The sequence below is a fragment of the Vulpes vulpes genome, chromosome 10 (genome assembly GCF_048418805.1).
Source record: "Vulpes vulpes isolate BD-2025 chromosome 10, VulVul3, whole genome shotgun sequence".
NCBI classification, from domain to species: domain Eukaryota; kingdom Metazoa; phylum Chordata; class Mammalia; order Carnivora; family Canidae; genus Vulpes; species Vulpes vulpes.
This window is the reverse complement of record NC_132789.1, coordinates 26,039,208-26,111,296: the sequence shown is the minus strand read 5'-3', so window position 1 is coordinate 26,111,296 and position 72,089 is coordinate 26,039,208. Positions and strand designations below refer to the sequence as shown.

The 72,089-nt window shown below is 39.9% G+C and overlaps 1 protein-coding gene across 1 annotated transcript; it reads left to right on the top strand.

Annotated features, from left to right (window-relative positions):
* The first annotated feature begins 21,916 nt into the window (after positions 1 to 21,916).
* LOC112909868 (solute carrier family 5 member 4) lies at positions 21,917 to 69,050 on the top strand. The gene is made up of 15 exons (XM_025986015.1): positions 21,917 to 22,051; positions 23,102 to 23,173; positions 24,314 to 24,418; positions 25,252 to 25,311; positions 26,690 to 26,794; positions 30,739 to 30,844; positions 39,796 to 39,876; positions 42,192 to 42,412; positions 47,694 to 47,829; positions 48,834 to 48,941; positions 53,661 to 53,811; positions 56,304 to 56,472; positions 58,017 to 58,232; positions 59,944 to 60,046; positions 68,836 to 69,050. Exons 1-15 carry the CDS (start codon positions 21,917 to 21,919, stop codon positions 69,048 to 69,050), a joined length of 1,983 nt encoding a protein of 660 aa, XP_025841800.1.
* The last annotated feature ends 3,039 nt before the right edge of the window (positions 69,051 to 72,089 follow it).

Below are 72,089 nucleotides of genomic sequence, written 5' to 3'. Positions count from 1 at the left end.
CGGGCGGCGGCTCCGCGGAGGGGGCTGCGGGGCGGGAGCGCGAATCCACCAGCGCAGGCCCCGGGGCACAGGGCGCCAGGACACAGCCCGGGATCCAGCCTACCCCGGGACAGGCAGAGGCCGGGAGGGCCCAGGACAGCAAGGACGCTCCTGCCCCGAGCTGAGCAGATCAGCGGCCCCGCCCGGAGCCTCCAGGCCCTGCAGACGGAGAGCCCCGGAGTTACTGTGGGGGCTGACTCCAGGGTCCCAGAGCTGCCCCCCCCACTGTAGCTGTTCCTCCCCGGGCCTCACGGGGTGAACAACCCCCACTGAGCCCTGCACCAGGCAGGGGCAGAGCAGCTCCCCCAAGTGCTAACACCTGAGAATCAGCACAACAGGCCCCTCCCCCAGAAGACCAGCTAGAGGGACAAGTTCCAGGGGAAGTCAAGGGACTTAAAGTATACAGAATCGGAAGATACTCCCACGTGTTTTTTTGTTTTTTGTTTTCTTTTGTGTTTTTTTTTCTTTCTTTCTTTTTGATTTCTGATTGCTTCCCCAACCCCACCCCCCTTTTTTTCTCCTTTCTTTCTTTTTCTTTCTCTTTTTCTTCTCTTCTTTCCCTTTTTTTTTTCTTCTTTCTCTTTTTTATTTTTCTCTTTTCTTTCCTTCTCTCTCTTTTTCTCCTTTTCCCAATACAACTTGTTTCTGGCCACTCTGCACTGAGCAAAATGACTAGAAGGAAAAACTCACCTCAAAAAAAAAGAATCAGAAACAGTCCTCTCTCCCACAGAGTTACAAAATCTGGATTACAATTCAATGTCAGAAAGCCAATTCAGAAGCACTATTATACAGCTACTGGTGGCTCTAGAAAAAAGCATAAAGGACTCAAGAGACTTCATAACTGCAGAATTTAGATCCAATCAGGCAGAAATTAAAAATCAATTGAATGAGATGCAATCCAAGCTAGAAGTCCTAACGATGAGGCTTAACGAGGTGGAAGATAGAGTGAGTGACATAGAAGACAAGTTGATGGCAAAGAGGAAAACTGAGGAAAAAAGAGACAGACAATTAAGAGACCTTGAGGATAGATTAAGGGAAATAAATGACAGCCTGAGGAAGAAAAACCTACGTTTAATTGGGGTTCCCGAGGGCGCTGAAAGGGCCAGAGGGCCAGAATATGTATTTGAACAAATCCTAGCTGAAAACTTTCCGAATCTGGGAAGGGAAACAGGCATTCAGATCCAGGAAATAGAGAGATCCCCCCATAAAATCAATAAAAACCGTTCAACACCTCGACATTTAATAGTGAAGCTTGCAAATTCCAAAGACAAGAAGATCCTTAAAGCAGAAAGAGAAAAAAAGGCCCTGACTTTTATGGGGAGGAGTATTAGGGTAACAGCAGACCTCTCCACAGAGACCTGGCAGGCCAGAAAGGGCTGGCAGGATATATTCAGGGTCCTAAATGAGAAGAACATGCAACCAAGAATACTTTATCCAGCAAGGCTCTCATTCAAAATGGAAGGAGAGATAAAGAGCTTCCAAGACAGGCAGGAACTGAAAGAATATGTGACCTCCAAACCAGCTCTGCAAGAAATTTTAAGGGGGACTCTTAAAATTCCCTTTCAAGAAGAAGTTCAATGGACCAATCCACAAAAACAAGTATTGAATAGATATCATGATAACACTAAACTCATATCTGTCAATACTAACTCTGAATGTGAATGGGCTTAATGACCCCATCAAAAGGCGTAGGGTTTCAGACTGGATAAAAAAGCAGGACCCATCTATTTGCTGTCTACAAGAGACTCATTTTAGACAGAAGGACACCTACAACCTGAAAATAAAAGTTGAAGAACCATTTACCATTCAAATGGTCCTCAAAAGAAAGCAGGGGTAGCCATTCTCATATCAGATAAACTAAAATTTACCCCGAAGCCTGTAGTGAGAGATGAAGAGGGGCACTATATCATACTTAAAGGATCTATCCAACAAGAGGACTTAACAATCCTCAATATATATGCCCCGAATGTGGGAGCTGCCAAATATTTAAATCAATTAATGACCAAAGTGAAGAAATACTTAGATAATAATACACTTATACTTGGTGACTTCAATCTAGCTCTTTCTACCCTTGATAGCTCTTCTAAGCACAACATCTCCAAACAAATGAGAGCTTTAAATGATACACTGGACCAGATGGATTTCACAGATATCTACAGAACTTTACATCCAAACTCAACTGAATACACAGTCTTCTCAAGTTCACATGGAACTTTCTCCAGAATACACCACATACTGGGTCACAAATCAGGTCTGAACTGATACCAAAAGATTGGGATCATCCCCTGCATATTCTCAGACCATAATGCCTTGAAATTAGAACTAAATCACAAGAAGAAGTTTGGAAGGACCTCAAACACATGGAGGTTAAGTACCATCCTGCTAAAAGATGAAAGGGTCAACCAGGAAATTAAGGAAGAATTAAAAAGATTCATGGAAACTAATGAGAATGAAGATACAACCGTTCAAATTTTGGGGACACAGCAAAAGCAGTCCTAAGGAAATACATCGCAATACAAGCATCCATCCAAAAACTGGAAAGAACTCAAATACAAAAGCTTACCTTACACATAAAGGAGCTAGAGAAAAAAACAGCAAATAGATTCTACACCCAGCAGAAGAAGAGAGTTAATAAAGATTCGAGCAGAACTCAGTGAAATCAAGACCAGAACTGTGGAACAGATCAACAGAACCAGGAGTTGGTTCTTTGAAAGAATTAATAAGATAGATAAACCATTAGCCAGCCTTATTAAAAAGAAGAGAGAGAAAACTCATATTAATAAAATCATGAATGAGAAAGGAGAGATCACTACCAACACCAAGGAAATACAAATGATTTTAAAAACATATTATGAACAGCTATACGCCAATAAATTAGGCAATCTACAAGAAATGGATGCATTCCTGGAAAGCCACAAACTACCAAAACTGGAACAGGAAGAAATAGAAAACGTGAACAGCCAATAACCCGGGAGGAAATTGAAGCAGTCATCAAAAACCTCCCAAGACACAAGAGTCCAGGGCCAGATGGCTTCCCAGGGGAATTCTATCAAACATTTAAAGAAGAAATCATACCTATTCTACTAAAGCTGTTTGGAAAGATAGAAAGAGATGGAGTACTTCCAAATTCGTTCTGTGAGGCCAGCATCACCTTAATTCCGAAACCAGACAAAGACCCCACCAAAAGCGAGAATTACAGACCAATATCCCTGATGAACATGGATGCAAAAATTCTCAACAAGATACTAGCCAATCGGATCCAATAGTATATTAAGAAAATTATTCACCATGACCAAGTAGGATTTATCCCTGGGACACAAGGCTGGTTCAACACTCGTAAAACAATCAATGTGATTCATCATATCAGCAAGAGAAAAACCAAGAACCATATGATCCTCTCATCAGATGCAGAGAAAGCATTTGACAAAATACAGCATCCATTCCTGATCAAAACTCTTCAGAGTGTAGGGATAGAGGGAACTTTCCTCGACATCTTAAAAGCCATCTACGAAACGCCTGGTGGGTATTATGCTGAGTGAAATAAGTGAAACGGAGAAGGACAAACATTATATGGTCTCATTCTTTTGGGTAATATAAATAATAGTGAAAGGGAATAGAAGGGAAGGGAGAAGAAATGTGTGGGAAATATCAGAAAGGGAGACAGAACATAGACTCCTAACTCTGGGAAACAAATTAGGGGTGGTGGAAGGCGAGGTAGGCAGGGGGTGGGGTTGACTGGGTGACGGGCACTGAGGGGGGCACTTGATGGGATGAGCACTGGGTGTTATGCTATATGTGGCAATTGAGCCCCAATAAAAAAAATAATAAAAATACTTAAGGGGAATAAGGGGGAAAGGAGATAAAATGAGTGAAAATGTCAGTTAGGATGACAGAACATGAGAGACTCCTAACTGAAATGAACAAGGGGTAGTGGAAAGGGAGGTGGGTGGGTGGTTGGAGTTACTGAGTGAAGGGCACTGACGGGGGCTCCTGATGGGATCAGCACTGGGTGATATGCTAATGTTGGCAAATTGAACTCCAATTAAAAATGTAATTAATAATTTAAAAAAATACCTGGTTTCTTGAACCACAGGCCTTACTTTGAGAATACACCTGCATCAGCTTATTTAAACCAATTTTAATAATCTGGCCTATTGTCAGGAGGGGATCAACAAAACTGAACAATCTACCAGCCCAACTTTTAATATGTGGAACTTCAGGGACATTTCAGAGGAGGGAAAGAACTGACCAAAGATAGGCTGCCTCAACATGAGCCACTTTGTCATGAACACTTTTTTAAGTTAAAAGCAAATGAAACTCAGCAGATTTAGGAAAAGCACTATACCTTCCCCCAAACTGCCATATTGTATCAGGAAGAGAGCTATTACCAGGTGTTCCTCTTTACCTAAGACACATATCTACGTAGCAGGACAACCTTTGCTTTCTGCACATCTCCTCTCAACTTCCTGCTAATGCTTTCTCCTCTTTGATCCTCAGACCCCTACCCTTCTTTGCTCATGTAAGCATCATGTTGCTGACTTCTCAAGAATTCTCCATATGTGTGGATTTCTGTTACACCAGCTATGAAATTTGATTTTCTCCTGTTAATGTGCCAAATGTCAATTTGATTCTGATTCATCAAGAAGGATCTTGAAGAGTACAGGAAATACTTCCTCCTCAGCAACTGGCAGACATGAAGTTTCATCAAGTCAAACAAGAGTAAGCAATGATATACTTCCCTAGGACTCCTGATGAACAGTCCCCTGGGTTAGGGGCTGATCCTATTTCCTGGAAACATGAGGTACAATCCTGCATCAGAGATGGGTACTCATACTGTCCCAGCTGGTAGAGACCCTTCCCAAGACCCCCACCTCCTTTCTCTCCTTCCAGCTCCCATCCTCAGTCCCAGCTTCATCCAAGTTATGATCGCTCTTTCTTCTACATCTTCCTCTTGTTCAGAACTCCTGGTCTGACTGGGACAGAGTCCACACAACTGCCACATCCCACCTACATGCTCTCATTCTGCTCCATCAATGCCTGTGCAGTACTGGAACGTCATTATGGGACATCAGACATCAGATTCTCCTCCAATGTTCCAGCTCCACTCCACCTACATCACACTTCCTCATTATCCTGGGACACAATTTTCCTTTATGCCATATTTAGCTTCTATGTCCTCTCTCTTCCCCCAGACACTGCCAGCTCTCTGAACATGAGGGCCCTTCCTGTCATGCCTACATATGTTCCTCATCCCTAGGCTTACATGTGGCACATACTAGGTGTTCAGTGAGTGGTGTAAATGTGCACTATCTGAACAGTGCTCTATCCTCAGTCAGACACAGACTCCATGTCTTTGGTTCTGTCCTGACCTGTCACAGTGATACGGAATTGTCAACCCCAATGATCAGGAAAGAATTCTTGAGACCTTTAATGTTGCAAAAAGGTGGTTTTATTATAGAATGGGGACAGGACCTGTGGGCAGAAAGCTGCACTGGGATTGTGAGGAGTGACTGATTATATGCTTTTATATGGGTATAGGTTAGGGATAGTGTAAGTCCCTAAGGAATTTGGAAGTAAGGCATTCAGGACCTTAAGGACCTAGTTGCTGTTAAGATAAAGTTATTCTCAGTATTTAATGAAACATAATAAACATTAAGGCATTAAGGCAGCCATGAATTCCTGGAGGAATGTCACATTCTGCATGTGTCATGTATCTAATGAGTGGACTGCAAGCTATAAGGACATTTAATTTAAGCTACATTTCTCTTTCCTTTGTTTTCCTCATCAACAGACACTGTGACCAGGGCAGCCTGCCCCTGGCACCCAGGAATTGTTCTTCGATATGAGAAAACCATACAATGTGTTCATGCTAAGGAAAAGCTGAAGAGGCTGAATTTAAGAGAATGTGGATGATTTTGTAGCCAAAGTGAGATTAGTCTCAGACTACAGTTTAGACCAAACAAAGGAAGGAGTTGACTTAGCCAATGAGTGGGAGCTGCAAAGGAAGATCCATTGCTGGGGGGCAGGGGTGGACAGAAGGTTTTTGTCTCACTTCCCCACAGGCCTGAAGCAATGTGTAAGCACTGAGTTTGCTATCCCATGCTGAGCAGTAATAATCAGCCTCATCCTCAGCCTGGAGCCCAGTGATGGACAGGGAGCCTGAGCTGCCAGACCTGGAGCCAGAGAATCGTTCAGGGACCCCAGAGGGTTGATTAGTACTAGCATAGATGATGGTTTTAGGGGCCTTTCCTGGGAGCTGTTGGTACCAGTTCACACCAAAATCACCCCCAATGTTGGAGCTGCTTCCAGTGCAGGAGATGGTTATCCTCTGCCCCAGGGCTCCAGACACTGAGGATGGCTGAGTCAGCACAGACTGGGCCCAGGACCCTGCAAGGGGCAGAGACACAGAGAGGGTGATTCTTGAGTCTAGAGACAAGAGAAGGATGCAGGACCCCTCATTTCCTCCCAGGGCCCCGTCCCCTAACCCCACATCCAGTCACCTGTGCAGTGAGTGAGGAGGATAAGGAAGAGAGGGCACCAGGCCATGGTGGAGATCATTACCGATTCTGCCTTCTGTGGCCCCACAGCTGAGCAGAGCCTCCCCTCATCTCTCCCTTCCCCTATTCATCCTCTCAGAGAGGGAGGGCCCATCCATGCAAATGAGACCCCAGCTCTCTGACTCTTTGCTGGCCTTGAGTCAAGTCCCTCTACCTAAAGATGTCCGGGGGGAGAGACAGAAGGAGGGGCTGCGTGGGGCCATGGGTTGGGGAGGTCCCAGCTGTGAACCCTGAGCAGAGGGCACAGGCAGTGACAGGTGGCAGATTCCAGTTTGGGAGGGGGGGGTTGTTTGTTTGTTTGTTTTAGATTCCAGTTTTGACCACCCTTGACCCTCAAAAAATGGCCCTGAGCACCCTCTGGTGTCCAGACCAAGATATATCATGTGTGACATGGTGACCAGAGCCCATCAGAGACAGCTCCTGACTCCCCATCTGCTCTGGCCATTCACTGTCTCTACTTTAGGGCCAGGCCAGGTGTCTTTTATGGCCTCTCATCACCTCAGGACAGACTTTATGCCTACTCAGACTCCTCAGGGTGTCTGTTCATGGCTCCCTTGGTTGTTCACGGATCAGGGCTGAAGTGGTATTGCTACACAAACTTCTTAGAACAGGATAAAGTAGGAACAGTGACAGGTCTCCATGGTAACATGGCCACTTCTGTGCAGGATGGTTTTTTTCCACTAAAGTGATCTTTCCCGGAGTTTTTTTTTTTTAATTTATTTATGATAGTCACACAGAGAGAGAGAGAGAGAGGCAGAGACACAGACAGAGGGAGAAGCAGGCTCCATGCACTGGGAGCCTGACGTGGGATTCGATCCCGGGTCTCCAGGATCGCGCCCTGGGCCAAAAGCAGGCGCCAAACCGCTGCGCCACCCAGAGATCCCTCTTTCCCGGAGTTTGCAGCAAGATGGCTGAAGAGTAGGGTCCCCAAATCACCTGTCCCCACCAAATTACCTAGAAAACCTTCAAATTATCCTGAAAATCTATAAATTCAGCCTGAGATTTAAAGAGAGAACCGCTGGAATGCTACAGTGAGAAGAGTTCGCGCTTCCATCAAGGTAGGAAGACGGGGAAAAAGAAATAAAGACACAAAAGGCCTCCAAGGGGGAGGGGCCCCGCGAGGAGCCGGGCTGAGGCCGGGGCGAGTGTCCCCAGGACAGGAGAGCCCCGTCCCGGAGAAGCAGGAGCTGCACCAACCTGCCCAGGAGGAAAGGGGCCCACAGGGAGTTAGAGCAGGACCCAGGAGGGCGGGGATGCCCTCGGGCTCCCGGGGACACTAACAGGAATCTGCGCCCCGGGAGAGTGCGCCGAGCTCCCTAAGGGCTGCAGCGCGCACGACGGGACCCGGAGCAGCTCGGAGGGGCTCGGGCGGCGGCTCCGCGGAGGGGGCTGCGGGGCGGGAGCGAATCCAACAGCGCAGGCCCCGGAGCGCAGGGCGCCGGGACACAGCCCAGGATCCGGCCTCCCCCGGGACAGGCAGAGGCCGGGAGGGCCCAGGACAGCGAGGACGCTCCTGCCCCGAGCTGAGCAGATCAGCGGCCCCGCCCCGGAGCCCCCAGGCCCTGCAGACGGAGAGCCCCGGAGTTACTGCGGGGGCTGAATCCAGGGCTCCAGAGCTGCCCCCGCCACTGGGGTTGTTCCTCCTGGGGCCTCACGGGGTAAACATCCCCACTGAGCCCTGCACCAGGCAGGGGGCAGAGCAGCTCCCCCAAGTGCTAACACCTGAGAATCAGCACAGCAGGCCCCTCCCCCAGAAGACCAGTTAGAAGGACAAGTTCCAGGGGAAGTCAAGGAACTTAAAGGAAACAGAATCAGAAGATACTCCCCGGTGTTTTGTTGTTGTTGTTGTTTTTGTTTTGGTTTGGTTTGGTTTTTTGTTTTTTGTTTTTTTGTTAGTTTGTTTGTTTGTTTGTTTTGCTTTTTGATTTGTTTCCTACCCCCACCCTTTATTTCCTTTCTTTCTTATTCTTTCTCATTTTCTTCTTTTTTTTTTCTTTTTCTCTTTTCTTTCCTTCTTTCTATCCACTCTTTTCTCCTTTTCCCAATACAACTTGCTTTTGGCCACTCTGCACTGAGCAAAATGACTAGAAGGAAAACCTCACCTCAAAAGAAAGAATCAGAAACAGTCCTCTCTCCCACAGAGTTACAAAATCTGGATTACAATTCAATGTCAGAAAGCCAATTCAGAAGCACTATTATACAGCTACTGGTGGCTCTAGAAAAAAACATAAAGGACTCAAGAGACTTCATGACTGCAGAATTTAGAGCTAATCAGGCAGAAATTAACAATCAATTGAATGAGATGCAATCCAAACTAGAAGTCCTAACGACAGGGTTAACGAGGTGGAAGAATGAGTGAGTAACATAGAAGACAAGTTGATGGCAAAGAGGGAAACTGAGGAAAAAAGAGACAGACAATTAAAAGACCATGAAGACAGATTAAGGGAATAAACGACAGCCTGAGGAAGAAAAAACTATGTTTAATTGGGGTTCCCAAGGACGCCAAAAGGGCCAGAGGGCCAGAATATGTATTTGAACAAATCCTAGTTGAATACTTTCCTAATCTGGGAAGGGAAACAGGCATTCAGATCAAGGAAATAGAGAGATTCCCCCCCGCCCTAAAATCAATAAAAACCATTCAACACCTTGACATTTAATAGTTAAGCTTGCAAATTCCAAAGATAAAGAGAAGATCCTTGAAGCAGCAAGAGATAAGAAATCCCTGAGTTTCATGGGGAAGAGTATTAGGGTAACCGCATACCTCTCCACAGAGACCTGGCAGGCCAGAAAGGGCTGGCAGGATATATTCAGGCTCTGAAATGAGAAGAACATGCAGCCAAGAATACTTGATCCAGCAAGGCTCTCATTCAAAATGGAAGGAGAGATAAAGAGCTTCCAAGACAGGCAGGAACTGAAAGAATATGTGACCTCCAAACCAGCTCTGCAATAAATTTTAAGGGGAACTCTTAAAATTCCCTTTAAGAAGAAAATCAGTGGAACAATCCACAAAAACAAGGACTGAATAGATATCATGATGACGCTAAACTCATATCTCTCTGAACGTGAATGGGCTTAATGACCCCATCAAAAGGCTCAGGGTTTCAGACTGGATAAAAAAGCAGGACCCATCTATTTGCTGTCTACAAGAGACTCATTTTAGACAGAAGGACACCTACAACCTGAAAATAAAAGGTTGGAGAACCATTTACCATTCAAATGGTCCTCAAAAGAAAGCAGGGGTAGCCATCCTTACATCAGATAAACTAAAATTTACCCAAAGACTGTAGTGAAAGATGAAGAGGGACACTATATTATACTTAAAGGATCTATCCAACAAGAGGACTTAATGCCCTGAATGTGGGACTTATCCCCCGAATGTGGGAGCGGCCAAATATATCAATCAATTAATAACAGAAGTTAAGATATACTTAGATATAATACACTTATACGTGTTGACTTCAAACTAGATCTTTCTACACTCGGTAGGTTTTCTAAACACAACATCTCCAAAGAACGAGAGCTTTAAATGATACACTGGACCAGATGGATTTCACAGATATCTACAGAACTTTACATCCAAACTCAACTGAATACACAGTCTTCTCAAGTGCACATGGAACTTTCTCCAGAATAGACCACATACTGGGTCACAAATCAGGTCTAAACAGATACCAAAAGATTGGGATCATCCCCTGCATATTCTCAGACCATAATGCCTTGAAATTAGAACTAAATCACAAGAAGAAGTTTGGAAGGACCTCAAACACATGGAGGTTAAGTACCATCCTGCTAAAAGATGAAAGGGTCAACCAGGAAATTAAGGAAGAATTAAAAAGATTCATGGAAACTAATGAGAATGAAGACACAACCCGTTCAAAATCTTTGGGATGCAGCAAAAGCAGTCCTGAGGGGGAAATACATCGCAATACAAGCATGCATTCAAAAACTGGAAAGAACTCAAATAAAAAGCTAACCTTACACTTAAAGGAGCTGGAGAAAAAAAACAGCAAATAGATCCTACACCCAATGAGAAGAAGAGAGTTAATAAAGATTCGAGCAGAACTCAACGAAATCGAGACCAGAAGAACTGTGGAACAGATCAACAAAACCAGGAGTTGGTTCTTTGAAAGAATTAATAATATAGATAAACCATTCGCCAGCATTATTAAAAAAGAAGAGAGAGAAGACTCAAATTAATTATATCATGAATGAGAAAGGAGAGATCACTACCAACACCAAGGAAATACAAACGATATTTAAAACATATTCTAGGGGATCTCTGGGTGACGCAGCGGTTCGGCGCCTGCCTTTGGCCCAGGGCGCGATCCTGGAGACCCAGGATCGAATCCCACATCGGGCTCCCGGTGCATGGAGCCTGCTTCTCCCTCTGCCTATGTCTCTGCCTCTCTCTCTCTCTCTGTGACTATCATAAAAAAAAACATATTCTAGATTACCTAGAAGAAATAGATGCATTCCTGGAAAGCCACAAACTACCAAAACTGGAACAGGAAGAAATAGAAAACCTGAACAGGCCAATAACCAGGGAGGAAATTGAAGCAGTCTTCAAAAACCTTCCAAGACACAAAAGTCCAGGGCCAGATGGCTTACCATGGGAATTCTATCAAACGTTTAAAGAAGAAACAAAAATTAAAAAAAATAAAGAAGAAACCATACCTATTCTACTAAAGCTTTTTGGAAAGATAGAAAGAGATGGAGTACTTCCAAAGTCATTCTGTGATGCCAGCATCACCTTAATGCCAAAACCAGACAAAGACCCCACCAAAAAGGAGAATTACAGACCAATATCCCTGATGAATATGGATGCAAAAATTCTCCACAAGATACCAACCAATAGGATCCAACAGTACATTAAGAAAATTATTCACCATGACCAAGTAGGATTTATTCTGGGGACACAAGGCTGGTTCAACACTCGTAAAAAAGTCAGTGTGATTCATCATATCAGCAAGAGAAAAACCAAGAACCATATGATCCTCTCATTAGATGCAGAGAAAGCATTTGACAAAATACAGCATCCATTCCTGATCAAAACTCTTCAAGGGTAGGGATAGAGGGAACATTCCTCAACATCTTAAAAGCCATCTATGAAAAGCCCACAGCAAATATCATTCTCAATGGGGAAGCACTGGGAGCCTTTCCCATAAGATGAGGAACAAGATAGGGATTTCCACTCTCACCACTGCTAGTCAACATAGTACTGGAAGTCCTAACTCGGCCACAGTAACTTCTTGCAAGATATATCCACGAAAGCAAAAGAAACAAAAGCAAAAATGAACTATTGAGACTTCATCAAGATAAGAAGCTTTTGCACAGCAAAGGATGCAATCAACAAAACTAAAAGACAACCTACAGAATGGGAGAAGATATTTGCAAATGCCCTATCACATTAATGCCTAGTATCCAAGATCTATAAAGAACTTCTTAAACTCAACACAAAAGAAACAAACAATCCAATCATGAAATGGGCAAAAGACATGAACAGAAATCTCACAGAGGAAGACATGGACATGGCCAACATGCACATGAGAAAATGCTCTGCATCACTTGCCATCAGGGAAATACAAATCAAAACCACAATGAGATACCACCTCACACCAGTGAGAATGGGGAAAATTAACAAGCCAGGAAACCACAAATGTTGGAGAGAATGTGGAGAAAGGGGAACCCTCTTACACTGTTGGTGTGAATGTGAACTGGTGCAGCCACTCTGGAAAACCTTGTGGAGGTTCCTCAAAGAGTTAAAAATAGACCTGCCCTACGACCCAGCAATTGCACTGTTGGGGATTTACCCCAAAGACTCAGATGCAATGAAATGCCGGGACACCTGCACCCCAATGTTTCTAGCAGCAATGTCCACAATAGCCAAACTGTGGAAGGAGCCTCGGTGTTCATCGAAAGATGAATGGATAAAGAAGATGTGGTTTATGTATACAATGGAATATTACTCAGCCATTAGAAACGACAAATACCCACCATTTGCTTCAACATGGATGGACTGGAGGGTATTATGCTGAGTGAAGTAAGTCAACTGGAGAAGGACAAACATTATATGTTCTCATTCTTTTGGGGAATATATATAATAGTGAAAGGGAATATAAGGGAAGGGAGAAGAAATGGGTAGGAAATATCAGAAAGGGAGAGAGAACATAAAGACTCCTAACTCTGGAAAAAGAACTAGGGGTGGTGGAAGGGGAGGAGGGTGGAGGGTGGGGGTGGTGGGGAATGGGTGACGGGCACTGAGGGGGACACTTGACAGGATGAGCACTGGGTGTTTTTCTGTATGTTGGTAAATTGAACACCAATAAAAATTAATTCATTAAAAAAAGTCAAAAAAAAAAAAAAAAAGAAACGACAAATACCCACCATTTGCTTCAACGTGGATTGAACTAGAGGGTATTATGCTGAGTGAAATAAGTCAATCAGAGAAGGACAAACATTATATGTTCTCATTCATTTGCGGAATATAAATTATAGTGAAAGGGAATAGAAGGGAAGGTAGAAGAAATGGGTAGGAAATATCAGAAGGGATACAGAACATGAAGGCTCCTAACCCTGGGAAACGAACCAGTGGTGGTGGAAGGGGAGGAGGGATAGGGGGTGGGGGTGACTGGTGGCAGGCACTGAGGGGGGCACTTGACGGGATGAGCCCTGGGTGTTATTCTGTTTGTTGGCAAATTGAACACCAATAAAAATAAATTTATTATAAAAAATAATAATAATAAATAAAATGTGGAAAAATAAAAAATAAGAATAAAATATAAATAAAAACAATAGAAGAGGGCAGCCCGGGTGGCTCAGTAGTTTGCGCCACCTTCAGCCCAGAGCGTGATCCTGGAGACCAGGTATCGAGTAACAGGTCAGGCTTCCTGCATGGAGCCTGCTTTTCCCTCTGTGTCTCTGCCTCCTTCTCTGTTTGTATCATGAATAAATAAATAAAATATTTTTAAAATATTTTTTAAAAATTAAAATTTATAAAAATAAAAACAATGGAAGAAATATATACTTTTTGGAAAATACAAAGTCCCCCTAAAGATAAAACATTTAAACAGACCAATTTCCTTAGGAAAAAAAAATGGAGAATGATATCATGAAAATATCCCACAGAAAAACACAGCTCTACAGAAGAAAAGGAGATGACCTAAAGCTGAATCAATAGGACAGCCAGACCCAGAAGCTCATGGGGTGATGGGGGAATGGGCATCACAGGTGGAGGAAAGTCACTCATGAGTGAGTACACAGTTTGCCCAAATTCCCTAGAGCCAGCTGAGTGGTTTACCAGCTGTCTTGCACTTCAGAACATCATGCAGCACCCTCTGCTGGCCATAGTACCCACATCCTCCAGTCACTAAAGTAACACAGAGCACATGGGACAATGTCTTTGCACTATAAATTTTTCCTGATGCCACCACTCAAGACAATATTGTGAGAAGAGGTACTGTAGGTCCACAATTGGAACCGTGATGTTCTAACACCTAGATTTTTATCTTGATGGAATACTATCATTTTTTTTTTCAAAATGTCAGTCTCTGTAAACTGTATTCCTACAGCTCCAGAGTCCCTACGTTGTTGCAAGATCTATAGCCAAGTGATAGCATTTTTGTGTGTATGATGGGGGAAAAGCCTTTATTGATAAATCAGTTACAATGAAATAAATATATTGGTGGTTTGTTGAGGAATAAAAATTCAGGCAGAATCTCAGTCTTTCTCCACCCAGCTCTAGATTTCAGCTCCTGCCTTCTTCCTGGCCAATTTGGATGCTAAGGCCGTGGTAGGCATGCCAGGCCTTCTCAGCCTTTAGGGGCCTATGTCTTCCTGGCCAGAGGTTCAGGCACCGTCTTAGACCCACTACCCCTAGGAGGAGAAGCAGCCTTAGCTCTGGGCCTCTCCTTGGCCACATGGGCAATGACTTCTTTAGGGATGGTTGTTTTCCTTCTTTTTGGATGGAGAAGGAGCACTATTCTTGCCCTTGAGGATCATGGATTTTGAACTCCAATTCCTAGTTTTTATTTTCCTGTGGGGCCTCACCATCTTCAATGCTCCTTCGGCCCAACTTTGCCTGCTCCTTCCCAACACACTGCATATAGTATGTGAAAAGGCAGTTAAAGAGTGCAATAGGAACATAAATATGGGGAAATTTCATTGCATGCATATTGATTGATAGAGGAAAGTTAAGCCAAAAAAGTCTCAAAAAGACTCAAAAACTCTGATGTATAAGTTGGGATCTTTAGAGTGAGTCAAGTGATCGCCCTGGAATAAAAGAAAAAAAGTCTCTAGAGTCAAAGGTCAGGACATATACAAAAGTCAGAAAAAGGAGAGAAGCTGGTTATTGAACGATCCTGTTGAAAGACCACTCACAGTTGCAGAGTCGAACTATCTGAACATGTGAATCCAGCCACTCCAAGTGAAATAGAAAAAGAATCTGGAAAAAATATTCCTAGTTTAGGAATATAAATAATAGTGAAAGGGAATATAAGGGAAGGGAGAAGAAGTGTGTGGTAAATATCAGAAAGGGAGATAGAACATAAAGACTCCTAACTCTGGGAAATGAACTAGGGGTGGTGGAAGGGGAGGGGGGCGGGGGGTGGGGGTGAATGGGTGATGGGCACTGAGGGGGGCACTTGACGGGATGAGCACTGGGTGTTATACTGTATGTTGGCAAATTGAACACCAATAAAAAATAAATTTATTATAAAAATATTCCTAGTTTAAATCTTGTATTCCTTTTTTACCAATTTTAAATGTATGTGAATGTACACATATTTGAATTGCCATAAATACATTCACAATGATGTTTCCTATATACGTTTACCAAATGTGTAGGTCCAGTCATTTTAACTCATATTATTTTTAATAGTCCTGAATAATAGCTCTGCTATCACTTGGAACTCAGCCTTGTCTTCTCATGGGTCCAGTTCAAATGACACTCTGTGAGTGGGAACTCACATGCAGTGTGTGAGGTGAAGGGAGCTCAATATTTGTGCCTCACTTCCCCACTGGGCTGAATCACTGTGTACGTTCTGAGGCTGCTGTCCCATACTGAGTAGTAATAATCAGCCTCATCACTGAGCTAGAGCTCTAGCCCAGTGATGGTCAGAGAAGCCATGCTTCTTGATCTGGAATAAGAGAATAAGCTTGAAATCTAATATTATACCATACTATGTCATTAAAATCATCAATCATCATTAAAATGATGCATTTGGGGATTAAAAAAAGAAAATTATTTATCATAGAACGAAGCTGCTTGTTTTAGAACCAATAGCTTAGGAAAAACCTAGTAGGCTTACCAGGCTTCTGATTATTCAGGCTTCTACTGAATAATTCATAGGTTATCACCTATGACTCCACTGATGCCCTTCCTCAGGAGAACACAGTTGGGAAGTCACCAATAGTGACGAGTCTCACCCTCAGGCTTGGGGTTCATCCAGCTGGGAGCAACTAGGAGCAGACTATCCATGATTAGTGTCCCAGTACACTTGATAGTTCAAATCAAACCCATTCTCCTCAAAGACTTCATAGTGCTGGGGCTTTCCTTGTTTAAACTGGGCACATATTTTACATGACTCCAGTGTACCAGGCACTATTGTAGGGTCTAATATTAGAACAATTAACAGCCACTTACTGTATAACTCTTTATATTTGGGTCTCCCAAAAAAGGTATAACTTGTTCTAGTTCTTGTTGGGTTTTTTAAGATTTATTTATTCATGACAGACAGAGAGAGAGAGAGGCAGAGACAGAGGTAGAGGGAGAAGCAGGTTTCTTGCAGGGAACCCGATGCAGGACTCGATCCCAGATCCTGGGATCATGCCCTGAGCCGAAGGCAGATGCTCAACCTCTGAGCCACCCAGGAGTCCCAGCTTGTTCTAGTTCTAAAGGGAGAGCAGAAAGAACATCATAAGAAACAGAAAAAGAAGGCATAAAACCTCTGTGGCGTTCAAAATCAGGGACATCCAGGAGGTGGCAGGAGTCTGCTGTGCATGCAACTTGCAACTGGTCAAGGTGATGAGGTGGGAAAAGGCTAAGCAGATAAAAGAACAAGATACATTTGTGATAGGGGCAAGAGGTGGCACAAAAGTGCTTTAAATGCCATCTTTGGGACTTAAGGCTTCATTCACTTGAAAGATATTGAAAATTTTAAACTTGGCAGTGACATGCTCAGGTTTCCATATTTGAAACCTTAAAAAATATAACAAACTAAAGAAATCCAGAAAGAAGAGAATATGGCTGTGTGATAGTGTCCCTGGCATAGAAATCAAAAAGAGATGAGTCTGAAATGTGATTAGGAGTAGAATCTACCTGGCTGGTGAGCAGGTGGATCTGGTAGCTAAGAAAAAAGTTAATTAGGTTTGGGTGACTGTGTTCACCCAATGGTTCTAAACCAGGAGTTATTTTGTTACCCAGTGTACTGTTAACAACGACTGGAAACATTTTTTGGTTGTCATGCTTGGGGGTCGAGGGATGGGTTGCTTATGGCATCCAAAGGGTGGCAGCCAGGAGTGCTGTTAACATCCTACAATACGCAGGGCAACCCCATGATTAAAAATTATCCAACCCAAAAGTGTCAATAGTACTGAGGTTGGGAGATCATGACTGTTATGGGAAACATTTGGGAAGGAGTAAAAGTCAGTGATGAGTCTGGTTTTGTTTTGTTTTTTTAAGATTTTTTATCTATTGATTCATCAGAGATACATAAAGAGAGAGACATAGGCAGAGGGAGAAGTAGGCTTCCTGTGGGAAACCTGATGTGAACTCGATCCCAGGACCCCGGGATCATGACCTGAGCCAAAGGCAGACGCTCAACCACTGAGCCACCCAGGTGCCCAAGTCTGGTCTTGTATTTGCTGATTTATGGAACATGGTAGTAGTCAGTGGAAATATGAAAGTAAAACTCAAGGACAAATCAAGCCTGCAGGGACTCTATTTTCTCTTCCTCTGGGAAAGGTGTGAAAACAGCCCACCTCATAGGGTTATTAGCATTCATTCATTCACTAAGTGTTTAAGGAACCTCTAATATATGCCAGTGGTAGGACAGGTGACAGACAGAAGGCCACTGTGGCTGTAGCAGGGAGATAAGGACCTAGGAGTTGGATGGAACCATCCCCAGAGACTAACCCAGACCCATGCATATGCAAAAACAGCTTTAAAACCAACTTTTCCAGATATCTGGATGGCTCAGCCATTGAGCATCTGCCTCGGGTTCAGGACATGATCCCAGGTTCAGGGATCAAGTCCCACATCAGGCTCCCTGCAGGGAGCGTGCTTCTCCCTCTACCTGTGTCTCTCTGCCTTTCTCTCTGTGTCTCTCATGAATAAAGAAATAAAATCTTTTTTAAAAAGTCTTTTATTAAAGACTAATCTAATGAGGTGCCTCACTCCAAGGAATTCCACTGTAGTCAGCAAAATGGTGGACTAAGGTACTTCAAGCTTTCATTCTCCCACAGAAACATCAGAAAAGAAAAAAAGAAGCTGTGTGAAATAACTTTGTAGGACCTCTGGGAAGTAATCAAAGGTTAACAGCAATCAAGCAAATGCTTACAGATTTTCAAAATGGTAGAAGGGTTCACAAGGTGACATCAGCAAAATAGTGGAATTGGAGGTTCCTGGATAGTATGCTCCCTTATAAATAATAATCTGGTAACCATCCAAGGACAAAAGTGTCTTTGGGAGATATCGAATCCAAGTAGGGGATTGTGAAATTCTATAGAGTCCCAGACCAAAGAAGTGCATTTTTGAGGGAGCAAGCCCAGGACCAGGTGGCTGACTCATTGACCATGGTCTCATCTATAGATCCTGAAACAGATGCACAAAAAGTATTTTACAAAATTCAACATTCTTTCATGATAAAAAAAATCTCAGCAAAACAGGTATAGGCCAAACACAATAAAGGCCATATTTGGGATCCCTGGGTGGCACAGTGGTTTAGCGCCTGCCTTTGGCCTGGGGCATGATCCTGGAGTCCCGGAATCGAGTCCCACATCGAATCCCACCTTGGGCTCCCTGCATGGAGACTGCTTCTTTCTCCCTCTGCCTGTCGTCTCTGCCTCTCTCTCTCTCTCTCTCTCTCTCTCTCTCTGTGTGTGTGTGTGTGACTATCATAAATAAATAAAAATTTTTAAGAATTACATATCTTTAAAAAAAGGCCATATTTGACAAAACTACAGCTAACTTCATGCTTCATAGTGAAAACCTAAAAGAGGGGATCCCTGGGTGGCTCAGCAGTTTAACGCCTGCCTTTGGCCTGGGGCATGATCCTGGAGTCCCGGAATCGAGTCCCACATCGAATCCCACCTTGGGCTCCCTGCATGGAGCCTGCTTCTTTCTGCCAGTCGTCTCTGCCTCTCTCTCTCTCTCTCTCTCTCTCTCTCTCTCTGTATGTATGTGTGTGTGTGTGTGTGTGTGTGTCATTAATAAATACAATCTTTAAAAAAAATAAAAAAAGAAAACCTAAAGGAGTTTCTTCTAAAATGAGGAGCAAGGCAATGGTGTGACTCTTGCTATTCCTATTCAAATAGGAGGCTCTAGCCAGAGCAATTAGGCAATGAAAATAAATGAAAAGCCTCCAAACTGGTAAGAAAGAAGTAAAGTTGCTATTGTTTGCTTATGATATAATCTTGCATATGGAAAATCCTAATGACACAACCAAAAAAAAAAACTATTAGAACTAATAAGCTTCAGTAAACTTTCAGGACACAAAATAAATATACAAAAATCAGTTGCAGGAGTCAATCCCATTTACAATAGCACCCAAAAGCATAAGATACCTAGGAATAAACCTAACCAAAGACGTAAAGGATCTATACCCTAAAAACTATAGAACACTTCTGAAAGAAATTGAGGAAGACACAAAGAGATGGAAAAATATTCCATGCTCATGGATTGGCAGAATTAATATTGTGAAAATGTCAATGTTACCCAGGGCAATTTACACGTTTAATGCAATCCCTACCAAAATACCATGGACTTTCTTCAGAGAGTTAGAACAAATTATTTTAAGATTTGTGTGGAATCAGAAAACACCCCGGATAACCAGGGGAATTTTAAAAAAGAAAACCATAGCTGGGGGCATCACAATGCCAGATTTCAGGTTGTCCTACAAAGCTGTGGTCATCAAGACAGTGTGGTACTGGCACAAAAACAGACACATAGATCAATGGAACAGAATAGAGAACCCAGAAGTGGACCCTGAAATGTATGGTCAACTAATATTTGATAAAGCAGGAAAGACTATTGGGAGAAAGACAGTCTCTTCAATAAATGGTGTTGGGAAAATTGGACATCCACATGCAGAAGAATGAAACTGGACCACTCTCTTTCACCATACACAAAGATAAACTCAAAATGGATGAAAGATCTAAATGTGAGACAAGATTCCATCAAAATCCTAGAGGAGAACACAGGCAACACCCTTTTTGAACTTGGTCACAGTAATTTCTTGCAAGATACATCCACAAAGGCAAAAGAAACAAAAGAAAAAAGGAACTATTGGGACTTCATCAAGATAAGAAGCTTTTGCACAGCAAAGGATACAGTCAACAAAACTAAAAGACAACCTGCAGAATGGGAGAAGATATTTGCAAATGACATATCAGATAAAGGGCTAGTTTTCAAAATCTATAAAGAACTTCTTAAACTCAACACCAAAGAAACAAAAAATCCAATCATGAAATGGGCAAAAGACATGAACAGAAATCTCACAGAGGAAGACATGGACATGGCCAACATGCACATGAGAAAATGCTCTGCATCACTTGCCATCAGGGAAATACAAATCAAAACCACAATGAGATACCACCTCATACCAGTGAGAATGGGGAAAATTAACGAGGCAGGAAACAACAAATGTTGGAGAGGATGCGGAGAAAAGGGAACCCTCTTACACTGTTGGTGGGAATGTGAACTGGTGCAGCCACTCTGGAAAACTGTGTGGAGGTTCCTCAAAGAGTTAAAAATAGACCTGCCCTACGACCCAGCAGTTGCACTGTTGGGGATTTACCCCAAAGACTCAAGTGCAAAGAAACGCCAGGACACCTGCACCACGATGTTTCTAGCAGCAATGTCCACAATAGCCAAACTGTGGAAGGAGCCTCGGTGTCCATCGAAAGATGAATGGATAAAGAAGATGTGGTTTATGTATACAATGGAATATTACTCAGCCATTAGAAACGACAAATACCCACCATTTGCTTCAACATGGATGGAACTGGAGGGTATTATGCTGAGTGAAGTAAGTCAATCGGAGAAGGACAAACAGTGTATGTTCCCACTCATTTGGGGAATATAAATAATAGTGAAAGGGAATATAAGGGAAGGGAGAAGAAATGTGTGGGAAATATCAGGAAGGGAGACAGAACATAAAGACTCCTAACTCTGGAAAAAGAACTAGGGGTGGTGGAAGGGGAGGAGGGCAGGAGGTGGGGGGGAATGGGTGACGGGCACTGAGGGGGACACTTGACAGGATGAGCACTGGGTGTTTTTCTGTATGTTGGTAAATTGAACACCAATAAAAATTAATTTATTAAAAAAATCAGTTGCATTTCTATACACTAACAATAAACTATCTGAAAAGGGAAATAAAGAAAATAATCCCATTTAGAATAGCATCAAAAAAATACTTAGACATACACTTAACACAGAAAGATCTGTGTACTGAAAACCATAGAACCATGATGTGAGAATCTAAAGACAGAAATAAATGGGAAGATATCCCATATTCATGGATTGGAAGAATTACTGTTGTTAAAAGTCCATACTTTCCAAAGCCATCTATAGAATCAATGCAATCTCTATAAAAATTTCAATGATATTTTTTCATAGAAATAATCCTGCCAGAAGAGTCCTCAAATAGACAAAGCATTGTTAAGAAAGAACTTAGCAGGAGACAATCACATCTCCTGATTTCAAACTAAATTACAAAGCTAGAAAATCAAAATAGTATGATACTGGCATAAAAACAGACACATAAACCAATGGAACAGAATCGAGAACTCAAAAATAAACTCATGCATATATGGTCAACTAATCTTTAACAAGGATTATGGTTTTTTATTTTTTTAATTTAATTTTATTTATTTATTTTTTTACTTACTTACTTATATATTTTTATTGGAGTTCTGTTTGCCAATGTATAGTATAACACCCAGTGCTCATCCCGTCAAATGCCCCCCTCAACAGCAGGTTTAAAGGTCCTCATATCCAGGAGCTGGCTCTGATATCATGCCCCACCTGCTCAAGGCTGATTATTAACCTAGAGTTAATATAAGGAAAGGGCCATCCCTGGGATGAGAAAGCACCACCTGCAACCATGGCTAGCACATTAAGCCCCAGCACCGTAACTGGGACCCTTGGTCCTCCTGAGATGTCGGACCGCATCCACAATGCTGCTGACATCTCTGTCATTGTCATCTATTTCATGGTGGTGATGGCTGTTGGGCTGTGGGTACGTAGAAGTCCAATGGGTGTTTGGGGTGGGCACCTGAAGGGAAGAGTGTGGTGTGACAATGTGATAAAGCTAAGAGAACATTAACAATTGTTAGATTTCATAATCCTTCTCTCAGAATCATTGTCTTGTGTGTGATATGAGTAATGTTTGCTCAGTTAATTTATTCTCCTACCAACAGCATCATTTGATCAGAGCCAGCAAGCAGCACCTCAGACTTATTCTCACCCTCACTGATATTTTCACTCATTTTCTCTCCTTTCCTCTTTATTCCCTTTCACTAATTTTTATATTCCCCAAATGAATGAGACCATATAATGTTTGTCTTTCTCCGATTGACTTATTTCACTCAGCATAATACCCTCCAGTTCCATCCACGTCGAAGCAAATGGTGGGTATTTGTCATTTCTAATGGCTGAGGAATATTCCATTGTATACATAGACCACATCTTCTTTATCCATTCATCTTTCGATGGACACCGTGGCTCCTTCCACAATTTGGTTATTGTGGACATTGTTGCTAGAAACATCGGGGTGCAGGTGTTCCAGCAGTGGCATCTGTATCTTTGGGGTAAATACCTCAGACTTATTCTGTTCAGCATCTCCAACTCCTGGCATAATGAATAAAGATGTTACTTTTATTATCTCATTTCTTTTATTTTCCTTTGTTATTTTGCTCACTTTCTAACTGAGTCAGTTGGATGCTTAATTAATTTACATTCATTCTTTATTTTTAGTGTTAAGCATAAAGCTGTAAATTTACTTCCAAGCACAACTTTAGTGATACCCCACATTATTTTCATAAATGAAAATAAACAGAACAATTAGGACAGAAGTTGAGGAATAAGATTTCTCAAAATCCCTTCATTTCTACAAAACTATGATTTTGAGATCCTTTTAAATTTGATGCTATATCACAGTTTCTAGGAAAATATTTCTCTTTAGGCGTGCTGAAAGAGTGACCACTATCAACACTCCAGCCAGAGCATCTGTAGCATCCTGGTTGAACCTGCAGTGGTTTGGCCCTCACATGTCCTCCTTTCTGCTTAGGCAATGCTGAAGACCAACCGGGGCACCATTGGAGGTTTCTTCTTGGCTGGTCGAGATGTAGCCTGGTGGCCGGTGAGTGAGTCCTTTCTCAGAGATCAATTTCCTGTGTACATATTTAAGAGTGAGTAAAGAAAACATTGGGAATGCTGATAGTTTCTGATGTGCATGGGTTGTCCACTTGCTGGTGTCTCTTCCTGAATCCCTGACCCCAAAGCTCTGCCCTGTCATTCCAGTAAACGAGAGCGTGTCACCCATTATGAGAGCAAGAAGTGACCTGACCAAGCTTGAAATTGATATTTATTGGAATGTCCAATCAGATATTTCCTTCTTAAGAAGTTCCTATTCATCCTTCCAGTCATAAGGACTTTCTTCCCACCCACCTCCTCTTCCATCACATTGTCTACTGTTCTTGAGTCTCAAAGATGAAGAGAAATCTCTTGAGTAATCAGGGGCAAGCACTAGTCCTGACAAAATAGAATTGGGGTGTGGAACTGCTGCAATGCCCATTCTTCCATTCCCATCTTTTCAGCCCTCAGTAAAATCACCTTTTCTATTCAGACATTTTAGGCCAGAGAGTGAATAGAAGCTCATTTATGGCTATGGGATTGGTTGAGCCTTGAATGTTTCATAAAAACAATCTTAAGAAGGCAATGTCGATGGGACACTCCAATAAAAATCCACTCTGGCCAGGTCACTTCCCAGTCTCCACTTTCATTCATATTATATAATTAGCAGATCCATGAAGGAAGAATATACTGAGCACCCACAGTATACCCAACCCTCTGTTGATACCATATGGATTCAAAGAAGAAGATGCACCCTCTGGTGCAATGGGGCTCTTGCCAAGGTGGTCAGAGATAAAAACCCGGCAGGGAAGAGATCTGGTGTTGTAACACAGCCCTCATGAACATGTAAAACCAACAAGAGTGGCTGTGTTCCAATAAAACTATTTGTGAATATTGAAACTTGAATTTCATATAATTTCACATTTCACAAAATATTAGTCTTCCTTAGGGTTTTTTTTAGCCATTCAAAAATATAAAAAACATTTTTTACTTATCAACCATACAAAAACTGGGGACTGGCTAGATTCAGCCCACAGGACTCTTGCCCTAAGGAGGTGTGATGGAAACATCTCAACATTTACCTGCTTTCAAGAAATCTGATATAGGTCTTTTAACTCTGATCCTAGTCTGGTTTTTTGGATTCCAGATGGGCGCCTCTCTCTTTGCCAGTAACATCGGCAGCGGCCACTTTGTGGGGCTGGCAGGGACAGGAGCGGCCTCAGGAATTGCCACTGCAGCCTTTGAATGGAACGTAAGTAACATCATAGGCTTTTTCCTTTAAATCCAAACTCTGTCCGTGTATATATCCCTCCTTTGTTGAAGATTTTGCCCCTAGCTTTGCCTTAGCAGTATCAGGGACTCCAGAATGGACCCAGTCTCCACACATGCTCTATGGCCCGAGTTTTGCTTTGATAGCACCATAAACTCCAGGATGGAGCCAGCTTCCAGAGAAACGAACAACATGCCCTTATGGCCCCATTGGGTGTGGTTATCAGGCTATCAAGAGTGTGGCTCTTTTAACATGTAACCTTGGACTTCCTTAATCTCTGTGAGGCTCGGGTTCCCCTTGCATAAAACAGGAGTAACTGCTTATCATATCTGCCTTACCTGGTTGTTGTGAGGGCAGCATGAGTGATATATGTGAAGATTCTTTGTAAATAGTAATGTTAATGCAAGATTATACCATTAACATTATTATATGTGGCAAGACTTGGAGGACAGTGGAATATCCTTCTATCATCAAGTTGTTTTCTCATTGCTTTGTTACTCAGTATATAATTCCTCCCATTCGAGGATTATTCCTTTTAGCAAAGAATGTATGATCTTCTGGGAGTCCAGCTGGGCCCAGATCTCTCATCTTCTGTCCATTTTACTTCACACATCTTTTGTACCACTTTAAGCCCCAGGAAAGTGTGGTATCTGAATCATGGAACAGAGGAAAGGAATCCACAGCTGTCTTGAACTCATAATTGGTTGAGTGGGACAAGATCCATGCAAACTTACTTATTTTCAGACTTCGAGATAATGAAGTGATACAAGCCAAGTCTCTTGAACTACATATTCTTTTCTGGGTTTTTTTTGCAGGCTCTACTGCTATTGCTGGTTCTAGGATGGGTCTTTGTCCCCATATACATCAAGGCAGATGTGAGTATCTATAGGTGTTCTCTTGCATCAGTCAGGCATTCATTTAATCATTCTTTCTGCTCAATCATGAAACCATGTTATTATCACTTGCCCCAGGATTTCTGGGCTTACACTTACTACCTAAATCCACTAAATGCTATCACACGCTCCTGAAAATGGCTGCAATCAGCTGTCCTCTTGATCACTTATTGTGAAGTTTCCCATTTTCCCACATCCTCACCAACACATGGTATTTTTCTTCATTCTAATTTTTGCCATTCTGAGATTTTTAGTTTATTTTTTAAATTAAGGGTAGGATATACCACAGTTACACCAACTCCCCTTCAACCCTTGTGTTGTCAACCACGTCTGTGCTTCTCTGAACCTAGCTCCCACATTTTTTTCTTCTGATGCTGGTACTCAGACCATGATGTGCTATATCCTGGAATAATTCCTGGGATGAGGGTGCTCAGCAGACAAGCCTCCTGGCTCATACCTCTGTAGGCCACCATTTATTCTTTCTTTGCTCATCTTGGGTCCTTTCTAATACCAGGCCTGAACAATTTCTGTTGAAGGATGCTCTCCTTCATGAGTTCTGGACCAATGGACCAATGCCAGAGAACTCACGCATGTATTTTTTAATGTAGTGTGCAACGCTTGAGGGAGTTTCACACAATTTCTGAGCCACCAAAAGCTCCTTTTTTTGCTTTTGATATTATATAAGTATGTATTCTTTTGCATTGGGGGAGATTAAATCATGAGCTTAATCTGCTATGAAGAAACTGGAAAGCTGCACCTTTTATACTACCTACACATCACATAATTAATCTCATATTTCAGTAATGATAATCTCAGACTTTTCTCTAAGTAGGGATTTAATATAATTCCCTTCTTCCCAGTAAAGATAATCACATAAGTATATACCCAAGTATATATTAACAGTTTATTTAATTATCAATTTATCATGTAACCATTAATTGTGGTTCATTAATTATAAATAATATCACTTTTACTAGACAGCAACAATATTGGTGAAAACAATAAAAACTACTTATTGAGAATCTGCCATACATTTGGTGTTGTTGTGGGTATTTTACATGTACTTTCATATTAAACTTCCACTTTACAGATGAGAAAATGGAGGGTCAGAGAGATTGTCAATTGCCAAAGGTCACACTTCTAGTAAATGCCTGATCTGGATTCTAAGATCATCTGATTCCAATGCCTATGTTTGGAGTAAAGCCTGCTCTCTCAAGGGAGTGTGCTTTTCTCACCTCTGTATTCCCAATGTACCACACACAGTTACACACGTGTGGGTGCACAAGTGCTTACTAAGTGTTGAATAATCTGAATGTGCTGTGCTCTGAAGGTGAATCCCTGCTGATGTCTATTTCTGCAGGTGATGACAATGCCAGAATATCTGAGGAAGAGGTTTGGTGGGAAGAGACTCCAGATCTACCTCTCTGTCCTCTCCCTCTTCATCTGTGTGGCTTTGAGAATCTCAGTGAGTTCAGTGATTCTGGCATTTTCAATTCTTGAGATTACTTTGGTGGGACTAGAATGCTAGAATCAGAGAAATTAGTGTATAAACTATTGATGGCCTTTATGTGTCTGGCTATATGGATGTCCTAACCTACCTAGGATCTTACTACCAATTTTTTATGAAAAAAGAAAAGGAGCTTTAGAAATCCTGCATTCATAGAGTAAAATAATTACAAGTCATTAGAGGTTCCAGAGCGTAAACCTACCTATTCATTAAGGATATGGGAAAAAAATGGAGGTACAGGAGGAACAAAATGTTTCATTCAAAAAACACTATTTAGTAGTAGAAAAGAGAAGGATTTTCTGGTCCCCTGCTTTCTACTGCAAAATAACCTCCTTATTCTCTTTGTCAGAAGCAATCTAGGGGGTTTATATTTTCATTTTCAACTTATCTGGCACATGAACCAAATGGAAAATTCTTTATATAATTAAACTAACTTCTTAAATTTATTCTATTTTATCTAAGACTGCTCTTATAATACAGATGGCACAAATAAGTGTTAGAAGAATTCTAAAGTTTTTGGAAAGTTCCTTGGAAGATAATCACTGAAGAGAAAAGAAAGGAATTTGAAGGTTCAACAACACATGTAGAAAACAAAGAGAGTAACATTTTCTCTTTATGTTTGGTGACTAATGAAATAATTTCATTATTTCATTATGGAAGAAATCTATAATTTCTTCATGTTTGGTGACTAATGAAATAATGAAATAGTTTAGGAAGTTCATGAGAGAAGAATCTGATCCTCATATTTGCTCTTCTGTTGAGTCCTTGTTCTAAGTAAACCAGCTGCTCAGATTAGATGGCATGAGCTTCCTAATGCAATGTGAGCATTTTCCATCACCCACTGTATATTGCTACCTGTGCTAGAGATAATAAAGATTCCTGTGCTCTAGGGGTTCACTATATGGTTAAAGATATAAAAACTATACACATGAAATCACTAGCACTTTACGACAATATATGAAAATATATTAAGATGTGAGCTGAAATAGATGTGTGGACAAGTAGAAGAGACATACTATAGACACTTATGAAAAGGGGTGGTCCCAGGAGAGTAGAATTGGACATCATTCTCATGGGGAGGGGGGAAGATGCACAGTGCTTAAATAAGTCCTCAGGATGGGAAATTTAGGAAAGGCCCAAAGAAGCAGAGGAGCCTATATGTTCTACAAGTGACTGAATTTCAGTGATCTCCCACTTCTCCTCTGGCTCTGACATCTACATTTTGTAGTCCTAAAGAACATGAACATGACAAGGTGCTGGAGCAAAATAACAGTGACCACAGGACCTTGAGGGATGCAGTGTCCAAAAGTGGAAGATTCCCAATGGGAGGAGGGCATGGATTCTTATGGAGCTGGATGGGGGAGCAGGAAAGCCCAAGAGCATGGATATAACTATGCAAGGTCTGTGGTTGGCTGGAAAGACACAGTGGCAGGAGTTCATTCTTACCTACGAGGTTATCTTTAAAGTGATATTAATAGTGATTAATCTTACACACGACCTTTTGTATATTACTACACTCTGATAACAGAGTCTGCTATAGTTTTTCATTAAACAGATCATTAAGAGGAGTTAACAAAGGGTTAGCTTTCAGTGTCCCCTGCCCCAAATTTGAAAGAGATCATCTTACTCACTGGTTTCTAATCTCCAATAATACTTCCAATTATACCAACATTATATTGAGAAACATTGCAGACATGATGCAACTTAACCTCTAAATATTTCAGTCTGTATGCTTTAAACATACTGATGTTCTTTTAGAAAACCAACTGCAAATTTTATTTTTTTAAATATTTTATTTATTTATTCATGAGAGAGAGAGAGAAAGAGGCAGAGACACAGGCAGAGGGAGAAGCAGGCTCCATGCAGGGAGCCCGACGTGGGATTCGATCCCAGGTCTCCAGGATCTCGCCCTGGGCTGAAGGTGGCTAAGCCACCGGGGCTGCCCAACTGCAAATTTAAGTCAGAACTTAATCTCGATACAAAACAATACGTAACCTACAGGATTTATTCAGATATGGCAATTATCCTAATAATATCTTTTAATAGCAAAAGAAATCCCTGGATCATGAGTTGCTTTTTTCATGAGAAATACTTTATAATCATTGTAAATTTAATTAATCCCATTGAATCATCCATACTAAAATGGCAAGTTTTATGTTATTTATCTTACCACAGTGAAAAAAAATCATTGGTAATAGAGGCTTATATGTAATTTCAAAACTATCAATTTAATGCCTTAATTTCACTATATAAGAGAAATGAAAGTCAAGAAATTCATAATATGATAATGTGTGTTTTAATATGTAAATGATTCAGCATGAATGTACAAGTGGTTAATGCTGTGGTTAAATAACTCCCCTTGCTATGTAAATCAGGATGAATGTAACAGCTATAAATGCAGACAGATGCAGGTATGTTTTATGGCAACTCAAATATAATAAGTGGCACCACTAGGAGATAGCTTTTCAGAAATGGTAAATAAATTTTTTGCAAATATCCAATTTTGTAAAAAATTTAATCTTGCCTCAATTTACACAGCAGTTGAATTCCTTGAAAACTCACTGATAAAGCAGCAGAAAGCAGTTTGTGTTCATAACTCAGAGTCAGGTTCTAGGCTCAGACAATTAATAATAGGCTTTTCACCCACTGATATGTCAGGTTTTATTTCAAATATTAGGGGGGGAAAGTTAATCATATGTGGGCACCTCTTCCAAATTCAAGTTCTACAAAGAAACCTACCTTTAATTCCTCCAATTCTGAATCCTGACATCTTATCCTATCCCTCAGTTCGCTCATGCTTTCTTTTTTCTTCAATTCCATGATCCATCCCATGATCCATCCTTATAATCACTCTTCTGCACATAGCCTCAATTTCTTTGTATATCTTTTCTTACATTGAACTCCCCAAGAAAAACTCCAAACTAGCTTCCCACTTACTCTGTGCATGCACCCAAGGATTTTTACTTGTGTGCTTCTAGCCAACATGCTTATGTGATGTGTCTAGCCTTTGGCTTGGTTTTGGGTTTTTGATATGGAACCTGAGAGGGTCAGAGTTGAAGGGGCAGATCCAAGTGGGGCCAGCACAAGTTTGTGTTGAAAAAAGATCCAGAAAGCTGGGAAGGATGCTGTGAAGGCACACACATCCAGGGAGTGCAGGGTGCACATGATCTCTGCAGTACACTCTGCTGGCCTCTAAACCTCAACCAATAATCCTTTTATCTGTGTTACATTAGGATTTTTCTCTGGTCCTCTCAATAACTATTCTAAATGATTCACAACTTTTTTTAGCCACTAGACCTCTGCCTCTTATCAGAAAGCCTCATCTCCCACTTTATCTAAAAAATGTAAGCGTGAACCACTCATCTCCCACTTAAACGATCTACATTTGCCTCTTTCTTTCCTCCTTTTCACCAGTCTGAAGATGAAGAGTCTTCTTTTTGTCAAAGGCCAACCTCCCAACCTGTGCCTATCTTCATCCTATCTCTTCTCGATGTTTCTGAAATTTCCTTCGTAATTACCCCTCTATCATATTTTCTTCTTATTTTCTACTACCTCAAATGTGCTCAAGCATCCTCCTCCTTAACAAAAACCATGCTTTACTGTGGCTCTTATATTTACTACTCTAGTTGTTATCATTGTTTTTCTGCATACAATCATGAGAGAGTATTCTAAGCAAGCTATAGTGTAGACATTTCTTACTTTCTGTTCACTTACTCATTGTTCCTCTGTATGGTCAGTCCAATAATCAATCCTCTGAGGATAAGCTCTGGCTTCCAAGGAGTTCATAAATGGATTGCAGAAATGCCGTGTTTATATACAGCAAATATTAGTGGGAAGTCATTGGTGAAGAGCTAAGTGATGCAGAGCATGTTTCTTTCCCATCCTGACTGTTCCCTTTTTAGTCAGATATATTTTCTGGAGCCATATTCATCAAACTGGCCTTGGGATTGGATCTTTACCTGGCGATCTTCATCCTCTTGGCTATCACTGCTATTTACACAATCACTGGTGAGTTTGTTGCCTGTTTAGCTTAATCATGGTATCTTCTGCTGATCTCATACCAAACAGCAATTAGCAACTTCAGTATTAGCCTTGTCACCACCTGGCTTGTGGTTACCCTTTTATTCTCAATATGACAGTCAGGCACAGTCCCAGAAACATAACAAGAGCCAAGCAAACAGAATCCTCTGTATTACAGGGTGACAGAGTTACTAAAATATTAAGACCCATCTATATGTTGCCTGGAAGAGACTGATTTCAGACGTAAAGACACTTGCAGATTAAAAGTCAGGGGATGAAGAAACATTTGCCACGCATGTGATGTCAAGAGAAAGCCAGGGTAGCAATACTTATATTGAACAAAATAAAATTTAAAACAGAGTTTAAAAAGAAACAACAAAAAAGTATTCCACATAATGATAAAGGGCAAAATCCAAAAAAAATCTAACAATTATAAATATTTAGGCACCTAACATGGGAGCACACAAACACCTAAAATAGTTACTAACAAACATAAAGAAACTAACTAATTAATTGTAATACAAGAGGGGACATTAACACCCCAATTACATTGATGGACAGGTGTTCCAAAGGAAAAACAAGAAAAATTGCTTTTTTGTATATTTTTTACTGGAGTTCGATTTGCCAACATATACCATAACACCAAGTGCTCATCTCGTCAAGTGCCCCCCCTCAGTGCCCATCACCCAGTCACCCCAACCCCCCAACCACCTCCCCTTCCACTACCCCTTGTTCATTTCCCACAGTTAGGTGTCTCTCATGTTTTGTCACCCTCACTATTATTTCCCACTCATTTTCTCTCCTTTCCCCTTTATTCCCTTTCACTATTTTTTCTTTCTTTTTTTTTATTTATTTTTCATTGGTGTTCAATTTGCCAACATATAGAATAACACCCAGTGCTCATCCCATCAAGTGCCCCCGCAGTGCCCGTCACCCAGTCACTCCCAACCCCCACCCACCTCCCTTTCCACCATCCCTAGTTCGTTTCCCAGAGTTAGGAGTCTCTCATGTTCTGTCTCCCTCTCTGATATTTCCCACTAATTTTTTCTCCTTTCCCCTTTATTCCCTTTCAATATTTTTTATATTCCCCAAATGAATGAGACCATATAATGTTTGTCCTACTCCGATTGCCTTATTTCACTCAGAATAAAACCCTCCAAGTCCATCCACGTTGAAGCAAATGGTGGGTATTTGTCGTTTCTAATGGCTGAGTAATATTCCATTGTATACATAAACCACATCTCCTTTATCCATTCATCTTTCGATGGACACTGAGGCTCCTTCCACAGTTTGGCCATTGTGGACATTGCTGCTAGAAACATCGGGGTGCAGGTGTCCCGGCGTTTCATTGCATCTGTATCTTTGGGGTAAATCCCCAACAGTGCAATTGCTGGGTCATAGGGTAGGTCTACTTTTTACTCTTTGAGGAACCTCCACACAGTTTTCCAAAGTGGGTGCACCAGTTCACATCCCCACCAACAGTGCAAGAGGGTTCCCCTTTCTCAACATCCTCTCCAACATTTGTTGTTTCCTGTCTTGTTAATTTTCCCCATTCTCACTGGTGTGAGGTGGTATCTCATTGTGGTTTTGATTTATTTCCCTGATGCCAAGTGATGGGGAGCATTTTCTCACGTGCTTGTTGGCCATGTCTATGTCTTCCTCTGTGAGATTTCTCTTCATGTCTTTTGCCCATTTCATGATTGGATTGTTTGTTTCTTTGCTGTTGAGTTTAATAAGTTCTTTATAGATCTTGGATACTAACCCTTTATCTGATAGGTCATTTACAAATAACTTCCCCCATTCTGTAGGTTGTCTTTTAGTTTTGTTGACTGTTTCTTTTGCTGTGCAGAAGTTTTTTATCTTGATGAAGTCCCAATAGCTCATTTTTGCTTTTGTTTCTCTTGCCTTCATGGATGTATCTTGCAAGAAATTGCTGTGGCCAAGTTCAAAAAAGGTGTTGCCTATGTTCTCCTCTCGGATTTTGATGGATTTCTGTCTCACATTTAGATTTTGACCATTTTCAGTTTATCTTTGTGTAGGTGTAAAACAATAGTCCACTTTCATTCTTCTGAATGTGGATGTCCAATTTTCCCAGCACCATTTATTGAAGAGACGTCTTTTTTCCAGAGGATAGTCTTTCCTGTTTTGTCGAATATTAGTTGACCATAAAGTTGAGGATCCACTTCTGGATTCTCTATTCTGTTCCATTGATCTATGGGTGTTTTTGTGCCAGTACCACACTGTCGTGATGAACACAGCTTTGTAGGACAACATGAAATGTGGCATTGTGATGCCCCAGCTATGGTTTTCTTTTTCAATATTCCCCTAGATATTTGGGGTCTTTTCTGATTCCACACAAATCTTAAGGTTATTTGTTCCTATTCTCTGAAGAAATTCCATGGTATTTTGATAGGGATTGCATTAAATGTGTAAATTGCCCTGGTAGCATGGACATTTTCACAATATTAATTCTTCCAATCCATGAGCATGGAATATTTTTCCATCTCTTTGTGTCTTCCTCCATTTATTTCAGAAGTGTTCTGTAGTTTTTAGGGTATAGATCCTTTACATCTTTGGCTAGGTTTATTCCTAGGTATCTTATGCTTTGGGGTGCAATTGTAAATGGGATTGATCCTTAATTTCTCTTTCTTCAGTCTCATTGCTAGTGTATAGAAATGCCACTGATTTCTGGCCACTGATTTTGTACCCTACCACACTGCTGAATTGCTGTATGAGTTCTGGCACTCTTGTGGTGGAGTCTTTTGGGTTTTCATTGTACAGTATCATGTCATCTGTGAAAAGGGAGAGTTTGACTTCTTCTTAGCCAATTTGAGTGGATGTTATTGGTTCTTGTCTGATTGCTGAGGCTAGGACTTCTAGTACTATGTTGAATAGTAATGGTGAGATTGGACATCCCTGTCTTGTTCCTGATCTTAGGGAAAAGGCTTCCAGTGTTTCCCCATTGAGAATGAAATTTGCTGTGGGCTTTTGTAGATGGATTTTAAGATGCTCAGGAATGTTCCTTCTATCCCTACACTCTGAAGAGTTTGGATCAGGAATGGATGCTGTACTGGATCCCTGGGTGGCGCAGCGGTTTGGCGCCTGCCTTTGGCCCAGGGCATGATCCTGGAGACCCGGGATCAAATCCCATGTCGGGCTCCCAGTGCATGGAGCCAGCTTCTCCCTCTATGTCTCTGCCTCTCTCTCTCTCTCTCTCTCTCTCTCTCTCTGTGTGTGTGTGTGTGTGTGTGTGTGACTATCATAAATAAATAAAAATTTTTTAAAAAAGGAATGGATGCTCTATTTTGTCAAATGCTTTCTCAGCATCTATCATGCAAGGATCATGTGGTTCTTGTTTTTTCTCTTGTTGATATGTCCTATCACGTTGATTGCTTTACAAGGAATGAACCAGGCTTGCATCCCAGGGATAAAACCCATTTGGTCATGCTGAATAACCTTCTGTTTTTTGTTAATAACCTTTTTAATGTACTGTTGGATCCGATTGGCTAGTACCTTGTTGAGAATTTTTGCATCTGTGTTCATAAGGGATATTGGTCTATAAATCTCCTTTTTGGTGGGGTCTTTGTGTGGTTTTGGAATTAAGGTGATGCTGGCCTCATAGAATGAGTTTGGAAGTATTCCATCTCTTTTTATCTTTCCAAACAGCTTTAGTAGAATAGCTATGGTTTCTTCTTTAAACATTTGATAGAATTCCTGGGAAGTCATCGGGCCCTGGACTTTTGTGTCTTGGGAGGTTTTTGATGACTGCTTCAATTTCCTCCCTGATTATTGGCCTGCTCAGGTTTTCTATTTCTTCCTATTTCAGTTTTGGTAGTTTGTGGTTTTCCATAAATGCATCCATTCCCTCTAGATCGTCTAATTTATTGGTGTATAGCTACTCATAATAAGTTTTTAAGATCATTTGTGTTTCCTTGGTTTTGGTGGTGATTTCTCCTTTCTCATTCATGATTTTATTAATCTGAGTCTTTTCTCTCTTCTTTTAATAAGGCTGGCTAATGGTTTATCTATCTTATTAATTCTTTCAAAGAACCAACTCCTGGTTTTGTTGATCTGTTCCACAGTTCTTCTGGTCTCTATTTCATTGAGTTCTGCTCGAATCTTTATTAACTCTCTTCTTCTGCTGGGTGTAGGATCTATTTGCTGTTTCTTCTCCAGATCCTTTAGGTGCAAGTAAGCTTTTGTAATTGAGTTCTTTCCAGTTTTTGGATGGATGCTTGTATTGCGATGTATTTCCCCCTCAGGACTGCTTTTGCTGTTTCCCAAAGATTTTGAATGGTGTATCTTCATTCTCATTAGTTTCCATGAATCTTTTTAATTCTTCTCTAATTTCCCGGTTGACCCTTTCATCTTTTAGCAGGATGGTCCTTAACCTCCACGTGCTTGAAATCCTTCTAAACTTCTTGTGATTTAGTTCTAATTTCAAGTCTTTATAGTCTGAAAATATGCAGGGGACGATCCCAATCTCTTGGTATCAGTTAAGACCTGATTTGTGACCCAGTGGTGGTCTATTCTGGAGAAAGTTCCATGTGTACTTGAGAAGAATGTGTATTCAGTTGTGTTTGGATGTACACTTCTGTAAATATCTGTGAAATCCTTCTGGTCCAGTGTATCATTTAAAGCTCTTGTTTTCTGGGGATGTTGTACTTGGAAGATCTATCAATAGTAGAAAGCGCTACATTCAAGTCACCAAGTTTAAGTATATTATTATCTAAGTATGTTTTAACTTTGGTTATTAATTGATTGATATACTTGGCAGCTCCCACATTCGGGGCATTAATATTGATGATTGTTAGGTCCTCTTGTTGGATAGATCCTTTAAGTATGATATAGTGTCCCTCTTCATCTCTTACTAGTCTTTGGTATAAACTTATTTTTCTGATATGAGTATGGCTACCCCTGCTTACTTTTGAGGACCATTTGAATGGTAAATGGTTCTCCAACCTTTCATTTTCAGGCTGTAGGTGTCCTTAGGTCTCAAATGAGTCTCTTGTAGACAGCAAATAGATGGGTCTTGCTTTTTTATCCAGTCTGAAACCATGCTCCTTTTGATGGGATTAAGCCCATTCACATTCATAGTTACTATTGAAAGATATGAATTTAGTGTCATCATGATACCTGTTCAGTCCCTGTTTCACGGATTATTTCTTTGGGTATCCTCTTTCTTTTACAGAGTCCCCTTTAATATTTCTTGCAGAGCTGGTTTGGTGGTCACATATTCTTTCAGTTTCTGCCTATCTTGGAAGCTCTTTATCTCTCCTTCTATCTGAATGAGAGCCTTGCTGGATAGAGTATTCTTGGCTGTATGCTCTTCTCATTTAGGACCCTGAATATATCCTGCCAGCCCTTTCTGGCTTTCCAGGTCTCTGTGGAGAGGTCTGCTGTTAACCTAATATTTCTTCCCATATAAGTTAGGGATCTCTTGCCTTTGCTGCTTTAAGGATCTTCTCTTTATCTTTGGAATTTGCAAGTTTCACTATTAAATGTCAGGGTATTTAATGCTTTTTATTGATTTTAGTGGGGAACTCTCCATCTCCTGGATCTGAATGCCTGTTTCCCACCCCAAATTAGGGAAGTTCTCAGCTATGATTTGTTCATATATGCTTTCTGCTCCTCTGTCCCTCTCAGGGCCCTCTCGAACCCCAATTAAATGTAATTTCTTTTTCTTTCTGAGGCTGTCGTTTATTTCCCTTAATTTTTCCTCAAGGTCTTTTAATTGTTTCTCTTTTTCCTCAGCTTTCTTCCTTGCCATCAACTTGTCTTCTGTGTCACTCACTCTTTCTTCTACCTCATTAACCCTCATCGTTAGGACCTCCAGTTTGGATTGCATCTCATTTAATTGTTTTTTAATTTTGGCCTGATTAGTTATAAATTCTGCAGTCATGAATCTCTTGAATCTTTTCCAGAGCTACCAGTAGCTTTTAATTGTGCTTCTGAATTGGCTTCCTGACATGAATTGTAATCCAAATTCTGTAACTCTATGGCTGAGAGTACTGTTTCTGATTCATTGTTTTGTGGTGAGTTCTTCTTTCTAGTCATTTTGCTCAATGCAGGTTGGCTAAAAACACGTTGTACTTGTTAGAAGCACCAACTCTTCTCTCTCTAGCGTTCCAGCCATTTTCTCTTAAATCTCAGGTTTAATTTGTAGGTTTTCGGGATGATTTGAAAGTTATCTAGGTAAGTTGGTGGGGAGGTGACTTGGGGACCCTACTCTCTCTCTACAGTCCTCCTGACTGCCTTCCCCAACAAAGTAAGTTGTGAAGAAAATCCCACTAACGTGACCTGTATGACAAAACATGAGAGACACCTAACTCTGGGAAACAACAAGGGGTAGTAGAAGGGGAAGTGGGCGTGGCTTGGGGTGACTGGGTGATGGGCACTGTGGGGGGCACTTGGCAGGATGAGCACTGGTTATTATGCTATATGTTGGCAAATTGAACTCCAATAAAAAAATAATAATAATCAAATGAAAAATAAATAATTTCTTTCACTTTGAAAAAAATAAAAAATAAAGTAACCATGTGGGAGGCCTTTTGCAAACACTTCGTAGAAAATAACCCTTTACCGAAGTGAATAGATGTTACTGTGTTCCTTTGTGACTCCAGCCAACCTCTAGCTGAAAAGCGACACTGAAGTTCTGAGACCTGATGTTCCCCTCTCCTCCTGCTTCTCCTGCCTCTCTGCCCACTCTCTCAATCAAAATACCCCACCCTCTTTCTACCTACTTGGGAATTGTCCAGTTTACTTGCAGCTCTTGGACTTTCCATCTCAGAGATCCATCACTAGGGGTACTCAACCTGACTTTCTGTGATCAACATCAAAATCTCTTCCAACCCTGCTCAAGTCAGTGCCCAGGGAACAGGGTTACCTTGATCGATACAGCCGCTCAATGTTAATCCAAAAGTGTGGGTGTAACGTGGATAGAACTGGAGGGTATTATGCTGAGTGAAATAAGTCAATCAGAGAAGGACATACATTACATGGTCTCATTCATTTGGGGAATATAAAAAATAGTTAAAGGTAATAAAGGAGAAAGGAGAGAAAATGAGTGAAAATATCAGTGAGGATGACAGAACTTGAGAGATACTTAACTCTGGGAAACGAACAAGGGATGGTGGAAAGGGAGGTGGGCGGGGGGTTGGGGTGACTGGGTGATGGGCACTGAAGGGGGCACTTGATGGGATGAGCTCTGAGTGATATGCTATATGTGAAATCAAAACACAGGAGTCAGTTTCGTTTCTATACACTAACAATGAAACAGCAGAAAGGAATAAAGCAGCAATACGAATGGAGCTAGGGAGTGTAATGCTAAGCAAAATGAGTCAATCAGAGAAAGACAAATATCATATTATTTCACTCATGTGAAATTTAAGAAATAAAACAAAAAGAGCAAAGCAAAAGAAAAGTGTCACACACACACACACACACACACACACACACACACACACACACACAATAAACAACCTCTTAACTGTAGAGAACAAACTGATGACTACCAGAGGGAAGTGGGTTGGGGAATGGGTGAAATAGGTAATGGGGCTTAGGGCACTTGTCATGATGACCACTGGGTGATGTATGAAATTGTGGAATCACTATATTATACAACTTAAACTAATATAACTCTGTATATTAACTATATTAGAATTAAAATTTTTAAAGTTCTTTACTAAATTGAGGAAGGAAGCATTTGACTACACGTCCAGAACATTTCCATTTCTTTTTTTTTTTAATTTTTTTTAAATTTATTTACCATAGTCACAGAGAGAGGGAGAGAGAGAGGCAGAGACACAGGCAGAGGGAGAAGCAGGCTCCATGCACCGGGAGCCCGACGTGGGACTCGATCCCGGGTGTCCAGGATCACTCCCTGAGCCAAAGGCAGGCGCCAAACCACTGCACCACCCAGGGATCCCAACATTTCCATTTCAAAAAAAATCTTCAGTATTTGGTGTGAGCACCTTGACTGATGATAATGATGTGACAGGTGTGAAGTAGGGAAATAGTAGTTTGGCTCAGCCATGTGTTCAATACCCAAACTGGCATTTGGAATCCAGCATATCATACACATGGAAAGTCAGAATGAAATAGCAGCTCAGATGTGAAACTAGCAAATCCAGGATGCCTGGGTTCTGAATGGTAGAATCAGGAGAGGAGAATTGGAGCTGTGAGTTTGTTGTAGGGAAAAAGTATGTGGCAACAGTCCAAGCAGGTTCCCATGGGCCACATCCATTCCCCCAATGTCCAACCCCTACTAACTTATGAAAATGAAATTATACCAGCGCAGTTGGAAAGAATAAAGAAAAATAACTGCTGGAACAATCAAGCTAGCTCTAGAGCCATTTCATACGCTTAGCATATGTTTCAAAATAAGTGAAATATGAAGACATGAGTCTTCTATTTACAGGATCAGATTTGTTTTTCCATAGCACTAAAAATCTGGCAAGTCTAGAGTTGAAAAAGAAGTTGTTTATACAACAATGAAGCAAAATATAAGTCAATGACTCTGTCATTCAATTTATGAAACAATAATATGTTCCAATATAGAGCAAAATGGCTGTGCTCAAATTTTTGAGGACCAGTATATTATGCTAAATGGAGTGAATTGAAGGATTGTTAGAGAAACTTTCATGATAATAAAGTTTTACCTTTTCTACTATTTAATATTCAGAAACTCACATGAGGGTAGAATTCCACTATAACTCATAGAAACTTTGAGTCAAGGCTGCCAGGCAAGGGAGACAGGAGATCAATGAGACACATGAGTACCAAGGAGATAATGATGCCAAGAGAAGCCTGTGGCCAATAGCTTTTCATATGTTCTCTGCTGAGTTTCTAGGGTTTGGTTTGAGGAGAATGTAAAGGTGAAGGCAAAGAGATGAGGAAACAAGGATAAAATGTCCTGATTCTTTTCTTTCTCTCCACAGGGGGCTTGGCCTCAGTTATCTACACAGACACCCTCCAGACCATCATTATGCTAATAGGTTCTTTTATTCTCATGGGGTATGGTAAGTGATGATAGTGTGCAGTGCCCTGGGGCTCGAAGTCATGAGACTTCTGTTCAGGCCAACTGCTCTTGACTGCTGCCTCCCTGTTCTATCTGGCCAGTCACACGTTCTACCCATTTATACAATTCACATCATTGAAACATCTACTGAACTTCTTTCTTGCTATATTATCTCAGCATGACGAAATGAGAAGGAAGAACTCTACTTCCTTTAAAAAAATTATTGCTCAGGTTTAATCTTAATATGTTTGTGTCTGGAATTGACAAAATTAATGTCACTGGGTTGATAATTTTACAAAAATATTGGTGCATGGGATTCAATGCTCCAGAAACCATTATATAAGACTCTTCATAAAATGAAAGATTAAATATTAAGAATGGTTAACATAATGATAACTGTTAACTTCATTATGACTTTCAGATGGAAATTATCAATGTTACTCCCTCTGTTGTTAGAATATACAACCACGGGTTGGATTTTCCTTTATGACTCTTGCTTATTTAGTATCAGTTCATTCTCTTAAGTCATGTAGCAAGCACTATTGATTAATTTACAGCTTGCCTATTTTTGTTTTCTTTCATTATGGTATTTGTTTATCTTTGCACAGGAAATCCATGCACACAGTTAATATAAGTTTATATAAGATAAAAACAAGTTTATATAAGATAAAAACATCCAAAAAAAAAAAAAAGATAAAAACATCCCTCCCTTGTCCTGCAGCCACCACGTTCCACTCACTCAAGCTGCACTGAATAAAAAAAAAAAAGCTGCACTGAATACAACTCTGAATGTGCATGCACCTAATTATAGAGCTTGAAGATAACATGAAGCAAAAACTGATAAAACTACGAAGACAACAAATTCGCAAAGAGAGTTGGTGATTTTGACACAACATAGATGCTATTAGTCACATACACAGCTATTTAAATTTGAATTGATCAAAATTTAAAATTCATTTTCTCACTTGCCCAGCCATATTTCAAATGCTCAATATATGGCTGGTAATTTTCGTATTGGACAGCACAGATACAGAACAGTTCTATCATAGCAGAAAGTTCTGTTGTACAGAGCAACTCCAAAGACAACTGCTAGTACCATTCCTTACAAACTTTATATTTATCTAACTTCTATGCTATTCTTACTTATGGTTCTTTGGTGTCTAGCTTTGGCAATGCACGTCTGGCATCAATCTCTCTAAACCTTCTCCTTTCCTTAGGATGAAGACAGGGGACTCTCTCATCTCCTAGCATCCTTCATGTATTGTTGTTACAAACCATATTCCCCTTAGCAGAACGTTTCCTTGTATGGTCTGTATCCTCCATTGGATTAAGTTGCTGTCTTGCACTTTCATTTTGTGCATGATCCCAGTACAGATGTTTGGCACATACAAACATTTTGATGCTAAATGAAATAAGTAACGAAAAAGTAAATTAATATCAACCTCAACTCTATGAATGTATGATACTCTGATGAATTTTGCACTCTTCAAGCTTATACTAAGTGGGCCTAGATGCCTGGGTTCATCCTTGTTCTGTCTAGGGTTTCCATCCATTATGGTTCTTTTCTACGCTTCTCTTGCCTTTCCAGACCCCCCAGTGGACTGAGTCTCGCCATTTCATCTCACCACACATAATCTGTTACCTTCAATTTCTGTTCCTTATCTTCCCATTTTTTATTGCAGCATGAGAATAATAGAGTATTGCATCAGAAAACCAGACTGTTCATAAAGTCAGAATAGCGAGGCTTTGTATCAGGAACAGAGACCATTGCTTCTGGTCCTTTCAGAGGAGTTGGGGCTTTTTGATGGCTAACTCTGTTAGTCTCATTCTGTTACCTGTTTATTTCTGTTTTGGATGGTTGTGAGACATCAAAGCAGTCTGTTGGATAACATTTTTATTTTTACCATCGGCCTAGACACTAAATAAAAATTTTCGAACAAGGGGTAGTGGAAGAGGACATGGGCAGGGGGATGCAGTGACTGGGTGACAGGTGCTGAGGGGGGCACTTGATGGGATGAGCACTGGGTGTTATACTATATGTTGGCAAATCGAACTCCAATAAAAATATACATATAAAAAAATTTTCAAGAGCAACATAAGAAGAAAGGTTAAAGAGTGATTCATTTTGTCTGCATTGTGAACACATGATAGCATTGTCAATGACAGTAGAGATAGCAGAAAGACATGGATTCTCTAAGAATTCTGAGGACTTGACCAGGCTAATTGGAGATGCTTGGATACCTCCACCACAAAGGAATAAACAGTAGGTGTCTTTGATTTCTGTGAAACATTTCATTTTATCCAATACTTTTGCAGCATTTGCCGAAGTGGGAGGCTATGAGAGTTTTACAGAGAAGTACATGAATGCCATCCCATCCATAGTTGAGGGGGACAACTTGACAATCAGCCCCAAGTGCTACACTCCTCAGGCTGACTCCTTCCACATTTTCCGAGATGCTGCCACTGGGGATCTTCCATGGCCAGGAACGATATTTGGAATGACCATCGTAGCTGTGTGGTACTGGTGCACAGATCAGGTGAAGTTTGTGTGTGGTGTATAAATGTTTATGTTGCTCTTTTTCCTCTCATAGAAAAGCATCTAGTTTCTATTTTGTACACACATACACACACACATATGCACACACACATACATCATTTAAAGAGTCAGGCACTTCTAAAAGGCTTGTTATGAAAAATAGATATCCGTTGTCCTGCTCTCTAATCTTTTTCTTGTCTCTCAAAGTCAAACATTTTCAGCTCCTTCGGTTAAGTATTTTGGTATGCATATCTCTTCTTTAAATCATTGTATTCAATGCTTGATCAGTGAACCATTAGGAGTGGATGTCACCACCTTGGAGCTCATGAGAAATAAATGCTCTCAGAAGGTACCCAGACCCATTGGATCAAAATTTGATTGTAAATTTGATCCTCAAATGATTTAAATAAATACTATATTGCTCCCTTTTGATTTTCCAGTTTTAGGATATTTCTATTGGCTTCCATTAATGAAAGATGAAGGTTTAGCCCTTTCAATTTTCTTTATTCAGTCCTCTACCTCCTATTCTTCCATCCTCCTAATAAAACTAATTCACAGTTTTAGTGAGATCAGCATTCAGTGCTACCATTTTTGTAACTACATAAATATAATTCACAGCTGAGCCACATTATATTCTGATTGATATTTCTTTAGCTTTCACTTTTCTCTGGAATAAATAATTCTTAATTTTTTGTTTCAATTTTTTTTGTAATCATTACTCATTATACACCAAACCTTCTGCAGAATGCCTAAATCTCCCTTATGTGTTCTTCAAAACATATCAAATATCAGGACTCCTGGGTGGCTCAGTGGTTGAGTGTCTGCCTTCAGCTCAGGGAATGATTCTGGGGTCGTGGGATTGAGTCTCACTTCGGGTTCCCTGCAGGGAGCCTACTTCTCCCTCTGCCTATGTCTGATATATATGCTTCTCTTTCTGTGTCTCTCATGAATAAATACACAAAATCTTTTTTAAAAAAATCAAATATCCTACCAACTCTTTTTCTCATTTTCTCTCAGATCCTTTGGCCTCTCCAAACTGTTGGGTTGCTCTCTATGCCTGGTGCCCATCCTAATTCAGGACCCCCTTCACTACCATATTTGAGATTCCCTTTGTCTCATTCTTGGGTTATATCTCTTATTTCCAGTATCCCATGATATCTTCTTTCTTGGTTTACTCCTTCTTTCAAGGCAATTGAATTCTCTGGTAAGTTCCTAAGAAAAACAGGAGATAAATTTATTATGGATTTGTCTTCATATATGAAAATGTCATCACTCCAGATTTTCGTAAAGTGTTCTTCTGGCCATGTACACGTGTGTGGTTGGAAATAATTTTCTCAAAGTCATAAACTAACTCATTCTCTTCTGACCTCCACCATTACTGGTGAGAAGCCTGAAGTTATTCCTGATCTCTCTGGAAATTTGTCTTTCTTTTGTCCTCAGTATTCTGAAATTTCATCACAACATACTCTTTGTTTTCTGTTTTGGGGAAAATTCTTTTTTCTTTTTTTTTTTTTTTTTTTTTTTTTTTTTTGGAGTTCAATTTGCCAACATATAGCATAACACCCAGTGCGCATCCTGCCAAGTAACACCCTCAGTGCCCATCAACCAGTCACCCCAACCCCCTGCCCACCTCCCTTTCCACTACCCCTTGTACATTTCCCAGAGTTAGGTGTCTCTCATGTTTTGTCACCCTCGCTGATATTTTCTCTTTTTTTCTTTTTTTATTTATTTTTTATTGGTGTTCAATTTGCCAACATATAGAATAACACCCAGTGCTCATCCCATCAAGTGCCCCCCTCAGTGCCTAGCACCCAGTCACCCCCTCCCCACCCACCTCCATTTCTACCACCCCTGGATCGGTTCCCAGAGTTAGGAGCTTCTCATGTTCTGTCTCCCTTTCTGATATTTCCCACTCATTTTTCTCCTTTCCCCTTTATTCCCTTTCACTATTTTTTATATTCCCCAAATGAATGAGATCATATAGTTTGTCCTTCTCTGATTGACTTATTTCACTCAGCATAATACCCTCCAGTTCCATCCACGTCGAAGCAAATGGTGGGTATTTGTCATTTCTAATGGCTGAGGAATATTCCATTGTATACATAAACCACATCTTCTTTTTTTTTTTTTAACTATTTTTTTTTATTTTTATTTATTTATGATAGTCACACAGAGAGAGAGAGAGAGAGAGGCAGAGACACAGGCAGAGGGAGAAGCAGGCTCCATGCACCGGGTGCCTGATGTGGGATTCGATCCTGGGTCTCCAGGATCGCGCCCTGGGCCAAAGGCAGGCGCCAAACCGCTGCGCCACCCAGGGATCCCCAACCACATCTTCTTTATCCATTCACCTTTCGATGGACACCGAGGATCCTTCCACAGTTTGGCTATTGTGGACATTGCTGCTAGAAACATCGGGGTGCAGGTGTCCCAGCGTTTCATTGCATCTGTATCTTTGAGGTAAATCTCCAGCAGTGCAATTGCTGGGTCGTAGGGCAAGTCTACTTTTAACTCTTTGGGGAACCTCCACACAGTTTTCCAGAGTGGCTGCACCAGCTCACATTCCCACCAACAGTGCAAGAGGGTTCCCCTTTCTCCTCATCCTCTCCAACATTTGTGGTTTCCTGCCTTGTTCCCCATTCTCACTGGTGTGAGGTGGTATCTCATTGTGGTTTTGATTTGTATTTCCCTGATGGCAAGTGATGCAGAGCATTTCCTCATGTGCTTGTTGGCCATGTCTATGTCTTCGTCTGTGAGATTTCTGTTCATGTCTTCTGCCCATTTCGTGATTGGATTGTTTGTTCCTTTGCTCACACATACTATTTTGTGTAGATCTACTTTTGTCCATTGTGAGGCCACTGTGAGCCAGTTTAATCTGTAAATTGATGTCTTGAATGAATTGGAGGTATTCTTTCTTTGCTTGCTTTTTGTTTTCTTTGGAGACCTTCCAATTTGGGGTGTTGGTCTTCCTCAACTGGTTTTCTAGTATTCTTATCTTTCATCCCCCATATTTCATCTCTTGACCTTTCTGCTCTACTTTCTAGATTTCCTCAATATTATCCTCCAATTTTCTGCCTTTGTATTTATAACTCCCAAGATCTTATTTTTCATTTTCTGAGTTTGTTTTTGTTTTCTGTTTTGAAGTTTTCTTCACCTTAAATAGTCTCTGTCACCTCAAACTTGTAATTTCACCATTTTAACCCATCTTAAACCAATGGTCACTTGTGGGGTCAATGAGTGATCAGTTTTCTTTTTCTCTATATAATAAACTGATTTCCTCAACATATCTACCAAAGAATGCATCTGTGCATTGATTTCTGCAACCATCTTTATTATTTACATTTTGTCTCTGACCACCTGACTTATCTCCTGTAAATGGTCTCACATTCACCCTGAAATCTGATACCTGATCTTTCTTGCTTCCTCTCCTCACCTGTAATTTGTATTGTCTCTCCAACTTTCTGCTTCAAGCCCTCTGTCTGAAGATGGCACCCGCTCCCCTAGCACTGTTGCTATCCCTAATAGATTTGTCTCTCCGAAGAGAATTAAGCAGAAAAGGCCATGCCTATTTTCTGACATTCCTTGAGAAGAAAAATGTCAAGAAGTTATGGTATTATGGGTAGAAATACTGCTTTACTAGAAAATTCTTAGTAAAGAGATTACACAACTTACATGAAAATTATGAAATTACATGCATTGAATTTCCCAGAACCACTATAATTGATTCATAACTCAATGTGGCCCTCAGAATATTGTGTAGAAATTTAGAGATGAATGCCTCAGAGTTCTCTTCTGATGGCTGCCTGACTCTGATGGATGTTTCTATGGCAATTAGCTTGATTTCTCAAAGGGACGATTTCCCCCTAATGATAGAGAGATACCGATGAGTATATGGCTTATTTGGTGCCTACAACACTAAAAGCACAACTTAAACACAACTTGTTTTTTTTTTGTTTTTTTCAATTTTTTTATTATTTTTTTAATAAATTTATTTTTTATTGGTGTTATATTTACCAACATACAGAATAACACCCAGTGCTCATCCCGTCATGTGCCCCCCACAGTGCCCATCACCCATTCACCCCCACCCCCCGCCCTCCTCCCCTTCCACCACCCCTAGTTCATTTCCCAGAGTTAGGAGTCTTTATGTTCTATCTCCCTCTCTGATATTTCCCACACATTTCTTCTCCCTTCCCTTATATTCCCTTTCACTATTATTTATATTCCCCAAATGAATGAGAACATATAATGTTTGTCCTTCTCTGATTGACTTGCTTCACTCAGCATAATACCCTCCAGTTCCATCCATGTTGAATCAAATGGTGGGTATTTGTCATTTCTAATGGCTGAGGAATATTCCATTGTATACATAAACCACATCTTCTTTATCCATTCACCTTTCGATGGACACCGAGGCTCCTTCCACAGTTTGGCTATTGTGGACATTGCTGCTAGAAACATCGGGGTGCAGGTGCCCCGGCGTTTCATTGCATCTGTATCTTTGGGGTAAATCCCCAACAGTGCAATTGCTGGGTCATAGGGCAGGTCTATTTTTAACTCTTTGAGGAACCTCCACACAGTTTTCCAGAGTGGCTGCACCAGTTCACATTCCCACCAACAGTGTAAGAGGGTTCCCTTTCTCCACATCCTCTCCAACATTTGTTGTTTCCTGCCTTGTTAATTTCCCCCATTCTCACTGGTGTGAGGTGGTATCTCATTGTGGTTTTGATTTGTATTTCCCTGATGGCAAGTGATGCAGAGCATTTTCTCATGTGCCTGTTGGCCATGTCTATGTCTTCCTCTGTGAGATTTCTCTTCATGTCTTTTGCCCATTTCATGATTGGATTGTTTGCTTAAACACAACTTGTGGCAAAGATCAGTAGTGACAGCTTTGTACCTGGAAAAGCATGTGGCCATTGTACAATGCAGCCTGAGAACTGTAAACATTTTAATATTAGTGATGTGCATTGACTTATATGTAACAAAAGTCTTACAAACATTATACCAAATATTCAGAATGTCCTACGAGAGAAAACTTTTTCAGAGATGAGAAACCTGTGTCTCACAAAACCAAATACTCACATAAGAGAAGCAGGTAAAAAAAAAAAAAAAAGGTAAAAAAAAGAGGAGCAGGTATTTGAATTCTGATTTTACTCTGACACCCATTGTTTTCCACTATTCATGAACTCATATCTTATTGTAACATTAATCCCTAAAAAGAAACACTCCCCTTCTTTGAAATCATCCTCTAGTTGTTTAATGACTATGTCATGTTTTCCTGGCAGGTAATTGTGCAGCGCTGCCTATCAGGTAAAAACATGTCTCATGTGAAGGCTGCCTGCATCATGTGTGGGTACCTGAAACTACTGCCCATGTTCCTCATGGTGATGCCAGGAATGATCAGCCGCATCCTATACACAGGTAAGCCATTAATTCATGAATTCTCTTTCTTTTATGCTTGAATTCTAAGTAAAGGTTTTAAGATGTATTAAAATCTTGATAAGCTAGAAAACCCATTATGAATGGAAGTAAAAACACAATTCCGGTTAGAGAGAACAGTTTTTGCAGAGGCTCAGAAACAGGAAAATTTGATATATTTGACACCTATATATCCAACAAGGAGAAAATGGCCAAAGAAATTATTATATGCCCCCTTTATGGACAATTACACACAAAATACCAAAGACTTTCTCAAAACTTGGTAAAATGCTGAAGTTATTATGTTTAAATGGATAAAGCAGACCACAAAATATTATCTGAATGATTACCATAGCTACAAAAAAAGACATTTTTCTGTGGAAAAAGATTAAAAAAGAATTTAAAAAAACTAAAAGAAGCTAATGTGTTTAGGGGTTAATATCCTAGGAGTTTTTTAAATCATCTTTTGCTATCTGTTGTCATAAAATTGTTTAAGCAAAAAAAAAATCGCCATGGGGTTGGACAACTGACGCAGCAAAGGGAGGCTTCAACCTACATGAACATCACCCCCAATAACAATCACAAGTCACACTTCTTCTTAGATGTAGGTGGAAAACACTGGGCTAAATGACTGAACACCGAACTAACTTCCTGAATATTATTGTTGTGGCTGTTGTTTTTATCTCTGGAGTTCTGTGCCTGTGGGAGAATTTATGCTCTTGCAGCTTTTCTGGAGGATGGAATCAGCTCCCCCCGTTTGCTCTAATGCTCTGTCTGGGCCATATCCCAAAGAGAAATGCTGCCCCTTAAATTAGTGCAAGGGGAGCTATAGGTATGAAATAAACAGGGACCAGATTCATGTTGTGGAATTCAAAATTGAATCTCCAATGTCCCAGCAAATGTTTTTCCTCTCACCCATTATGTACAACTTGTCTCTATGTCCAATGGTTGTAGATCTTACCTGTGGACCCCCCTCACTGAACCCACTTATCTGAATCCCTCCTCAGAGAAGGTGGCCTGTATTGTACCTTCTGAATGTGTGAAACACTGTGGCATTGAAGTCGGCTGCACTAACTATGCCTACCCAATGATGGTGCTGGAACTGATGCCTGATGGTAAGAAAATGTCCATGCTTAAATGAATGGAGAAAATGTAATTATATATAGATGATTTTTTTATTTTTTTTATGTTTTTGTGATTTTATTTTTTTTCTTTATTTTTTTATTTTTTTATAATACATTTATTTTTTATTGGTGTTCAATTTGCCAACATACAGAATAACACCCAGTGCTCATCCAGTCAAGTGCCCCCCTCAGTGCCCATCACCCATTCACCCCCACCCCCCACCCTCCTCCCCTTCCACCACCCCTAGTTCGTTTCCCAGAGTTAGGAGTCTTTATGTTCTGTCTCCCTTTCTGATATTTCCCACACATTTAGATGATAGATGGATAGATAGGTAGATAGATGAGTATAGATAATAGTATATTATTCAGCCTTTAGAGAAATGAAACCTGCCATTTGCAACAACATAGATGGACCTAGAAGACATTATTCTAAGTGAGATACGTTGGATAAAGAAAGGCAAATACTACAAAATGTAATTTTTTTTTTCAAAATGTAATTTATATGTGGAATCTAAAGAAGTGGAACACATACAAACAGTGTAATTTATATGTGGAATCTAAAGAAGTGGAACACATACAAACAGTAGAATGGTGGTTGCCAGGGGCTGAGGGGTGGGGGAAATGGGAAGATGTTGGTCAAAGGGTACAAACTTTCAGTTGCAAGATGAATAAGTTCTGGAGAACTAATGTACAGCAGGAATACTGTACTTAATAATAACGTCTGCTTAAAATTTGCTAAGAAAATAGATCTCAAGTATGCCAATGGAATATTACTCAGCCATTAGAAACGACAAATACCCACCATTTGCTTCGACGTGGATGGAACTGGAAGGTATTATGCTGAGTGCAGTAAGTCAATCGGAGAAGGACAAACAGTGTATGTTCTCATTCATTTGGGGAATATAAATAATAGTGAAAGGGAATAGAAGGGAAGGGAGAAGAAATGTGTGGGAAATATCAGGAAGGGAGACAGAACATAAAGACTCCTAACTCTGGGAAACGAACTAGGGGTGGTGGAAGGGGAGGAGGGAGGAGGGTGGGGGGGAATGGGTGACGGGCACTGAGGGGGACACTTGACGGGATGAGCACTGGGTGTTTTTCTGTATGTTGGTAAATTGAACACCAATAAAAATTTATTTATTTAAAAAAAAAAGATCTCAAGTATGCTCACCACAAAACAAGAAAACCATAACTGTGAGGGGATAGATATGTTAATTAGCTTAATTGTGGTAATCATTTCACAATGTACACATATATCAAAACAGCATGTTGTACACCTTAACTATATACAATTGTTGTCAATCATACTTCAATAAAGCTGAAAAAAAAAAAAAAGAAAAACAGTAATGCTGGGACTGCCTCAGAGACCTGACCTGGTCTACAATGGACCATGAGGAAGGATTACGGTATAATCCTTAATAATCCTAAATTCCATTAATTCAGTTGTCTTCATCAGACATTTCTTTTTTTATTGAAGTTCAATTTGCCAATATATAGCATAACATCCAGTGCTCATCCCGCCAAGTGACCCCTCAGTGCCCATCACCCAGTCATCCCAACCCCCTGCCCACCTCCCCTTCCACTACCCCTTGTTCATTTCCCAGAGTTAGATGTCTCTCATGTTTTGTCACCCTCACTGATATTTTCACTCATTTTCTCTCCTTTCTCCTCAGACATTTCTTGAGCACTTTTTTTGAGCACTTTTTAAAAAATATTCCATTTATTTATTCATGAGAGACACAGAGAGAAAGAGAGAGAGAGAGAGGTAGAGACATAGGCAGAGGGAGAAGCAGGCTCCATGCAGGGAGCCTGACGTGGGACTCAATCCTGGGTCTCCAGGATCAGGCCCTAGGCTGAAGGCGGCGCTAAACCATTGAGCCACCTGGGCTGCCTCTTGGGCACTTTCTATAGGTTACCAGCCCTGTGCTGAGCCTGGAGAATAGAGAGATGAATGAGATATAATTCCCATTAAAAGAATCCTTACTCCTTTGGATACAATACGTCTTCCAAGGCAAGGCAATCAAGAGCATTTAAATAATGGATTTGTCAAAAAAAAAAAAAAGGGGGTTGCATAGAGTGCAATCTGGGTAGCTCAGTCAAACATCTGCTTTTGGCTCAGGTTGTGATCCTGGAGTTCCAGGATCAAGCCCCATGTGAGACTCTCTGCTGAGTCCACTTCTCCCTCTCTCTGTCCCTCCCCCAACTCATGTTCTCTCTCTTTGAGCTCTGATTTTACTTAAATCTCTCTCTCTCTCTCTCTCTCTCTCTCTCTCTCTCTCAAATAAATATAAATAAAATATTTTTTAAAACAGTGCTGTATAGGGGCACCTGGTTAAGTGTCTGCCTTCTGCCTTCTGCTCAGGTCATGATCCCAGTGTTCTGGGATCAAGTCCCACTTCAGGCTCCCTTCTCAGCAGAGAGTCTGCTTCTCCCTCCCCCCTGCTTGTATGTGCTCTGTCTCTAGCTCTCTTTCTCTCTCTCTCAAATAAATAAATAAAATCTTTTTTAAAATTAAAAGTTTTGCATAGATACAAACTTATAATGTCAGAAAGCTAGAAGTTAATATTTATCCTGCTTTCTTTAGACCAGTTATAGCCAAATAATAGACCTCAGTCTATTTAATTTACAACTATTTATTGAGTGCCTGCTATGTGCCAGACACTGCCATGATGCTTAGAAAACATCAGTGAAATAGGCACAAAATCCCCTATATCTTGGAACTCACATTCTAGTGTAATGAGATAGAAAATAAATTACACATGTGAAAAAGTTAAATTACTAGGATGCTAGAAGGTGTTCTGTGTTGTTCAGAAACAGCAGAGTATGGGGCTCAGGAACAACCAGGTGATCTTGTACCTTAGGTCCATCAAATATCAGCTAACACTTTTGTGATTTTTCTCCTTTCTGACACACATGAGCATTGTTAGGAAGAAGGGAGCATGACCCACAAGTGACATCACCCATTCATCTCATTCAACACTTTGTCCCAGGAGTTTTAGGGGCATTACTAATAAGAGAGAACTGGAGGATGAAGTGACCATAATATCTAAAACTCTTTGCTCTCCCCACCAAAAACTTCAACAGAACTATCTACTTCTCTTTTCCCTCTCTAGTTCCCTAAGTCTTCAGGAAGCTGAGAGGTTCTCTCCCCAAAGAACGATGGCACATTGTTTTTTCTCTCCCAGATTTAAGTTCCAGCAAATTATCTCTAAGTTTATATTTATAACCAGAATTCTGTATTGAGTATTCTCAAATGGTCAGGAAATATGCAGGAAATGCCACACAATGATATATGTTGACAGGCACGTCAGTTTATTTTTTTTTTATGGAATACTTCTTAGCCATCAGACAGGAGCAATACTTGCCATTTACAAGAAAGTGGATAGAACTAGAGTGTATTCTGCTAAGAGAAATAAGTCAGTGAGTGAGAGATAATTATCATATGGTTTACTAATATGTGGAATATAAGAAACAGCATAGAGGATCATATGATAAGGGAGAGAAAACTGAATAGGAAGTCATTAGGGAGGAAGAAAAACCATGAGAGACTCTTAACTAAGAAACAAAATGAGGGTTGAAGGAGGGAGGTGGGTGGGAGATGGGGTAATTGGGTGGTGGCCTTTAAAGAAGGCATGTTATTTGATGGGCACTAGGTGTTATATGATAAACAGATGATGTTTATCATATAACAACTGATAAATCATTGAAATCTACATGTAAAGCTAAGTAGGTAGTTTATGTTAGCTAATTGAATTTAAATTAAAAAAGAGATTTCCAGGCATTTGTGATCTAAGTTTAGAGAGGCCATTAGGGATATATGAAAATGGAAAAGGGTAAAGAGTCTGTATATGAGACAGAGCAGAATCTTAATAAGTGAGTTACTTAAAGGTATGGAGAAGTTGAATTCAAACAAATGGAAATTCCAGGAAATCAATAGAATGAGCAGATTCTACTTTCACAGCCTGTTCAAAGAATGGCATTTCTGGCTCTGAGGCTATGAGTCTTACAATCATGGGCATATCTTCAGCCCCAGGATGACTGGCCACTGCATCACTGGAACCCCAAAGATTCTTTTCAGAGCCCTCTTTATATCTCTGTTCTTCAGACTATAGATGAAGGGGTTCAGCATGGGTATGACTATGTGTACATCACCGAGGCCACTGCACTTGCATGGGAGCTCTGGGGAGCAGCAGAGCTAAAGTACACTTCTAGGCTTGTAGAGTAAAATAAGGAGACAACCAAGAGGTGAGATGCACAGGTAGAAAATGCTTTATACTTGCTGTAAGTTGATGAGATTCTATGTATGGGGGAAACAATCTTAGAATAAGAGTAAAGGAATCCAGTGAAAGGACCACCTGCCAGCAGCACAATCATAAAATACATCACCATGTCATTAAGAAAAGTGTCAGAACAGGCATTCTTAATTACTTGATTGAGTTTTTAAAAAATGAAGGATTTCCGTGCCTGTACAGAAGGACACCCACAACACCATTAAGCTCTGTAATAAGGAATTCAGGACACTAGAACCAGCAGTCCACAGAGCCAGGGATTCATGATAACCATGTAGTGCAGGGGGTGACAGATAGCCATGCATGTCAGTTTAGTAAGTGTTCCAGGTAACACTTTTGAACAACTCTCTGGTTTGGCAAGGCCCTCCTAAATCATGGAGTCCAATCCCTAACTAATGTTTGAACTTTCATCTGGCCCCAGGACTTCGAGGTCTTATGCTGTCAGTCATGTTGGCCTCTCTCATGAGCTCCCTGACCTCCATCTTTAACAGCGCCAGCACCCTCTTCACCATGGACCTCTACACCAAGATTAGGAAACAGGCATCAGAGAAGGAGCTTCTTATAGCAGGAAGGTGAGAGCATCCTGATTTCTGTCTAAAATTTCTCTGGAAAATAAAAGTGAACTAGTGTCTTCTCATCTTTGGGTTCAGTGAAATAAATGATGGATTTCTAGAGTGGGGAAGGGAAATTAAGAGGACTTTATCTCTTTCCAGATATAAAATTTGGGACCACATTTTGAAATGAAATAGTCACATTTTCAAACTTTCAAGTGCTTCTGATTTTCTCTGATTTCTTCTTGTCCTCACACTCTTTTCCAACTACATCTTCATTAAACTCTAGTGTCTTTCATGGGGTATAAATTCCCCACCTACTCTAATAGGTTAATGCACTGTCTCTAGAGGTTTCCATGTATATCTCATGAAGCAAGTCACAGATTAAGTCAAACACCCCAGTAAGAGTATTTTATCAACTGTATTCATTAAGAAATGAGATGCCAAGAGAAACTGACCACCTATGCAAAAAGTAGCATTTTGCAGGATACAGTAGCAATTGCTTAGTAAATTAAACATTTGCAAGGAAAATTCCAGCAGCTCACTTGGTCTAGATCTTGACTCTGGAAAAATGCTATAGGAGAATAAAAACAATAAAGCATCTATGTTTCTGGTAGCGAAAGTGTTGGACCTGAGTTCAGTAAGCCCAAAATGCAGAAGTCTGCCAATAGGTATATGATCTTGGGTATAAATGCCTTTATCTCAATAATAAATTAATGAATTTTTCTTTCTTTCTCTCTCCCTCTCTCTGTCTCTCTCTCTGTCTCTCTCTCTCTCTCTCATTAAATGCCTACTAGTTCCCAGAATACAAATATGAAAAAGAACATATATGTGAAAAATAATTTCCTGCTTTGTAGAATGTATGCCTTTGTTATAAAGATAGAAAATCAATAAATGTATTCCCTATCTGATGGCAAAAAGTGCTAGGAAGAAAGTTAAAGCAGGATTAAAGGTGGGTCAATGTGGATGGAACTGAAGGGTATTATGCTGAGTGAAATAAGTCAATCGGAAAAGGACAAACATTATATAGTCTCATTCATTTGGGGAATATAAAAATTAGTGAAAGAGAATAAAGGGAAAGGAGAGAAAATGAGCGAAAATATCAGTGAGGGTGACAAAACATGAGAGACTCCTAACTCTGGGAAATGAACAAGGAATAGTGGAAGGGGAGGTGGGTAGGGGGTTGGGGTGACTGGGTGATGGGCACTGAGGGGGTGATTTGGTGGGATGAGCACTGGGTGTTATGTTAAATGTTAGCAAATTGAACTCCAATAAAAAAAATTTTTTTAAAGGATTAAAGGTGGGGGCTCCTCAAGACAGGTGTTCAGGGAGTACTCCCTGAGGAGGTCCCATTTGAGGACAGCCCTGAGGAAGTGTGGAAGTGAACCCTATGTCTCTGTAGGGAAGGAACAGTAAACGCTGAATTCTTACAACAGGCATGTATGTGGTGTGTCTCAGGACAGTGGTGTGAGGTTGGCACATGATGAGCAAGTGGAAGAGTGATAACAACCATAGGCTAAAGGGTAGCTAGAGGTGAAATTATGTAGGGCCACTTAAGCCATAACAAGACTGGATTTTATTCCACATATCACAGAAAACAAATGAAGATAAGAGAGTAAGGGAGGTACATGATTTGTTTTCCAATGATGATAACAAGGAAAACAAGGATAATGGGTATTATTTATTTATTAAACTTTATTATCTAAGAATCATGCTCAAACTTTCCATGGTTTATCACATTTAATTATTGCAAGGTTGCAGAAAGTTTTTGAAGCTTCAATGAGATACCTATTCCTCAGTCTCCTGCCTAAATACTTGTTCCCCACTTTTCCCCCACCTCTCTGTTTCAGGTGAGCACAGAGAAGTAATGACAGTCCAGTAAATTATGTTTGTTTATTTATACAATAAACACAGAATATTGTGGAGTTTAGCATTAGTCATTCTCCCTGGACCCCAGGAACCTCTAAAAGGGTTTTACCAATATTTTAACCAATTCTTTCTACCTGTCAAAGTACTCAAGGAGTAAAATACACAAATTACCATTTCTGGCCAATTCACTCCACATTCTGGAATAAAGAATATTGTAATTCTAACCTATGCACACTGACTTAGTTTTTCTCAAGCTAGGAAAAAAGATCAAAATGGGAGTCACTTTCATTATCATACAAATAATTACTTACTCATAGAAATAGTGTGGTGTTTTTTTTCTAACTGATATATTACATAAATTGCATTAGAGAATTATTAACCAGTGGCTGACATTTGAACTGTTATGAATGGATGTTTAATCTCATAATTGAAGCTATTTTTACTAATTGTAGACAAGCAATTGCTTTATTGGCATTTTACTAACCAGTGATCATTAAGCATGGCATGGCTTCATGCGAGGTCGAGTTTGATTTTATTTGGAAAATCAATGAATGGCCACAAGAATGAATTTAAGAACTAAAGAACAATAGAAGTATTGATAATGCTTTTTGTTTAATGTTTAAATCGTTTTGTTTTCTCCTCAGGCTATTTATCATTCTATTAATTGTCATCAGTATTTTGTGGGTCCCATTAGTGCAGGTATCTCAAAATGGACAACTGTTCCATTATATAGAATCAATTTCTAGCTACCTTGGGCCTCCTGTTGCAGCTGTCTTCCTGCTTGCCATCTTCTGTAAAAGAGTCAATGAACAAGTAAGTAAAAATCAGAAAACTTCTTCCCTGCTAGAGTAAGAAAGTTATTTCTTTCACTGGTAGAAAAATGCATTCTTTCCACTTTGTATATACAACTCAAAGCCCATCTCAATTTTTTTAAGATTTTATTTATTAATTCTTGAGAGACACAGAGAGAGAGAGAGAGAGAGAGAGAGAGAGAGTGGGGGGCAGAGACACAAGCAGAGGGAGAAGCAGGCTCCATGCAGGGAGCCCGATGTGGGACTCCATCCCGGGGCCTCCGGGATCACGCCCCAGGAGGAAAGCAGGTGCTAAACCGCTGAGCCACCCATCTCAATTTTAATTGTAATCAGCTACAATTCCTGATTCTCACTAAAGTGTGTAAATATAGAGGGCACACTTATAGTACAGTCTTTTTTAAGATTGTATTTATTTATTTTAGAGAGAGACAGACATAGTGAGAGAGAGCATGAACAAGGAGGAGAGGAAGAAACAGGCTCTCCACCGAGCAGAGAGCCCAACATAGGACTTGATCTCAGGACCCCAAGATTATGACCTTAGTCAAAAGCAGACACTTAACCAACTAAGCCACCCAGGCACCCCAGTACAATCTTTATATTTCTTACAAAATATTATATACATACATGACATGATGCTAAGGAACACAAGTTTTAGAGTAAGACTGACAGGATCCAATCCTGAATCTACCATTTTATATCATTGTGATCTTGATCAAACCATTTGATTCTGTGTAGAATGAAGTTAATCATATGCCTACCTTATAGGATTGCTGTGAGGATTAAGAGATTTTTTTTAAATGTGAAGTACTTGGGAAAGAACCTACCACACTAGTAACAACTCAAAATATGTTAATTTTTATTATTATATCTGTAACTGATTATTATGGATAATGTAAATTTAATCCCTTAATTGTTTCCAATTGTTAGCTTATTATAATTTTGAAGTGAAGAATAGGTGCAGAGAGGTTAATATCTTATGTGCTTTTCAAATGTTACTTATTATTAGTAAGTGGGATCTTGGGATTCAGACTCAGGTCTACCTCCAACCAAAGCTCATACTCATAATCTCTATGCAATACTGTTTCCCTAAACATAACATCTTGATCAGGGAATCAAGGGACACATGTTTCCAATCGCACTAACTTCTTAGAGAAAATAAATCCTTTTAGTTGTCAAAAGTTTAATAGACCTATCGTAACTATCTAATATCAACTCTGCAAATTGTTTAACATAAGCCATAGTTCTGTCTATTCTATAAAATAAGTCACTACTTTTGAAATCTATATATAAAATAAAATTCAAGGTAAACTTAAGTCTGGGTCAGAGTAGGCAGTAGTGTCCTCAGGGTGCAATGAAATCTCAGGATCACAGAAAGCAGCAGCCCACTAATAAACATGTGTATTTGCATCTTTGATGAGTTTATGCTCAAGGTTAGCCATTGTTGGTTCTTAGTGAAGAAAACAGGTAGGATGATGATAATGATTTACTCAAATGAGTGTCTCATCTTTTCCAAATACTCTTATTTTATTCTTGTTCCTTTTGCAGGGAGCCTTCTGGGGTCTAATCACTGGACTTGTGATTGGCCTCATTCGTATGATTGCAGAGTTTGCCTATGGAACGAGTAGTTGTTTGGCTGCCAGTGCCTGTCCTGAAATCATCTGTGGAGTACACTATCTGTACTTTGCCATCATTCTCTTTTTTGTTTCCATGCTGGTCATCCTGGGAATTTCTCTGCTAACAAAACCCATTCCTGATGTAAATGTGAGTGATGAAAAGCGGAAATATGTTTATTTAAAAAAATAGTTATTTGCCTTCCAGGGAAATGGACTCCTAACTCTGGGAAATGAACTAGCGGTGGTAGAAGGGGAGGTGGGTGGGGGGTTGGGATGACTGGGTGACGGGCACTGAGGGGGGCACTTGATGGGATGAGCACTGGGTGTTATTCTATATGTTGGCAAACTGAACACCAATAAAAAATAAATTTATAAATTAAAAAAAGAGTTTCAGCAAAGAAAGTAGATATTGTATAAGAAAATTTATGATTAAGAATCTTATGAAGTAAGATGCCCAGATAGCTCAGCAGTTGAGCATCTGTCTTTGGCTCAGCGTGTGATCCCGGGTCTGCTGATAGAGTTCCACATCAGGCTCCCTGTGAGGAGGCTGCTTTTCCCTCTGCCTATGTCTCTGCCTCTCTCTGTGTCTCTCATGAATAAATAAATAAAATCTTTTAAAGAAAGTTTTATGAAGCTATAATTAGAAATATTAGCTGTAAGGTGGAAACATATGCCTATTATGTCAACAACAAATAAAAAAGCCAATTACAAATTCTGGTAAATCCATACAAGAAAGTCATGAGCCAAATAATGAGACCAAGTAAAATGAAGTGTGACTTCAAACATATGATAGGTTATAATTTTGAAACCCATTTGATACATGAAATCATTTCTTTAGAATGACCTAGAGCTGGTATTTATTCATTGTATCCAATCACATGTCTTGGATCTATGGCACAGGAAAAAAAGTTGCTATAATAACATAAATAGCTATTTATTTTCAAATTTTCAATCAACACACAGACCAAGCATGGAAAATTAATCATATTGACAAAAAAAACAAAATTCTATAAAGCTTATAATAGTTTTAAAATAATGATACAGTTGACAAAAGCTTGGAGATTGGCTGGGAAATAAATGTGTAAGGGCATAAATTGCTATCAGGATTTAATAGCAGTAACTATATAAACATGATGGATCCAGAAATGAAGCTTAGGAAGATATTTTAGGGGCACCTGGGTGGCTCAGTCAGTTAAGCATCTGACTTCAGCTCAGATCATATCTCAGGGTCCGAGAATCAAGCCCCATGTTGGCTCTGTGCTGGCCAGGAATCTGCTTCTCCTTCTCCCTCTGCCCCGCCCCCTATCCATGTGCACACTCTCTCTCTCTATCTTTCTCTCAAATGAATAAATAAAATCTTTTTTAAAAAAAGAAGATATCTTAAAAGTTACAAAAGTAACCACTAGACAACTGAAAGTAATAATGTTGCAGCTAATAACAGCTGAATAAGGACAGTGAGTATGTATATGTAAGTTAGATAAATCTTTAACTTTTATGAAATTATAAATGTATATGTATACATGTTAATATAGATGTATATTTAAGTTAGATAAATGTAAGTTAGTATATATTAGATACATTTTTGACTTTTATGGATTTATAAATCCAGAAGTAAGAGTGGTAAGCATATTACTTAAAAGTGCTTAATAACTACTGGGAGAGTTAAAAACAGAAATAATTGTAAATGGTTAGTGCGTTTTCGTGAATTCGTGTTGTAGAAGACCTCTTCTTTGTTACCTTTAGTGTTCGGTGCCATTTGATTTTTTTTGGCACTATACAATAAACAATGTACCATCGTATTATTGTAAACTTTTGCCCATCACTAATGTGTTTGTCTACTAATGTGTTTGTTTGTACAGCTGTATCGCTTGTGTTGGGCTCTTCGGAACAGTACAGAGGAACGGATTGATTTAGATGCAGAAGAGAAAAGATATGAAGAAGCTGATGATAATGTTGAAGAAGGTAATATTTGGTTACATTTAGTTTTTATGTAGAAACTCTCTGTACCTGAATTGCTTTTATGTTTGCTTTATTTTTAAATGCCACTAAATTCAGTTTCTGAGAAAGCTGTTAGATTTATGGCAAACTGAAATTTCAAAATCTTACCTTCCAAAAAAATTAAGACAATTCATTACAAATGAAATCCCTCCATTCACCTGCCTCTCCATCAGTCTGTCTGTCTATTCATCTATCATTCATCCACATGGATCTGTGTACCAGCTCTGAGGTGAAAATCAATTCTAGTCTCTCCTCTTACTGGTTACATATTAAATGTTCAACTAATCAATCTTGATTGACAGTGATTAGGCGCCTAGCATCTAGTCCCACCTTTTTCTCCAACCTTGTTTTTCACTCTTCTCTCCAATATACCCTCCATTCCAGCCAGGCAGATTTCTTCACTCCCCCCCCACACACACACACATATACCAAACTCTTTAGAATATTTTTACTTCTCCTCTCTAAGAGAAAAAAATTGCCTATCCTTTGAAACTAGGTTCTAATCTCATTTCCAACAAGGAAACTTCTCCAGGGTCCATCCCCATGGCTCTTTGGTTACCTGGTATTTTTTAAACCATTGAAAAAGTTTAGCACTTCAGGAAATGTAGTCCTGAACTATACACCAATTGTTTCATTTGATTTGGCTTAGGTTCTTCAACTTGAGGAAAGAATAAAGGCCTTCTACTTTTGAATTTCTTTATCAGTGTTCTGGAGTAAGAATGGTTTATATGGTTTTTCTTTTTTTATACTTTGTTTGGTTTTGGTATTAAAATCATAGTGTTCTCATAGAATGAATTGGAAACATTTCAATAAGATTGGAATGATTTCTGCATCAAAATGTTGGTATTTTGCTAATAATATCATTAGGCCGTAGGGCCAGGAATGGGGAGGGGTTTAACCTGATTAAATTTGTATTAAGCAATGCCTCTAGAGGTATTTACAAGTTCCATTTCTTGGTTAATCAGTTTTGGAAATTTTTATTTTGTAGGATTTTGTCCACTTAGCACACATTTTAAATATATTGACATGAAGTTATTCATATTACTTATTGGCTTTTCCATCTCTACTACCTCTGTAGCTATGCCTTCTTTTAATTCCTAATATAACTTTTTGTTATTTCTCCTTTTTTCTTGATAAATCTCACTAACTTGTCTATTTTACTTTTCTTTTTTTTAAATATTATTTATTTATCTATTAATTTATTTAAGAGAGAGAACTTGAGCAGGGGGAGGGACAAAGGAAGAGGGAGACTAGCAGACTTCCTGCTGGCAGGGAGCCCTATGTGGGGCTTGATGTCAGGACACTGAGATCATGACCTGAGCCAAAATCAAGACTTGGGTGTTTACTTCGGAGAGAAATTGAGGAAGACACAGAGATGGAAAAATATTCCATGCTCACGGATTGGAAGAATTAATATTGTGAAAATGTCAAAGTTACCCAGGGCAATTTACATGTTTAATGCAATCCCTATCAAAATACCATGGACTTTCTCCAGAGAGTTGGAACAAATTATTTTAAGATTTGTGTGGAATCAGAAAACACCCCGAATAGCCAGGGGAATATCAAAAAAGAAAACCATAGCTGGGGGCATCGCAATGCCAGATTTCAGGTTGTACTACAAAGCTGTGGTCAAGACAGTGTGGTACTGGCACAAAAACAGACACATGGATCAATGGAACAGAATAGAGAACCCAGAAGTGGACCCTGAACTTTATGGTCAACTAATACTCGATAAAGGAAGAAAGATTATCCACCAGAAAAAAGACAGTCTCTTCAATTAACGGTGCTGGGAAAATTGGACAGCCACATACAGAAGAATGAAACTGGACCACTCCCTTTCACCATACACAAAGATAAACTCAAAATGGATGAAAGATCATAATGTGAGACAAGATTCCATCAAAATCCTAGAAGAGAACACAGGCAACACACTTTTTGAACTCGGCCACAGTAACTTCTTGCAAGATACATCCACGAAGGCAAAAGAAACAAAAGCAAAAATGAGCTATTGGGACTTCATCAAGATAAGAAGCTTTTGCACAGCAAAGGATACAGTCAACAAAACTCAAAGACAACCTACAGAATGGGAGAAGATATTTGCAAATGACATATCAGATAAAGGGCTAGTTTCCAAGATCGATAAAGAACTTATTAACTCAACACCAAAGAAACAAACAATCCAATCATGAAATGGGCAAAAGACATGAAGAGAAATCTCACAGAGGAAGACATAGACATGGCCAACAGGCACATGAGAAAATGCTCTGCATCACTTGCCATCAGGGAAATACAAATCAAAACCACAATGAGATACCACCTCACACCAGTGAGAATGGGGAACAAGGCAGGAAACCACAAATGTTGGAGAGGATGCGGAGAAAAGGGAACCCTCTTTCACTGTTGGTGGGAATGTGAACTGGCGCAGCCACTCTGGAAAACTGTGTGGAGGTTCCTCAAAGAGTTAAAAATAGACCTGCCCTATGACCCAGTAATTGCACTGTTGGGGATTTACCCCAAAGATTCAGAGGCAATGAAACACCGGGACACCTGCACCCCGATGTTTCTAGCAGCTATGTCCACAATAGCCAAACTGTGAAAGGAGCCTCGGTGTCCATTGAAAGATGAATGGATAAAGAAGATGTGGTCTATGTATACAATGGGATATTACTCAGCCATTAGAAACGACAAATACCCACCATTTGCTTTGACATGGATGGAACTGGAAGGTATTATGCTGAGTGAAGTAAGTCAATTGGAGAAGGACAAACAGTGTATGTTCTCATTCATTTGGGGAATATAAATAATAGTGAAAGGGAATATAAGGGAAGGGAAAGGAAATGTGTGGGACATATCAGAAAGGGAGAAGAACATAAAGACTCCTAACCCTGGGAAACGAACTAGGGGTGATGGAAGGGGAGGATGGCGGGGGGTGGGAGTGAATGGGTGACGGGCACTGATGGGGGCACTGGACGGGATGAGCACTGGGTGTTGTTCTGTATGTTGGTAAATTGAACACCAATAAAAAATAAATTTATTATTTAAAAAAATGAATTTATCAAACTCAACACCCAAGAAGCGAACAATCCAATCAATAAATGGGAAGAAGACATGAACAGATGTTTCTCCAAAGACCTCCACATGGCTAACAAACATGTAAAAAAATGCTCCACATCACTTGTCATCAGGGAAATACAAATCCGAACCACAATGAGACCACTTTACCGGGTGAGAATGGATAAAATTAACAAGACAGGAAACAATAAATGTTGGAGAGGATATGGAGAAAGGGAAACCCTCTTGCACTGTTGGTGGAATGCAAGCTGGTACAGCCCCTCTGGAAAACAGTATGGAGGTTCCTCAAGAAGTTGAAAATAGGGATCCCTGGGTGGCGCAGCGGTTTGGCGCCTGCCTTTGACCCAGGGCGCGATCCTGGAGACCCGGGATCGAATCCCACGTCGGGCTCCCGGTGCATGGAGCCTGCTTCTCCCTCCGCCTGTGTCTCTGCCTCTCTCTCTCTCTCTGTGACTATCATAAATAAATAAAAAATTAAAAAAAAATTAAAAAAAAAAAAAAAAAAAGAAGTTGAAAATAGAGTTACCCTATGACCCAGCAATTGCACTACTGGGTATTTACCTCAAAGATACTGATGTAATGAAGTGACAAGATACCTGCACCCAATGTTCATAGCAGCAATGTCCACAATAGCCAAACTGTGGAGGAAGTCTTGATGTCCATGGACAGATGAATGGATAAAGAATATGTGATAGATAGATAGATAGATGATAGATAGATAGATGATAGATAGATAGATAGATAGATAGATGATAGATAGATAGATAGATAGATAGATAGATAGATAGATAGATGATAGATAGACCTACAATGGAATATTATTCAGCCATCAGAAAGGATAGATACCTACCATTTGCACCGACATGAATGGAACTCGAGGGTATTATGCTGAGTGAAATAAGTTAATTGGAGAAAAACAATTATCATATGGTTTCATTCAAATATGCAGTATTAGAAATAGTGAAAAAGACCACAAGGGAAGCGGGGGAAACTGAGTGGGGGAAAATTGGAGTAGAAGACAAACCATGAGAGACTCCTGACTCTGGGAAACAAACAAAAGATTGTGGAAGGGGAGAAGGATGGGGGGATAAGGTTGCTGGGTGACAAGCATTAAGGAGGGCACATGATGTGATGAGTACTGGGTGTTATACTATATGTTGGCAAACTGAAGTTCAATAAAATGAAATAAATTGAGTATTACTTCATTAATTTTCAGCCTTCCTTCTTTTATAATGTAAATAAATAAAGCTATGCATTTTCCTCTTGTTGCAGCTTGTTACATCTCAAGCTTTTAATCGGTAGAATTTTCTTTACCATTTATTTATAAGAATGGTCTTTTTTTAAGATTTTACTTGTTTGTTCATGAGAGCACAGGAAGAGAGGCAGAGACACAGGCAGAGGGAGAAGCAAGCATCCTGCTGGGAACCCCAATGAGGACTTGATCCTGGAACTCCAGGATCACACCCTGAACCAAAGACAGATGCTCAACCACTGAGCCCCCCAGGCATCCCTGTTTATAAGAATAGTCTTACATTTATTATGTTTTTTCATAGACATTTGAATTTAGAAGTATATTTTAAATTCTCCAACACAACAAATAGCCTTGTACTTAGAGCTTTCTGTATTTTTGCCAGTTTACCTTTGGGATAGATTTTGAGAAGTTTGAATTTTGGGTCAATACCTATGCAATTTTGCTATATGCTGCCAATTTCCCATCTGTGAAAGTTGAATTATGCTTTTGTAGCAACAGTGTGTGAGAGTGCCTGCTTCTACACAAATTAATATAGGATACTGTGAAACTTTTTAATTTTTTTGTCACTGACAGATGAGTAGCAGTATCTCAGTGTCATTTTTTTCAAATTCCTCTTTTTTTGTTATTCAAGGTTTTATTTACATTCTATTTAGTTGGGGATCCCTGGGTGGCTCAGCGATTTAGTGCCTGCCATTGGCTCAGGGCATGATCCTGGAGTACCGGGATCAAGTCCCACATCAGGCTTCCTGCATGGAGCCTGTTTCTCCCTCTGCCTGTTTCCCTCTCTCTCTCTCTCTCTCTCTCTCTCTCTCTGTCTCTCATGAATAAATAAAATCTTTTTTAAAAATTCTAATTAGTCAAGGTGCCTGAGTGGTGCAGTAAGTTAAGTGTCTGACTCCTGATTTTGACTCAGGTCATGATCTCACAATCGTGAGATGGAGCTCCGTGTGGGACTCCGCACTCAGTGCAGCATCTGCTTGAGACTCTCTCTCCCTCCCCCTCTCCCGCTGCCCCTCACATTTGTGCTCTTTCTCTCTATAAAATATTTAAAATATTTTATGAAAAATTAATACATTCTAGTTAATCAACATATAGCTTCAGGAGTAAATTTAGTGACTCATCACTTACAAATAACACTCAGTACTCATAACAAGTGCCCTCCTTAATACTTAATACCCATCCCCACTCACTTCCCCTCCAGCAACCTTCAGTTTGTTTTCTATAGCTATGACTCTCTTATACTTTGCCTCCTTCTTTTTTCCCCTCCCTCTATGTTCATCTGGTTTTTTTAAATAATAAATTTATTTTTTATTGGTGTTCAATTTACCAACATACAGAATAACACCCAGTGCTCATCCCGTCAAGTACCCCCTCAGTGCCCATTACCCATTCACCCCCACCCCCCGCCCTCCTCCCCTTCCATCACCCCTAGTTCGTTTCCCAGAGTTAGGAGTCTTTATGTTCTGTCTCCCTCTCTGATATTTCCCACACATTTCTTCTCCCTTCCTTTATATTCCCTTTCACTATTATTTATATTCCCCAAATGAATGAGAACATACAATATTTGTTCTTCTCCAATTGACTTACTTCACTCAGCATAATACCTTCCAGTTCCATCCATGTCAAAGCAAATGGTGGGTATTTGTCGTTTCTAATGGCTGAGTAATATCCCATTGTATACATAGACCACATCTTCTTTATCTGTTCATCTTTCGATGGACACCGAGGCTCCTTCCACAGGTTGGCTATTGTGGACATAGCTGCTAGAAACATCGGGGTGCAGGTGTCCCGGCGTTTCATTGCCTCTGAATCTTTGGGGTAAATCCCCAACAGTGCAATTACTGGGTCATAGGGCAGGTCTATTTTTAACTCTTTGAGGAACCTCCACACAGTTTTCCAGAGTGGCTGCACCAGTTCACATTCCCACCACAATGTAAGAGGGTTCCCCTTTCTCCTCATCCTCTCCAACACTTGTGGTTTCCTGCCTTGTTAATTTTCCCCATTCTCACTGGTGTGAGGTGGTATCTCATTGTGGTTTTGATTTGTATTTCCCTGATGGCAAGTGACGCAGAGCATTTTCTCATGTGCCTGTTGGCCATGTCTATGTCTTCCTCTGTGAGATTTCTCTTCATGTCTTTTGCCCATTTCATGATTGGATTGTTTGTTTCTTTGGTGTTGAGTTTAAGAAGTTCTTTATAGATTTTGGAAACTAGCCCTTTATCTGATACGTCATTTGCAAATATCTTCTCCCATTCTGTAGGTTGTCTTTGAGTTTTGTTGACTGTATCCTTTGCTGTGCAAAAGCTTCTTATCTTGATGAAGTCCCAATAGCTCATTTTTGCTTTTGTTTCTTTTGCCTTCGTGGATGTATCTTGCAAGAAGTTACTGTGGCCGAGTTCAAAAAGTGTGTTGCCTGTGTTCTCTCCTAGGATTTTGATGGAATCTTGTCTCACATTTAGATCTTTCATCCATTTTGAGTTTATCTTTGTTTTTTTTTTTTTTTAAATCTTTTTATTTATTTATGATAGTCACAGAGAGAGAAAGAGAGAGAGGCAGAGACACAGGCAGAGGGAGAAGCAGGCTCCATGCATTGGGAGCCCGACGTGGGATTCGATCCCGGGTCTCCAGGATCGCGCCCTGGGCCAAAGGCAGGCGCCAAACCGCTGCGCCACCCAGGGATCCCTTGAGTTTATCTTTGTGTATGGTGAAAGAGAGTGGTCTAGTTTCATTCTTCTGCATGTGGATGTCCAATTTTCCCAGCACCATCTATTGAAGAGACTGTCTTTCTTCCAATGGATAGTCTTTCCTCCTTTATCGAATATTAGTTGACCATAAATTTCAGGGTCCACTTCGGGGTTCTCTATTCTGTTCCATTGATCCATGTGTCTGTTTTTGTGCCAGTACCACACTGTCTTGATGACCACAGCTTTGTAGTACAACCTGAAATCTGGCATTGTGATGCCCCCAGCTATGGTTTTCTTTTTTGATATTCCCCTGGCTATTCGGGGTGTTTTCTGATTCCACACAAATCTTAAAATAATTTGTTCTAACTCTCTGAAGTAAGTCCATGGTATTTTGATAGGGATTGCATTAAATGTGTAAATTGCCCTGGGTAACATTGACATTTTCACAATATTAATTCTGCCAATCCATGAGCATGGAATATTTTTCCATCTCTTTGTGTCTTCCTCAATTTCTTTCAGAAGAGTTCTATAGTTTTTAGGGTATAGATCCTTTACCTCTTTGGTTAGGTTATTCCTAGGTATCTTATGCTTTTGGGTGCAATTGTAAATGGGATAGACCCCTTAATTTCTCTTCCTTCAGTCTCATTGTTAGTGTATAGAAATGCCATTGATTTCTGGGCATTGATTTTGTATCCTGCCACACTGCCAAATTGCTGTATGAGTTCTAGCAATCTTGGGGTGGAGGCTTTTGGGTTTTCTATGTAAAGTATCATGTCATCGGCAAAGAGGGAGAGTTTGACTTCTTCTTTGCCAATTTGAATGCCTTTAATGTCTTTTTGTTGTCTGATTGCTGAGGCTAGGACTTCCAGTACTATGTTGAATAGCAGTGGTGAGAGTGGACATCCCTGTCTTGTTCTTTGTTCATCTGTTTTGTTTCCTAAATTCCAAATATGAGTGAAATCATATGGTATTTCTATTTCTGTGACTTATTTCTCTTAGCATATGACACTGTAGCTCCATCTGTGTCATTGCAAACGGCAAGATTTCATTTTTTTGATGGCTGAGTAATATTACATTATAGACATAGATATATATATATATATATATACCACAACTTTATCCTTTCAAATTTCTCTTTTTTGAGTGAATTTAAGAACTGTTTATCTATGTACATATATGTGTCTACATGGGATTGTCAGAAGTATCTTCTATTTTTAAAGGCCAGTGTATGCTAAGGATATTAAACCCTTTATGGTATAAGGTGCAAATGTTTTTTCCCAGTTTGTCACTTGTTTTTACTTTGTTTATTTAACTTTATGCCATTCAAAAGTTTTCAGTTTTATATAATCAAAGTTATCTATATTTTTCTCAGGGATTCCCCTAACACTTAAAAGTGGTTGTAATTATTCTTTACAGTCATCTGTACTACATTTACAGGGTTTTTTTTTAATTAACTTTTATTGGTGTTCAATTTACCAACATACAGAAAAACACCCAGTGCTCATCCCGTCAAGTGTCCACCTCAGTGCCCGTCACCCATTCCCCTCCAACACCCGCCCTCCTCCCCTTCCACCACCCCTAGTTCATTTCCCCGAGTTAGGAGTCTTTATGTTCTGTCTCCCTTCCTGATATTTCCCAACATTTCTTTTCCCTTCCTTTATATTCCCTTTCACTATTATTCATATTCCTTACAGGGGTTTTATTTCCCATGTTCTGTGATTATTTGTTTGTCTTTTTTGTTTCAGATAATCCTGAGAAACCCCATGGATGCCTCAGGAAGGCTTATGACATATTTTGTGGTTTGCAGAAGACAGGTCCCAAAATGAGCAAAGAAGAGGAGGAAGCCCAGAAAAAGAAGCTAACAGACACATCTGAGAAGCCTTTGTGGAGGACTATAGTGAATGTCAATGCCATTCTACTCCTAGCAGTGGCTGTCTTTGCCCATGGCTATTTTGCCTGAATTCTATCTGAGCCATTAAATAATTTATTAAGCAAAGGATAATTTTATTGATTTTTTTTCACTTTTATGTTTCAAAGAGAGGTAATTTCAAACAGGAGAAAGAACTTGGTAATTTTATCATATGAGATAACTATAGACCTGATTTTTAGCTTTTGTTGTTCCTTTGTGTCAATAAAGAAAGAGTTGACAATTTGAAAGCCACAGAGCTGACTCTATATGTGTGTCTGGACTAGGACCATTGGGTCTAAAAAACTTTTTTTTCCCACCAGGTAGATTGCCCTACCTTATTCTTGCTTTCTATTTCCAGAGATTTCCAATTAGAAGGAATACCTCTTCCAACTCTGCCTCATATAGTAACCGCCTCATCTGTAAAACAGTGACCTCCCAATCTCTCTTTACTGACCTCATGGAAAATATAAATATTTCCTAATAGTTGAGGGGAAATGAGCTATAAATGTCTGTTGTAAATAATTTTATGAATTTACTGGAAATTATTAGCTTATGTCTTAAATAAAGCCATCTCCTACTAAATGTTAGCCCGTTAAGCCATTTATTTCATAAACTACTTTATAAAAGTAATTCACACATCATAAAATAAATCTATGTAAAGTGTATAATTCAGTGGGATGCTCGGGTGGCTCAGTTGGTTGAGCATCTGACTCAGTTTCAGCTCAGGTCATGAGCTCACTGTTGTGGGGTCCAGCTTCATGCTCAGTGTGGAGTCTGAGTCTGATTTTCTACCCCTCTCTCTCCCTCACCCTCTGCCCCATCCCAACTTGCATGCTCTCTTTCTCTGTCTCTAAAATAAGTAATTAAGGGGAGCCTAGGTGATTCAGTTGGTTAAGCATCTGGCTCTTCATTTCAGCTCAGGTCATGATCTCAGTGTTGTGAGATCAAGCCCCAAACTGGCTTCATGTTCAGTGTGGAGTCTGCTAGAGATTCTCTGGCTCTTCTTGTCCCCCTGTCCCTTTCCCCACTCACACTCTCTCACACTCCAATAAATAAATAAAATATTTTTTAAAAATAAAATAAGTAAATAAATATCCAAAAATAATATGATAAGGTGTACAATTCAGTGTATTTTGGAATATTTACAGAGTAGTTCAGCAATTACCACAATCTAACTTTCTACATTAACATTATTTATTGAAATCATTACTTGAATATACATATTTGTCTGTCTTTATTTCTGTGTTATTTTGACATTCTGAATGACAGTTACCTAATGTAGGATTATATATAGTTTTATTATTTTTAAAGATTTTATTTATTTATTCATGAGAGACACGGTGCGGGGGGGAGAGAGAGGGAGGCAGAGACACAGGCAAAGGGAGAACCAGGCTCCATGCAGGGAGCCCAATGTGGGACTCGATCCTGGGACTCCAGGATCATGCCCTGAGCTGAAGGCAGATGCTTAACCTCTGAGCCACCCAGGCGTCCCTATATATAGTTTTAAAACACACCTTTTTAGAAGTAAATCAGCATATTAAAATGGTTTTAATAAATTACATAAGAAATGTCTATCTATCATGTTGTTACAAAATTCAGTGTTTCGGCCTATAGAATCAAATAAAACACTCTCCACTGACAATCTGTCTCTCCCATACTCCCATTAAGTTTACAAAGAATAAGTGTTAACAGTTTAAAGTATATGTTAAAGTAATTTTTCTGTTCATTTGTACCCATATTTTTACACAATACATCTTACTCCAAATGTTGTTCTATCACTGGCTTTGTCATATAAAATATATCCTGGAATCTTTGCCTGTGAGTGCATACAGACACCCTCCTTCTTTTTAATAATACATTGTTCCATGAAATCATTTGACAGCAATTTGACAATTTTTCTACTGAAAAACATTCACCTTGATTTCAATTATTTGCTATTATCAATGATACCTGACCACATGTACCTGTATGTTCATCTGTTGTCACATTAACCACTTCTGTTTTCTTTAATGATTGATTCTTAATAATGGAATATGGGGGCAAGGGGTATAAGCACTTAATATTTTGATAAAAATTTAAAAGTTATGTTCTAAAGAGGATTTACCAATTTATATTCTCATCATCAGTATATGAAAGTTCCTGTTTATTCACATAATTAATTATCAATCTTAATTCATTTTTATCAATTTGATTATTGAAAAATAATTTAATTTTTAAAATGTGTATTTCCACTCAGTGAGATTATATGTATTTACATATACTCATTAGCTATTTGTATTTTTCTTCTGTGAATTCCTTGATATATTTTATCAACTTTTCGTTCGTTTTTTATAGATATTTTAGTCTACATATTTATCATTTGCATATGAATTGCAAATATTTTTTCTTGAAGTCTGTGACTTGCCTTTTAATTCTTTATCTTTTTTTATTTAAATTCGGTTTGCCAACATATAGTATAACACCCAGTGTTCATCCTATCAAGTGCCCTCCTTAGTTCCCATCATCCAGTTACTCCATCCTCCCACCCTCCTCTCCTTCTGCAACCCTTTGTTTGTTTCCCAGAGTTAGTAGTCTCCCATGGTTTGTCTTCCTCTCTAATTTTTCCCAAGTTTCCCTCCTTTCCCTTATAGTCCTTTCACTATTTCTTATATTCTACATAAGAGTGAAACCATGTGATGATTGTTATTCTCCAATGGACTTATTTCACTCAGCATAATACCCTCCAATTCCATCTACATCAAAGTAAATGGTAGGTATTTGTCCTTTCTGATGGATGAGTAATATTCCATTGTATATATACACCACATCTTCTTTATCCATTCTTCTTTGGATGAACACCAAGGCTCCTTCCACAGTTTGGCTATTGTGGACATTGCTGCTATAAACATTGGGGTGTAGGTGTCCTGTCACTTCACTACATCAGGATCTTTGGGGTAAATACCTAGTAGTGAAATTGCTGGGTCATAGGGTAGCTCTATTTTTAATTTCTTGAGGAACCTACACACACTTTTCCAGAGTGGATGTACCAGCTTGCATTCCCACCAACAATACAAGAAGGTTCCCCATTCTCTACATCCTCTCCAACATTCT

Coding starts and splice junctions, on each gene's coding strand:
- LOC112909868 (XM_025986015.1), top strand. CDS start 21,917: ATGGCTAGCACATTAAGCCCCAGCACCGTAACTGGGACCCTTGGTCCT. Junction 23,174..24,313: donor GAGATGTAGCCTGGTGGCCG/GTGAGTGAGTCC, acceptor TTTGGATTCCAG/ATGGGCGCCTCTCTCTTTGC. Junction 53,812..56,303: donor GAGCTTCTTATAGCAGGAAG/GTGAGAGCATCC, acceptor TTTTCTCCTCAG/GCTATTTATCATTCTATTAA.